General features: G+C 37.8%; 3 protein-coding genes across 10 annotated transcripts; 2 read left to right on the top strand and 1 right to left on the bottom strand.

The window, feature by feature from the left end:
* Positions 1–13,258: 13,258 nt before the first annotated feature.
* Positions 13,259–40,688, bottom strand: AASDHPPT (aminoadipate-semialdehyde dehydrogenase-phosphopantetheinyl transferase). 2 transcript variants are annotated; one of them, XM_057372481.1, is made up of 6 exons: positions 40,630–40,688; positions 39,179–39,404; positions 26,337–26,458; positions 25,474–25,635; positions 17,304–17,381; positions 13,259–14,184 (listed from the first exon to the last, which is right to left on the bottom strand). In XM_057372481.1, exons 2-6 carry the CDS (start codon positions 39,387–39,389, stop codon positions 14,026–14,028), a joined length of 732 nt encoding a protein of 243 aa, XP_057228464.1. In that variant the 5' UTR covers positions 39,390–39,404; positions 40,630–40,688; the 3' UTR covers positions 13,259–14,025. The 2 variants fall into 2 exon arrangements, with proteins under 2 accessions (XP_057228464.1, XP_057228463.1); XM_057372480.1 differs by lacking the exon at positions 40,630–40,688 and adding an exon at positions 40,198–40,387.
* A 25-nt stretch (positions 40,689–40,713) lies between these two features.
* On the top strand, positions 40,714–54,687 carry KBTBD3 (kelch repeat and BTB domain containing 3). 4 transcript variants are annotated; one of them, XM_057372479.1, is made up of 3 exons: positions 40,714–40,762; positions 48,978–49,219; positions 51,912–54,687. In XM_057372479.1, exons 2-3 carry the CDS (start codon positions 48,996–48,998, stop codon positions 53,530–53,532), a joined length of 1,845 nt encoding a protein of 614 aa, XP_057228462.1. In that variant the 5' UTR covers positions 40,714–40,762; positions 48,978–48,995; the 3' UTR covers positions 53,533–54,687. The 4 variants fall into 4 exon arrangements, with proteins under 4 accessions (XP_057228462.1, XP_057228460.1, XP_057228459.1 ...); XM_057372477.1 differs by lacking the exon at positions 40,714–40,762 and adding an exon at positions 41,280–41,544 and having other exon boundaries at positions 47,567–49,219; XM_057372476.1 differs by lacking the exon at positions 40,714–40,762 and adding an exon at positions 43,612–45,649 and having other exon boundaries at positions 47,567–49,219.
* A 5,195-nt stretch (positions 54,688–59,882) lies between these two features.
* On the top strand, positions 59,883–68,072 carry MSANTD4 (Myb/SANT DNA binding domain containing 4 with coiled-coils). 4 transcript variants are annotated; one of them, XM_057372472.1, is made up of 4 exons: positions 59,883–59,975; positions 61,390–61,486; positions 64,547–65,175; positions 66,896–68,072. In XM_057372472.1, the coding sequence occupies exons 3-4, from the start codon at positions 64,714–64,716 to the stop codon at positions 67,469–67,471; spliced, it is 1,038 nt and encodes a 345-aa protein (XP_057228455.1). In that variant the 5' UTR covers positions 59,883–59,975; positions 61,390–61,486; positions 64,547–64,713; the 3' UTR covers positions 67,472–68,072. The 4 variants fall into 4 exon arrangements, with proteins under 4 accessions (XP_057228455.1, XP_057228457.1, XP_057228456.1 ...); XM_057372473.1 differs by lacking the exon at positions 59,883–59,975 and adding an exon at positions 60,001–60,490; XM_057372474.1 differs by lacking the exon at positions 61,390–61,486.
* Positions 68,073–72,089: the final 4,017 nt, after the last annotated feature.

Below are 72,089 nucleotides of genomic sequence, written 5' to 3'. Positions count from 1 at the left end.
GAGAGAGAGGGGTTTTTTCGCTGCTGGCACCCCGTGCTTTTGCTCAGCGGTGGTTTTGCTAGGACTCCAGCTTCAGGAGGGTGAACTCTGCTCCATTCCCGTCTCGCGTCCGCGGGATTCCTGCTCGTCTTTTTTGCTGTCCYGGATTTCTTCCTGTCCAGAAGAGCACCGGCGTTTTTCCGCTGTGAGTTTTGCAGAGAAACTTTTCTTCATCCACCTCTGCCATCTTGTATGATTATCCCAGCCGCGGGAGATCTGAGCCAGCCGGGATTTGCACCACCACGTCCCCTGCATCTCTGAGGAGCCATCGTGCCCCCCCTGCTCAGCCGGGGGGCCAGCGGCGCCGCTGCCAACCAAACTGTAATCTTGCCAAGAAGGAGACTGTTTCCATAAGGCTGTCACTAGGTTTGGACTCCGCTGTTGTTGCATTGTTATTGTTACTTGTTTCACCTTGTTATATATATATATATTAGTAAAAACTGTTATTCCTTTTTACCCATATTCCTGCCTGAAAGCCCGTAATTTTTTTCAAAGCTGTAATAATTCAGAGGGAAGGGGGTCATAGCCACCACTCCAAGGGGGGTCCCTGCCTTCATTAGCAAATACCTGTCTTTCAAACGAAGACACTAATACAGAAAACATTTACTGAAAACTTCAGCAGGGTTTTTAAACAAAGAGTTTTAATTTCAAAATCCATCCACAACTTTTTCTCTCACCGATCAAAGTTTTATTTTAGAAAGTTGTAAGTATTATTTTTCAGAAAGTTTATCAAAGCTCTTTTCCTGACAAACTAAGTGAAACAAAATGATAAACATAGGTATGAACAGCAATGTTCTTATTTGCATTTAGATAAACATTATAAACATGGCTTAAGCAACAGCAATTCTCAGAATACTTAAAGACTTCTAGTTGTAAATGCTATGCTCCACTTAGCTTAAATAGTTACTTTCTCTGCATCGTTAGATTTGCATTAGACACCCTGTACTTCTACACTCAAATCAAGGCCAGCCTTGAAAGCATAAGGCAGGGTGTGGATTTTGATTGGGATAATTACCTCAAGAATATTGGGCCAAACTATAATCTGCTGGAAATAGGCTGGAGGATTTTGAAACAATTGTACTCATACTCATAAAGAATTTTGAAACAAAATATTAAATACAGCACATAAAATACCCATCCAGAGGTCCCAACAGTGAGTGGATACAGGCCCTGGTCCTCCTCTGGATAGCTCCAGATCCTTTGGAAATCTGAACCCAATATTCCTTCAGTGGGAGCTCTGAGCCTGACAGACTTTAGTGGGAGTGGTCTGCCTATATATCTACCTTTGCTCATCCAGGGAAAAGCCTCATTTACATCCATCAAAATTTGCAAACTGTCTGGCTATAGCACCACAATGCCGTCTCCTGCAAGAATTTAAATAAAAACTACATTATAAAAATAATTTAAGGGTAAATTTATACTGGCACTTAGGATAATTTTAAAGGCCATTCAGCCAAGGCTGATTTATATGAACAGCTCTTCTTATTCCTGTATCATATGCTGTAAGTTGTTTCAAATTCAAGAATAAAATATGTGACATTGAAGTAAGGAAAGTTAGGGAAAATAAAGGGTCTGTTCAAACTTAAAGGACATCACCTTTATAAACAAAAGTCATGGATAAAAAAAAAATAAAAGGTAATCAGAAGCCACATATACGCAATACAGAAGATAAACTGGAAAAGGCTTTTCTTCAGAAAGCATTCTCAAGCACTATTTGAACTTCTGTACATTTTTACGATTGTATCTGACATGAGGGAGACAATAAACCTCTGAGCCCAAACCAAAACCTAGAGCAGAAGCCTAAGTACAATTTTAAAATTGTTTCTTCTTTTTGCAGCTGCTGTGAAGCTGCTGCTATATTAGTCATACATCAGAAAARAGGGAGGGAAGCACAGGGTAACCATATTCCCTTCATCCCACCTTCTCTGCATGGCAATCATGTATTTTCTAGCAGAGCCAGTGCATTCTCATGATTTTGTTTTCATGCTCTTTGTGGCAAAATTGAATTTTGCCTCCTTTGCTGTACAGGGCTGTACCTTGCAAGGAGTCTGAGGTCTGTTTCTCATTGAGCTACTGCTGCATGGCACAGTCTGTGCAAAACACACTGCCCAGCTCTTACCAGAATCCAGTGAGGCCGAGCTTATTACATCTTCCTTCCCTAGTCAGACATAGCATTGAGAATTAGAAAAATTAATGTAATACAGAATTTCAAATTCATCATCCTGTAGACTGTAACAGTTTATGAGATTCCGTGGGTGCCCAGAAGGGCATGGGATGTTCTGTCTCRCCTCTGCTGCTCTTATTTCTCATATGCTTGTGGACATAAAAGGTCTGAGGTCTCTGCCTCTTGGGCTTTGTCACCTCCAATGACTGAGTTCCAGCTCATACACTGCCCTGCTGTACATCTTCCAGGAATRAGAAGATACTGCTTCTTCTTTCACATTTTATGTCTACCTGGACCCAAAATCTCTTTGACTGAGAATGTTATTTAAAGGCTTCTGGGTTGCAGATTCCCTTCAAAGGCTCATACATCCAGCTTTTGGACATGGCTGCTCCTGATATCTTTTCAAAGCTGCCCAACATGTTTAAAACCTATCAAAATGGCTGGTACTTTAAAACCTCAAAGGTATTTTTTCTAGATTGYTTCGTGCTGTTTCCTCAATGACAATCTTCTTCACTTCTTGTGGCTTTTATGCCGATCTTACACATCCAGTGGAAAAGGAGCAGCAAACTGGTCACGTATCAAGTTTAAATTTTGCTTTGGTTACAGCTTTATTCATTGTCCAATACAACTCAGCAGCCAGAAGGTGAATGTCCAAACACATGATTCTCTGTCATGGATGACACAGTGAGTGATTTGGACCTCATAATTCTGTTGGACAAAGATGGAAGAGAAGCAAAAGCTCAATTTATATTTATTGGATAATATATTCAAATATACTGAAATATTGATTTTTCTCTCATGGGGAAAAAAATAAAAAACTTATTATGTACTGCAGAAAATAATAAAATCATAAGCATTTTACTTATTATGCATAATTAAGCTAGTCACTGTTTCTGTTCCTGTGGCGTATAACATAAATCATTGATAAGCAATTAAAATAGAAAACAAGATTTTGAAAGCATTAAGCTTACATAAAATTATTCACTTGTCACATTAAACGAACATTTATCCAATTCCTACAGCTTAGCAATGTGGCCCACAGCTATCTACTACACTTTGATACCTCTGAGAAATAATTTTATCCTTTTAAACTTCTCAGTACCTTAAGACTAAAAATGAAACTTTATATGCAAATGACCTCATCCAAAATTCCAGTCACACTCAGACTGTTTACACAAAATTGTGGAAACCAGCGCACTTTTTGGACTTGCTGTGCTGTTGGGATACCTGTTTTTTGAAGTCTTTTGGTGGGGTTATCTGCTTTTTGCAGTCTTTTGGCTATTTTGGTGGGGTTATCTGCTTTTTGCAGTCTTTTGGCTAGTTTCAACCATCTCAGCAAGGAGGCTTAACAGTCCTATGTGTGATTTCACCATTTCCATCAAACTGATAATTTGAACATTTTTGTTTTAATTGACTCGATGCTGGACTGGAGCAGCCTGGAAGGTCCAAAGCAGCACCAGGCTGCACGTGGCCATGCAGTCGGTTTTTTGGCTCTACCTGCACTGATAGAAGTAAAGAAAGCAGTAGGCTGCCTCCTGAATCCATTCTGGCAGAGTGCATAGCTAAACTCCATTCTGCTGGTAGCCAGTGAGTGTGGATGCACTCAGGAATCTTCACAGTGGATTATGTTGATTTCTGCTTGAACGCTAAGCTACTAAAGCCTCCAAAATCCATTGATGTCTTTCCAAAGCCCATAGACCCAACAGGAATAACARTTTTTTTCAGTACATTTTCATCTCTTTAAAAGCTTGAATCCAAGGGCTCTGAGGCATTAAACAAACCAAACCACTGGATAACAGAAATGTATCAGCCCATTTTGCACGTGAGGAAGCAGATGCACTGATAACTTGATGCAGGTCCTACAAAGAGGAAAACAATGCCAGTGTGACCCGTATGGCGAGAAACCTTACAATTTTCTTGCCTCATTATAAATTCAGGTCCTCCCCAAAAAGATAAAATATAGATGTTTATTAAACCAACCTACCCCTAGTCCGMCTGCTGTAGAGGTGACTGCTGTTCACCTCTGTAGCCAGCACACAGCAGTGTGAGATTTTTGGGCAGTGAAGAAGAAAACAGGAAGAGGGAGCAACCAGGGAAGTAAAATGTGGATTTGTTTCATCAGAAAAAATAGAAGAGGCTTTAGATTAAAGAAGATGAAAGCATACCAGGAGAAAAAATAGAACTGAGAAAGCAAAAAGGGAAATTATAAAAGTGTGAGGGAGAATACCCAGACTCACACTGCAGGTATTCAATTCCACTTGTACAAAATGGGACTCCATTGCCCAGAGTGTCTTTGCAGACAAGGGAAGGACAATCTCCACTGCAAGAGGGACCCGGACTCAGTCCCCCACAGAGGGACTTTAAACTGAAAGGGGTGAAAGAATGTGAACAGGAGGAGGAGAGTGCTGGAAATGTGCTGTGGCTACAAAGTGTTTGTGAACTGGCTTGGGATGCAACCAGCATCGAAAGAGACCTTGGCCTGCAGAAGATAAAAGCATCCTGTCCAAGAAAGTTGTAGGTTACACAGGAAAGCCTGACAAGCAGAGGCCATATACCCTAAGCACAACTGAATTATCTTTTTGTGCATACATACACTCCCATTTAATTAAGTTATGATATTTCCAAGCCTTTGGCATACTGCCTGGTGTACAAACATTACTGGCACAGATATTCTGTAATTCCATTACAGACTCACTAATTCAAATGAAGGAGCAGGCAGGCATGAAACCAGCTGGAAATTTCATCTGAAACCCACCTGTGGTTCAGACAGAGAAATGTAATGTGTCAAGCTGGCAGCGACGTCTTCACTCACAGGAGCCACCCAAGGTCTCTGCTCCTCTCTTTGGCAGACAAACCTTCAACTCATTCTTGTATCAGCACAGCAGCTCAGGATGATCCCCARCACAACAACATCATGAGCTCCAAGGAGCTGCTGTTGCATTATTAGGTTTGACACTGGTGGGATTCAAGTATTCCTGCAGTATTTATGTAAGAGTAATGCAAAGGGGCTTCAGCTAGGACCAAGACTCCATTTTACAGGGAGAAAATTTCTTTCTCAAATGGGGTTTGCAGTTTCAGCTGATGATACACAGACAGAGAGAAAACAGAGGGATCAAGAAGCAATTTTATTATGGTTGCACAGAAATGCAGCCAGCAGGCAGACACTAATACTAAATGACACTTTTATACCAGCAGATATCCAGTTAAAACATAACCATGTGCCCTTCCATAGTTAAAATAGAAGAATGGCAATTTTAGACCTATAAAATAAGCAACAAGTCATCTATTATAATGACAAGAAAATGTGTGTTAGAGATACAGAAACAGAGAAGCTAGAGGAATGGAGAAAAATATTTTATCATCAGAACTGGAAGACTCCATAATTCTTACCTCCCCACAGTGCCATTGTCGCATACCATTTGTAATTGAAAGTACATGCTTTGATTTAGATTACTGAAAAACAGAGAGACTTGAGCTCTTATCTTAGATTCTATAAATCCTAGAACAGTTTTCACCACAAATAGCATGCTGGAGAATCTCTTTTTAGCAACCCTTGTACGTACCTTAGGAATTAAAGCTTCTTCCAAAGAGTTGTTTGATGTCAACTCAGGTGCCAGACTGGTTTGCAGTGCTTGGGCTGATTCACTTTTCTGACCAAATTTCCCCAAATTGTRCGAGTTTTTAGAGATGCTCCTGAAGTCCAGGAGAGAAGCCCTGTGTGCTGTAATGGACAACATCTGACTCAGTGTCCTATGGTAGAAAYTGGATACCTTAGAGCTGGTACATCATACATAAAGGATAACAGCTGTCCATTCTCAGAAGGTCAGGGTGGAAGAATTCACAAGAGATTCAGACTTCCATTAACACATGCTCTTGATCATTCTTTTACAGACACTAAGAGTAGGTCTCTCTAAGCCCTACAGGATTTGTACTGCATGAAGAAGATGTAGGCAGCATTTCTGACACTCTGCCTTAATTCCAACACCACAAAACCACCTCGTCAAAGCAGGACACAGTAGCTATTTCACTGTGATGTGCCCACCAGATTTCTAGTTAACAGGTGTTTTTCTACCTGCCAACATACCAGGTCAAGAGCTTTTCTTTCTCAGAAGCATTTGATTTCTGAAAAAGTTGCATCTGGTCTCTTCTTTTCAAACATATTTCAAGCATGTACCATAAAGGTATCACAGATTTTCCCGTCCCAGTGAATGCTGAAGTAGAAAAGCCCATAAAACCAATGGGTTAAAGCAAAATAAATTCAATGCATTCTTATTTCTTCAGTTTCTATTGACTTCCCTCAAAGTACCAACCATTAAATGACAAAGAAAATAGATATTGACCTATATTTACTCATTTTCACAGTATTTTAACTCATGCATGTTTTTTTAAAAAAGCTTCCAGCAGATAAAAAAAATTATATCTTAATCTGCTCCTTCTCCTGTTCATTGAAGGTACTGTTTTTTATTTCTCTGCTGCCAGATCTTAAATTTTCTCTTGCATCAGCCCAGGATATTTGTACCATTTGTATTACCTACTCTTGAAACACTTCCCTGGCACTTCCTGATTCCAGAGTTAATAGAGTTGGTTTCTTGCTCTTTCAAAGCTGATGGCGTACATATATCATACATACATATGGATATCATACATATATAAGGTACATATATATGCATATGTATGTGTGTATGCTACATATCTGYACTAATGTAGCAAACAGATATTTGTATCAACATATTTGTTTTAATGCAACTGAATTTTCATTTGCCTTTTAAAAGCCTGTTTAYACAAACTCAACAACTCAATCCAATCAGTGCTGTACTCAAACTGCTGTAACACACAAAAAGAAAGCCCCAACAAAACCAACCCCCTAACCATTCTATTACATTATTCAAGTCCCCAAATTGAYTTCTATAAATAAATCAGACGTGCTTTGGAATTCCTAATGCATTCAAGGGGTCTTCACTCTTTCAGCAGTCCTTTAGGAGAAATTATTGCCTTCATCTGACATCATTACCTTCTGCCTTTTTTTTTTAACTGAAGACTCACTTCAAAGAATAAATGTATTTTCTGATTTCTTAAAGGCATTTACACAACCAGTGCTACGTAGTCCTATGGCCAACACGTCTGTCTTTACCCAATCCAACAGAAACCTATGTGCATCCACTGAAATTCAYAATTTGCTAATTTCTGCTTTTATCCCAAAAGGTGACCAAGAGATAACAATGATTTCTGCAAGCAGGAGCTGCCTTTCTGCTTCATTGAAATGCAAATAAATATCCTACTGGACTCTAGGGAAAACATTCCAAATTAAAAAAAGCAAATAATCTAAATATCCTAACAAGCAATTAGGCAGAAACAATGATATCAGACAGATCAGTCTCTTTGTAATATGCTGTTTTCACTCACATGAGAATAACAATTGTGGTACGTGGAAGCACAAAAATGAAGTACAACCTCTACCCACACTGTTTCACTATACGAAATTAATCTAATACATTTTCCTAATGTTGTACAGGCCGCTAATTAACTGTAGACCATGTAACCATCACAAGATTAACAAAATGCTTTTATGCAGGTAGTAAACACTGCTTGCTGAGAATATTATTCTATTCAGTAAACAGTGTTGGAACTTAACTGCAGGAAAATTCCATTTCTCTTACAAAGAGACCAGTGACCTCATTGAATAGGCAGTTCACTGTGCCTTTCACAAAAGCTCTCAATTAGGATGACGAGCAYATTGTACAATAACAGATTGTACAAGACTGAGAATCTACTCACCTGATGGCAGCTGTGATCAGTTACTGAAAACTTTGCTGCTGAACCTGAGAGAAAATAGGATATTCATTATTCATTTTAAAAAGAATGTATTTTCAAGGCAGTATTTTCAGATTTTTGCCGGAGTGCTGTTTTAAATGCAACCCCCAAGAAATTTTAATAGGAAATCATTTAAATATATTAAACACCTCCCTATGATGAAAAAAAAACAAAATAATATTTTAACTACATATAGCCAATTGTATACTTAATTGCAGAAGAGAACACAGGCTCATGCTTAATTGAAAGATAAGATGCTGTAAAGCAGTATGTGTGTATATATAGAATTCTACATTTATAAATACARGATACATTTATTAAATTATTATATAATATTGTTAAAATTACATATACAGCTTGCTACACATGCTGTGCAATGATCCATACAAAATCTGTAATCATGTTTACGAAGATTACTTATATTTTGCTAGTCTTATTGCACWTCCCTTCTGCACCAGTTATTAAGATTGCTATCTGTGATGCCTTAAAGCCAAACCCAGCAGTATATTGGTATAAAGGCAAAAACTGCAAACATTGGTGAAAATTGCAGGAAGCAAATTCACAGGGCAGAAAGTTTAGCTCCAACACTAGGGGGGGAAAAAATCAAAACAGTCATGCAGTTGAGAGTTTAATATTCAGTGACATCAAGATGTCACTCATCTGAGTGAGACAATTCAAGAAATCAGGAGGCAGCTTTAGAGCCACTCCCCTCCTCTGGGCAAACCGGTGTCACACCGAACAGCTGAGTGACTGCTGCCCAGCACCAGGCTGGGTGATGCTGGGCAGGCCAAGCCCCTGATTTCTGTCTCTGGTCAAAGATTCCCATGGATTAAATGGAAGYGACTGGCTACTTGGGTGAATTTCAGCCTATTTCAAGATTAAAGGAAGGCAATTTTTTAGAACACTGAGCCAAGGCTGGAAACATTAAGCTACAGGGACAAGTGAAACTCTCAGTTGGAAAACCTTAACTAGGACTTTGAAATTGTAATACAGATGCTACTATTAAACCTTGAGGGAAAAAATCCCAGAAACCCAAACAAAAGGATTGAAGTAAGTTCAGCTGCTTTGAGATCTTAGAACAAAGCAAAACTGAGAACTTCTGTCCGTGAGTTAAAAGCTAGCATTAGTACACCTTTTCTTTTACATTTACTTCTCATTATTTGCAGTACAGCAATGAAGTCTTAACATGCAATTTCTTTACTCATCTTTTCCATTAATTTACTAGTTTGGTAATGGTACCAAAACGTTTTCTTCTCAGCTCAAGGACAACCTGCCATCAGGAATTGACAGCATTCAGGGATCTAGCCCTGCTGAAAGTTGTTGCAGCAGAAATACCTCAGATGTGACAGAGATCCTGTGGTACCAAGGGCACAGCACAAAGCACAACAGGATGGAAACACAGACAGAAACAGGATGGAAATGATGCACCAGCTTATTCAGGTGTTTTAACCAAAAAAAGGGGCAAGTTTGCAATTAAAATCTCAGCACTCTTGTGGAATATCTGACTAGACTTAAATGCCTAAGTAAGCTTTGCCATTCATAAGTATAGCCTTACCATTTACCAAAACTCCCTAAGTCCTTCCAAGTTCTGGCATTGCACCTTGGTTATGCTGGGAACCTTGGTGCTCCTACCCCAAGCCTGCTCCAGATGTCAATAGGGACTCCTAAATCCCTACGACATGCCTGACAAGGACCCTGGCAAACCTTTTAATTACTGTAGGTATTGGAGAACAAAAGTGCATTTCAACTGAAATATTTGTTTTCTTACTGTTTACATCACTTTTAAATCAAAAACCGTTTTTAAGTGTTTTAAAGAGAAGTCTTGTGAAAGTAAAAGTGCTTTTTCTGTGTGAAGAACCTCTTAAAACAACCTAAAGAACTTCTGTGTTTATGTCCTAATTAAAAAACAGGTCTTCAGGAATTTCCTTACATCTGTAAGCAACATTAGGCAGCACTGTAGTCTTGTATTTGAAAATGTGCATCTTCCTAAGAGCATTGAACTTCACACTATCCCAAGTCTGGCCAAATGTCGACACTCCAGCACAGAATACACAAACATTATTCCATATTTGTCAGAAATTGGGTTGCACATCATAATATTACAATTGTAGAAGAAACAAATAGAGGAGAGCTGGACCAGACCTTTGTTTCATGACTCATACAAAGGACATCTTCAAGAATGTGCAGTTTCATGGTTTCATAAATTGTTTCCAAAACCGCAAAGAAGTGCTAGAAAAGTGTTTCAGTAATCTCACCTATGTCTGGATCTAAGAAATAGCAAGATTTAAAAAAAAATAACCTCAAGTAGACAACAGAAATGCAAAATAATCTTTTTATTTCAGTGAAGAAATTATACTCAATCTTAGAAGAAACTGGATTCGTAAATAGTGTATGGCCATAACAAACTGCATGTATAACACAAGAAAATRAYRTATTACAAACAGTGACTTWTTGAAAAAAACAAAAYACTTTTCAAATGTTGYCTCTCTTAAAAATGCAGAATTTATTTCCATGCTTATGACTTTCTACAGAGAGTGAAATAGTCAAAACAATCTGTATTCTGGAGAATAATGAAGCACCATATTAGGAAGTTCAGACATCTGCAGAATCAGTCAGCAGTTGAGGCTGAGAGTCTCAATTGCAGTTTTAGACACACTTGTATCAATTCGGCCCAATAACCACTTATTGTTTTGTAGAGTGCAGCACTAGAATCTGGAAAAGCTCCAACAAAGGGTAGTCTATGCTGACTTGTACAACCATCCTTCTCATCTTCTTTGCAGATCATTGCTTTATTGCAGTATCTTGGGTAAGGGTGGTTGTTTGAAGTTGAGCCATTGCCTGGATGTTTCCAGGTGCACACACAGACCAACTGTATCTACACTACGYCTGTTGCTACAGCTTTGATTTCTTGCTGGAGCACATTTGATTAACATCAGTGGACTTGATAGTAACAACATACATCTCGTGTTAAATTTACAGACTTTGTAAAAGGCTGAGCGAATCCACATGATCCACTTTTCAAAGTTACAGATTCTTACTTCAAATGGCATCAGTCTTTCATCATACAAGTGCAAATTGTCTTGAACACAGTTTTACCTCCTGAAGTTCCTAATCCACTTCAGCATTTTGGATCCAAAAAGTTTTGACAAGTCCAAATAAAAACACATCTATTCACTTTTGACAGYTCTTTTACTGAAGACTAAAGCTTTTAGAAGTTACTTTTGGGTCAGAGACTATTATTAAGCACTTCTCAGAAACGTTGTGTTGATATGCTACCTAGGCTAGCAGATCWGATCTAAGACCTAAATCTGAGAATTTGAGAAGCTGGCCAATCCTGTTCCATTGGGAAAAGGTCTACCCAGCTTCAGCTACACCTGGGAAAGGCTCATGTGGAGCAAAACCTGTGTTTTTGCAGCTTCTTACCCTTCCAGKGTGTGGTATGGTCATGTCAAGGACAGTACCTAGAAGTCAAAACAGATGAAGGAATAGAGCTCTGGAGAAGGAAACTAAAGATTTCTAGATGTAACTGGGACAGACAGTGCAGAAGAATGATGAGACAGACACCTGCACTGGACTGGGCTGATGACTTGAACCAGTGAGGAAAGGTGGAGCTATGCTGGACAAGTATTTCTAAACTGGCAGAGCAACTCCGTGGCCATTAGGACTGCATTCTGAGAAAATGCAGGTAGGTCAATGTTATGGCCATGTGTGGATACAGGGCTCAATTATCTTTATATTAGAGAAAAGTGTGATGGTAAAACAAACACACCTAGAACTGTGAGATTACATTATTTGTACACACTATCAACACTTATTTTAATATGTGTCTCCCCACCACAGATGCTCAGAAAAACTTTCTTTCAACTTTAGGAAGGATCATTCATATTCAAAAGGAGTCAGAACGTCCTGCTGCCCTTTTAGCAGCATGCTTTTAGCTGAAAATTCTATAACCACCCAGCTGCTCTTTCCCACTGCGRTAAAAGCAAGTGTAACAATTCTGCCCATTTGCACTGACATGACACAACCTGATTCAAGTGGCTCTTCACAAGGCATTACCATCACCTAACCTTATTGCTATTAAGATTAAAAGGACATTAATCTTACTTTTCAAACAGTACAGTRTAAACTAAAAGACATGGAAAAAATCAGAACATGGGAAACTCCAGTCTTCTAGACAATTCTGTATGAACCACTCCAAACTATAACTTTAAGTCATTGAAAACTAACCAAAACAAGCTGTTCTAGGTCTTTCTAATTAGATATAGTCTTGAAAACTATATYATATTCCTAGCACGAAAACCAAGCGCAATTTTATAATTTAACAAAATTGGCTTGTCCTCTACTTACATGCAAGCACAATACTAYAAATAATTTCATTAATACTTTTAAAACTCTTTCCCAATGAAAGAAAATTTCTGGTTTGGGACACTGCTTCCATGCAGAAATAACTGATCTCTAATATAAAATTAATTCTCTTAACACCAGAAATCTAGATCTGAAACTTCTGTTTTCAGCTGACCCTTTATTGATAGTTTGAGTCAATGTCCTAGCAAAGCTGACAACTTCAAACTGCCAGACAAAGATGCAATTGATGGGTCCAGGGACTGACTGGCATGTACTGGATCTCTGTGGATTGCAAATTATTTATTGCAATTTAATTTTTATAAAATACAAATAATCTGGAATTCCTATATAAAATATACTGAGCACCTAATTTAGCCCCTGTGGAGTCTCGAGGGAAGTCATTGCTTCACTGATTTGTAATTTTGGAGCGGGAAAAGAAAAAAAACAAAACACCAAAAATTATGATTAGCACWCAGGATGAGAGTGTCATTGAAATGAAAATAAAAGTATTAAGCAGCGCTGTCAGGAGGAGAGTTTAACAGCATATCTGAATTCAGAATTATCTACAGCACAACTTCAAAAGCTTGTACAATAACTGAAAACTCATGTTCTCAAACTTCATCTTTGTAATAAGGCATGGATTCAATGGTTACCCTACAAGTAGATTCTTCTTTACATGATGTACACCAGAATACTGGGTACAAATTCAGTGGAGATGTATGTTTAACTGTAGGACAGAAATTAATACTTTTTTGAAAAATCATTCTGTTCAGTGTGTTTTCTTAAATTTAGATGGACCAGATTGTATCTATGACTTCTTGAAAGAAGAGTGAGAGGTAACGGCACAAAACACAATTTGTTTTGAAAATGAAGACAAAATATTCTAGATGTGCACTCAAGATCTCCAGAGACTTTCATTTGCTGTTAAAATAGTAAAAAAGCCTGTCATCAGGAGTTATGASATTATTTGGAAAAAATTAAATAAGTTTTTTTGTTTGGGTTTCCTCCCATGATTTAATGTCTAGTATAGCGCAGAGGTGAATGCAAGCCTAGGAAAATGGAACTGCTGCTTGGCTTGTATCTATTGCTGAGGGAAAACATACAAAACAGAATTGCTAAAAAACAAATACTAAAATTCATACAGGCAGCTTTAATTAGTAAAGATTAGAAGTGAAAAATTAAGTAAGTTAATTCCCTGTCTCAAACAGTTTTGCACAGATGTAGCTCCAAGACTACTAAGAGACAGACTTTTTCAGCCTCGCATTACACAAACACCAAATATTGAGCAAAACCCTGCACCACACAGTAAGAGCATAAAAATTTGTACCAATTGTACACATTTTTATATATTAAACACTTATTGACTAATAAACAACAGTACTGTACAATTGCTTTGTGTTCCTAGCATGGATACTTACTGAAGTCTAAGGACAACAGGCAAGGAGATACAAAAAATCATGTGGATGGCTTAGGCTTTTCATTCAAAATTACTTCAGTAAGGAAACACATCTTCCTTACAATTTTGATGAAGCATCATGCAAGGCAGCTTGTCAGCTTAAATAAGGAAAGATACGTTTCATTTACATATGTGCACTTATTCCCATACATCAAATTAAATAGAATCACAGCATAAAAAATTGACAATTTTCTTTTTCTTATACACAGTCTTATCTTGAATGTGAACTCTGTTTCACTGGGCTCTCCTGCTTTGAACAAAAATTGTCCCAATACGAAGAATCCTCAGCTGTGACTGGAATACCAGATACAACTAAATCTTCGAAAGTCAATAATGCAAATTGTGGTTGGTTAGGCTCCATGGAATGTGCCTACAGAAAACACATATTAGCATAACATTAATAAATAAATAAATAACAATTTTCTTTCTGTAAAATTCTGTCCTGTTTAAACTACACATTGCTTGCTGAAGAAGAAACAAAATATTCTACATTTGAAACTAATGTCACTGCCTCTAATTTGTGCTATGCAGGAACTATGAGAAGCATGCAATAGGTCATGCAGAAGAATCAAGTTTTTCTTTGAAACAGTTCACAAAACTGATGGAACAAGGGCTATAGAATGTTGCAATTATGACAATTGACTGTTATAGTCCAGAAAATCCAGTAAAAAATACCAGCATCAAAACAACTGCACTACATTCTGCAGCAGATATGATTATTTGAGACAATTGTGTGAGGAGTTTTTCCACTAGAGGTGTGCCTATTCACACTCTTTAATATCAGTAGTCACTGAAGTTTTGCTTGCTTCTCTCCAACTCAAATGCTACTTAAAAACCAAAGTGGTCACAATCAACCCACAATTCCCCTTGTTAAATCCACATGAGGACAAAGTGTGCTCTCCTCAAGTTCAGGGTTGTGAGCCCTCCTCGCCATCCTCAGGATCCTGAACTCCTGCATCTCGTGCTCTCGGAGCCCTGCAGCTGCACACCGATCTCTGACACATCATGTTGACACCCCAGTCTGCAATGGTGTGCAGGCACTTCAAAGGCACCCAAGCCTTCTCCTGGAGAAGGTTTTGAGAATTGATTCATAATTAGACCTTAYAGACCCTGTCTTGCTTACATCTGACTGCTTGAGGTGACTCAGTCCAAAGACMATTTTGAGGATTTTGTTATTCCTTCGCATCACATAGATGAAGGTAGATCAGYAAACAGGCAAAAAGCAAAGAACATTTATTCTCACTCAGTATCTGAGCAGTACTGTTACAAATAAATGCAGTGACAACAAAATGGTTTGTGCTTGTAACAACACAGAAAAACTCTTAGTTGCCAAGGCAGACTGAAAGCAAAAGTGACTGAGYTGTCTGCCACTTTATGTCCTTACACAAGTGACATGGTGTCGACACATTCCTGTTCATCTGACATTTTGGAGATGAGGAAAAGCTCTAGCAATGGTGCCAAGAGCCATGCAAGTGACATCACAGATGATACCAAACATGAWCTAAGCCTCCGAGCTAAGCAGCTGTCAACGTACGTACTTTGAACTTCAGCGCGTGCTTGTGTGAAGAAGTGTCCTGATTGAATTCATCACAACTCTTGTGAAATTCAGCAAGTGATAGACAGAAGATACTTTCTATCCTACACAGATTTATAAATCATTTTAAACTCAGCCATCTTTTATTGAAACTTGCCTCAGATAAATGTCTAGATCTACGTTAGGAGCACAGACAAATGCTCTGTTTCTCCAAGCATATAGCAATCACTAGCATTTTGTTAAGACCCTTGACACTAGAGGTTTTTAACTATAGTGCATTGACATAACAATTGATCTTTCCTGGAAACTGTAGGTACATGTTATCATTCAAGAAAGCTGAAAGCAAATGTTTTGCAAGCAGGCCATAATGAATTACTCCTGTGATTGCAGAGGGAACAAACACTGACATCATGAAACAAATGGCTAACATTTACATACRCTTTAAGCTAGAATGGACAACTTTTTCTTTCAACATGTCTAGTAATAAATAGAATCCTTGTAATGGTTCTTTTACAAAGAGAGAAGGCAACTTTCATTTTCTTCACATTCCTTTTAGAAGGAGGCCTAAAAACGCACAGCACAATAATACATAAATTTTCACTTAATTTCCTTATTGTGGAGTCCCAGAATGCTCTCTTATCCTGCTTAAAATGACCTTATTTCAGTGAATTGAGATAATGAAATTTAAGTCACCACAAATTTAGTCAATGGACAAGTAAGCCTTCGTGACTCCTCTTGATTCAAAGACTTTTCATCATAACCTGTGATACCATGACTGTTTTTTGTATGGTAAGTTTAATGTATGTGACATGATGGTGAAGGTCAATACTTAAAAATCCTGGATTTCTGCAGACTACTTAGGTAATTGTCTTTTGAAATAATGGCCACCTTCTTTTCACTTCAGACTTACAGTTATCAGAAGGATAACATGCAATCCCACTGGGAACTTACATGTGTCCTGTGAAACAGAATGCACATAATTTCTTAAAAAGTATTTGTGAACTGATTTATCACAGTAAATACTCAGAGGCAGTTTACACCTCTTTTTTTTTTTYTTTAAATCTAACCAATACTAGTTAAAAAGTCTGCCTCTCTTTGTTATGCATGATCATAGACTTTACTACCATGATAGACAGTGTGCATTACCACTTTCATACTTTTATCCATTGCTATACTAATTTTTTTCTAGTTCCTGGTAGAATTTTTGCATCTAAATAACAGAAAACAACTAACCCATTTTCTTGTGAGCAACTAGAACACCAGAGAAAAATCTGGCAATCTGCTGATGGTCTGGCTGTTTTGGCTACAACTTTCCAGTCTGCCTCTCCCTTAAATTTGACTTTTATTGCTATTTTCACGACTGAGGTTTTTTTTTTTAAATTACACAGAAAATCCTGAAAAGCTTTTAAGTAGCTTTGCTCTTTCTCTCAATGGAGACACCACATGGAATGAAGACTAACACTGCTGTTCTTCCCATCTGTTGGTTGTTGCTGCTTGTCTCAAGGGTTATCTTGTCATAATGGTGTTTGAACGATGGATCTGCTCTGGGATACATGCACTGACAGTCCCCCATTAAAATCAACTTGGTGAGGTGTCATACAAGTTTAGCAGTCCAGATTGGTTCACTGCTTCCATCTCCCTCTGTGAAAACCATCTTTCCCACATGAATTCCAGCAGGCTSTGACAAAAAATCACTTAATCTTCTCTTGAATGAACACGCTGAACACTGCAATACAGGCATTACAGACTTGACATTATCTGGTGTTGTCCTCTGAAACTATTTCTCCTTCCCAGACCTTTGCTGAAACAGGCACAACAGAAATAGAGGAAACAGTTCAGTGATACTGCTTGGTTCTGGTTAATACTGTGCTGAAAGTAAGCCTTCTCCTTGGCCCTGTACATGAGATAACATGCTTTTAGCTACAGCTACATCAAGAAGTGAAACTATTTCTTACATCAGAATCCTTCTGCACAAATCCCTCTTGTTTCCCAAGCGCCACTGCAACATGATGATGGTCATCCAAGCGGGTTTCCTAGTGAAGATAAAAAATGGTCATGTAAATGCATTTTCTCTACTCTGTTTCCAGCAAAGACCATATAAATGTTTAGAATATGGTTCAGAACAATAGCAGAACATAATTTAAAATATTTTAAAATAATGACATTCAAAAAAAAATAGTACTTTTTAGCACTTTTGTAGAAGAGCTTAATGATGCAGATACATTAAAATATTCACAGGGCTGAGGACTGGTTACTGTAGGTTACCATCACCTTATCCATTTGTAGATATTTATATTCAAGTTTGTGACCAGAGCATTCCTTTACCAGCTCCTCCCTAGTCCCAAACCATATAACCTATCTTAGCTATTCCTTTCCAATTAGAAAAATTATGAACCTGTGGAAGGAAGGTATTCTGAAAAACAACCTTGTCAGTGTAAGCTTAAGCCAATGACTCTCTCCCTCTTGGCTCAGACAGCATATAAGAGCATGACTTTAAACTTCTGATGTAGCCTGAGTACTGTTATGTGTAAATACAAATCAGTGTTTCTAGATATGTAACTATGTATTTAGTAATATAGTTTTTACCTATTCAACAGTTTTGTTTGAAAGTGTTTTCTTCTAGGAAGGCTAAGAATTCATCCTAAACAATTTCAGGAAAAAGAACCCTAAAGACTTTTACATACTGTTTCTGAGTAATGCCTATTCTCAAGTCAAGATGTAATTCCACTGGCTTTTAAAAAAAAWTATATACATATATATATGCAAGAGGAGGAAATAAAATTTCCCTTGCTTCTTTATCCAAATGTTTTCACATAATTTCTGCACAGACTTTCTAAAACAGAAACAAAGAATACCAAGAGTTTTACCTAGAAAAGTGATCAATTTAGATATTGCCATTAATTTGAAAATCAGTCATTGGGATATTCTCCTGGGAGGTAAGACTGAATCTCCAAACTTGACTTCCTTGAGAAATATTCTAACAGCATTCTAACTAATTATTATACAAAGAAAGTACCATGATGTCCTTCTCTTTCCTTGACAGGTTGTTGGTTGCCCCGTTTCTTTTCCCCTTTTCATCTAAGCAAAATGTCTTTTAGAACAATGGTGTCAACCTGCATTAGGTTCTTTACAGCCTGTCTACTACATAGTGTTTTCAAAGACTTCAGTTGCCAGGATRCCATTTCTGTAATTCCCAAACAGCCCTGCATATATATATAAATATTTWAAAAAGGTGCGAAGYTGCTCAGCTCAAACCTACTCAACCCAACTCAGCCAAGGCAGCAGCTGCTGCAGTCATGTGTAGCACCAGTACGACTGTGAAACTGGGGTACTTTTCTGGAAAACATGGTGTCACGGTTTGAACTGGGCCAAAAGCCAAAAGCACTCACCCACGACGTTCCCTCCCCCCCACTGGAGAGGCAGAAGGGAGAGCAAAAGCCCAATTAACACGAAAATTTATGGCTTTCAGATAACATAACATAATTGAGAGAAAGATACGTATATGCTCCAGAGAATGGTCAGACAGGCTGAATAACTTAGGTTGCAAAATAGATTTATTACTAAAAACTACTAAGAATACTACTGCACCGGGGAGAAGAACAAAGAGAGGGAAAAATTTACAAGAAGAAAATAAAAACGGACATTTTAAGACACCCGTTAACCTTTCTGGGGACCTGTCTCTGTCTCAGGTTGTCCCTCTCCACCCCCCCATGTCTTCCCGCACACAAAGGGGGCAGAGATTAAAGTTTAACATAGATCAGACTACTCATTACGGTTATCATCCAGCATCATAGGAGGAGCGTTCTTACAGCTCCAAGCTGTGGAAGTTCTTTTCCCAAGAAACAGTCAGTGTATAACTGTTGATGGCAAGGGATTCTTTTCTTTACCTCGTGGGAAAAAGGAAAAACTGTTCTCCAAGGCTGAACTGCGTTATTTCGGCAGCATAAGACCACTATCACAAATCTCCTGGCAGAAACACAGTTCCTTCTAAGCATCCACTTGCTTCAGATGTGGGGCGGGGCCACCCTCTTCCTCCCTGCAGAACATAATTTCTTCTTAGCATCAACGCACTTCAGATGTGAGGGGGAGCCAAGCCTCTTCCCCCTTTTTTTGGCTTCTAATCRGTTCAGTCCAGTCCTCAAAGGCCAGGTTTTTTTTTTCTCAGAGCACAGTCGCTTTCTTTTCTATACAGGTCTCTGAAGAAATAGTCCTTTCGAGAACAGCTTGTTTTCTCCATGCTCGAGTACCACAGCAATGGCACAGCAACCTGTCTTCTTCTTACTGTGATCTTGGATTTCCATTTTTTTTCTTACATCTCCTCACCTTCCTGCTCTGTTTTTCCCCAGTGCATGATAYTAACAACCTAAAAACTAAATGGCGGCTGCCCTCTATCTTGTTTTGAATTCTTCTTAAGTACAAAACCATATGTAATCACAGAGGTGTAACTAGCCTGTGCAATTGGCCCAGGCCTGACCAGCAGCCTGTCCATCAACCTCAGAGCCACAATGGTTTGGTTCTAAAACACAGGGGTAGGGCTCCTTTTCCTGGAGAATGAGAAAGCTTCTAGAACTTCCTCACAGGAGCCATCTYTGTGGTTTCTTGGTCCCATCCCCCCACCACCAAAAATCGAAGTGAGTAAAACCAGGACACAAGAGTACCTTGGCAGAGAGGGGCTGGTGAGGAAATGGAACTGTGCTTTTMCCTTGATCTCTTCAGCACCAAAACTGTGCCCATTTGACAGCTTTAGCAGTGAACTTTATAACTTCACCTACTTAAAAAAACTCCACCAAGCTCATGTTGTCACACCTTTCTGCAAAATGCTAGTAAGAAAATGAGTATTTTAAATTCTGTCTAGATTAGGAAAAATATTTAATAGCATAAGAAACACTAACAAATCCACAGCATAAGCAGTTCTTTCCATGACTGCAAGAACTACAAATGTACTCACAATGAAGTATTTCACTGGGTTTTCCACTCCTTTACTAGGGTACAACTGAAAATAAGTCAAGCATAAAGAATGCTACTGGGTAACCATTCATACCCAGTATGAACATTTCTATAACTTCCACAAAAATAAGAAAGACTATGAAAATTAGATGCTTGATCAGGTGTTGCTAAAGCATTTTTATAGTTCTAGGGTGGCAGTGTTTTGTGTTTGTCTAGATAGAAAAATTACCACATCCAGTTTTTAATAATTTCATTTCCCTCCTTCTTTAATTTTTTTTTGCATGTCCAAGAGGTCAAAGACAGATCAGAACAGAGGGCACAGAAYAGCACACTCAGCAGTGGCTTACACCTGTAATCAGTGGCTTACACTGGCAAACGATTTTAAGCACAGAATTTTCTTTTTTCGTGAGGTCAACTTAGATTACTTCTTGTCTATTCAACTAAAACCATATTAGAGATAATATTTTACACATTAGAAAAATAATGGGGTTTTTTTCAGTTCAAAGCTGCATTTAAGAGGCAGTGACTGTTTAAACAGGCCTTCCCTGCAGAGACCCTGGCCAATGAACAGTGAATGAAAAAGGTTCCATTCCATTTATTTCATGTATCCTCTGTGGTCACAAAAGAGTTATCAGCATCTTACAATAAAACACAACAAACTATGCCCTTCATCTGTCTTTGCTGTTTCAGAGCAATGTAAACCCAAATAAAATACAGAAACAAACATCTTTCCTGGCCCTTACTAGTGGCCAGCAAAAACCCTAAGCTATAGAATTAATGAAACATACTGAAACTATAAGAAACAGCAGATCAGCTTGCTTCCCTGGAGATACTGCTACACCAGCTTATAAAATTAATATTGTAAATGGAAACAGATGATTAAATAAAAAGAGAGCAATCATATAGAATTCCTTCAAGGCAGGCAGTTTGTTTTGTTAAGATTGCKCTCCAGAAAACATATAATGGATGAAAATCTGGTTTTGTCTGCACAGAACAAAAGTGTTACTAGACACTTACAGAGACTTACAATGATCTCATTTCAAACACTCAGCACAATGATGTGTCTGCGATTCAAATCATTGCGAATTCACTCAAAAACAGACAGCTTATGAGGAAACTCTCTCTTCCYAGCCAGCAGAATTGACTGATGAATKAATCYAGTTGGATTAGCCAGTCTTAGAAATAACAGTTTCTAATCTTGTTTATTCTTGACAATGCAACAGGATTAACTTCTCTTMTTAAAGGTGAAAGATGCCAACTACAGTTGCACACCAGCAATTAATAAATTGATCCAGGTAACCTCTCTTTGAAGTTCGTGTTCTGAAAGTAATTTATTTGCATATAAACAAATGAARCAAATATGTGAATAAATGGAAAAAAATACTTGTGCAACAGCAGTTGTGCCAAGTGATTCTTAATGCCAGAGSAAAGTTCTGGATAAATCATGTGCTTCCCTTATAAAATAGCTGTACCCAAAACTGAGGTAGGTACCAAACCAGAAAAGTCATACGTCTCATTTAAAATTCTTCTTTAATATCGATTCCAGTAAGTGCTATCCAGTTATTCTTCCTGRTCAACTGTACACAACTGGGACCAAAAAGGAAAGGATCATTAATACATTTAACATTTTGCAAATCAGTAACTAGGAATTATTTTTTTTCATTGAGTCATAGAATGGGTTACATTAGAAGAGACCTCAAATATCTCGTTCCAACTCCCCTGCCTTTGACAGGGACTTCTTCCATTAGATCAGGTTGCTCAGTGCTCTATCCAATCTTGCCTTGCACATTTCCAAGGATGGGACATCCATAAGTTCTCTGGGCAACCTGTTTCTGGTGCCAATATATGTTCCAGTGCCAATATATTTTTCCAAATATAAGATCTGCTACAAATCTAAAACATATGTTTATCTCTTTAAATAACAGAACTTGTCATAACTGTTTTCAATCAACTTCTTTAATTTTTACTAAAATTAGCTACTACTTCATTCACAGTTTAACACAGTAGGTAGCTCATACCAAGCAGTCTCCTCACTGGCAGGGCATTATGAGAAACTGRAGTCCTTGACTTTGTTTCAGTGTGTTATCCATGTTATTCTCATCCTAAATTCAAAACACAGCACTATGCCAGCTACTAAGAAGAAAATAAACTGTATCAGAGATGAAACCAGGACAAGTTTATTGCCCAAGTTTATTTTCTTCAAAGGAAGTAAATGAAGCATATAGAATTACCCATAATAATCAACATCATCAACATCATCATAATGACTGTATCCTAAATCAACACCCTGGCAAAATAYTGTTASCACTCTTCACTGARTTAGCTGTCTTCTAGAWATTRCAAAACAAAGTCACCTTTTTGAAAYGAGGAAAGTGTGCACTGTCTACTGAAAAGTAACATATTGAACACATAGACCAGAGATACCGTAAAATTAAAACGATGTTTTTAAATGACGCTTTTTTTTCTACAACTCCTTCCAAAACAGCTGAAGGGAATCTGCATAGCAATCTCTGGAATACTGTATGAAAACAAGACCATAAAGCTAAATCCTTCCATCAAAAATCAAACAAGAAGGGGCTGTTTCTGAGCAACTGCCTTCCATTAAAGCTAAAAAATACGTGGAATGAAGGGGGACAAAGATACCTTTGGTAATTAAACCCTTGGTAAAAGGACCACAAACAGTCAATTACTGAACAAAGTAGTTAATTYGGTATTTACAATGAAATAACAGAAATTTTTGCACTGTTCACAGAAAATTCTATCTCCAATTTGAATTGGCTCTGACTGTGAACATTTACAGGGTGCCTGAATAGYGTCAACTTTGATTTGTTCTGATTCATTAGTATTTCTCTTGACCTTTTGGTCAAGTATACAAGCATGACAAGTATAAGGTGGTGGATCTTTTCTTGGTCTTTATGAATTTAAAGTTGTCTTTTTCACAGTACACGGTAATTTCTGAAGGACATTTCAGAATTTTTTGTGTAATTTAAATGGRTAAAATCCCATTTATTTCTCCCTTCCATTTTTATTAAATTAGGTTCTCTTTCAAACTGTAATGAGACAACCAAAAATATGTGATAATTCAATTTTAAACAGTCTTGCTCTCTTTGATCATTTCCTTTCACTATGATATAGGCAGCTTTGAAAAGTAAAAGGGAGGTCATTGCCTTTYTTTATTTGATAAAAAAGCTCCCTCCAGTAAACATAGCACAGCAGGGAACCTAAGGAAAAAACTGCATCAATAACCTGTAGTCTTACAGGTGCCTTACAGTTTGCTCTTGGGTGACTCTTTCAGATTTCTCAAAAYTAGTGTTTTCAACTAAAAAGCTATTTCAAAAATATGATGAGACAAAAAAAGACTTTTCTAAGCAAGAAWTGGACACAAAATTAAAAGAAACTTAGGAAGAGACAAAAAAGTAAAGTGATACTTAATTTTAGGTTCCCTGGAGACTGGTAACTGAAAAACATTTTATTTATTTCATTTTAATGAATGTTGACATTTAACCGAGCTTGTATTTAAAACAAACTTGATATGAAGCTCTTTCTTTGAAATACTGGAATCTGCCTCATTATAATGCTACACTCTTGGGAAGCAGGAGGGCAAGTGTGGAAGTGGAAACATTCCTCAGGAAAAAAATTGCACAAACCTTCTAGAACCTTCTAGCAGTAATTACTAAGGGAAATTCAAACAATCAGAAAGCATTTAAGTATTATATCATTACATCATCATCTTCAGGCTATTTCTGTCAATCAAGCACATGCACGTCAAAGACCAAAATCAGGAGTTCCAGAATTCAATTAAGAGAGCTACATGTTCCCTAGTGCCATGGGACACTGCAGTAATGCAGAAAGCATTCTGGTTCAAAATGTGTCACAGTAACTTCTTTTGCCAGTGTAATTCCAACTAGTGAATTTCATGACATACTGATATTGCCATWCCATATAGGAATTGTGTAAGAGGGCTGATTTAGTATGCATAGACTTATAAAATTGCAACATAAAACCAAAAGCAGATAGGAATGCTGAATGCAATGAACTGTGAAGATATAAACTTGTACTCTAAAGTTAAACATGGAACATTCATTCTCAACACATGTACAGGGTATGTGTAGTTTGTTTACTAAAGAAAATAAGCATACAGCAGAAATTTGTCATTTAGACAGCTCTATTGGAACACCTGTCTCCAACAATGTAGGTGTTTTCAAAATGCAAATATCTATTTGAAACTGAATAATCTCACTGAAAAGAGCACTTGACAGTTTGTTCTATTTTTTTGCTTTGTTTAAAGTTGTTGAACAAACATATCTCTGGGGTGTAGAGAAATGAGATTGTGATTTGTTTTTTAAACTTGTTTTTTAGGTAATTAAACAATTTGAGATCATTGTGAATCCGAATCATTTAGGCTGGAAAACACCTTTAACACCAGCATGTCCAACTGTTAGGCTAGCACTGCCAGGTCCACCAGTAAACCATGTCCCTATCAGTTCTTCCCCTGCATATCCTTTGAACTACACAAGATAATACTGATAATTTCTTACCAAATCAGAAAGGATAGATGTTTCGTTGATAACCCAAATAACTTTGAAGAAGGAAAACAAAAGCCCAAAACTCAAGACTCACATAGACTATTCAGGATAAACTAAACTTTGATTAAGCAAGAGCAAATTTTTTCATCTATCCGCTCCCACAGCAGCCACTTCGAGCTCACAAAAGCACAAGTTTCTTGTGTGGACAAGAAGTACCAAAGGGGCTGAAGACATATCCTCCATTTCAAAATCTAACATAAACACTAATGGAGTTAGTTAATCACTAGATTCCATTCTAGACCAACTGATGAAGAACTTTATATCTTAGACACTGTTCAAGAAAACAGGTCTGAATATACTTCTGTGAACTTCATGCACACCTTAGAATGACTTTCATAGAGTGCAGGAAATATATTCCASGAAGAGGAAAAATAAAAAGACATTATATAGAATGTATATATGGGRTGTTCTTGCAATTGTCAAAAGTACTTCAAAATGCTGCAGATTTATATCTTAACCCCTTTTGATTACTATATGCTCAATTGGGTTATACAGAATAAAGATGTGAAGTTGCAATTWAAAAAAAATCATATACACAATGCAACCATAAGGATTTGAGACTGTTTATCACTAGTGAAAATATATTCTTTACCTCAAATGTCCACTCCTCTTCTTTTTCTCCATCCAGAAGCATTTTTGTCTCCTTATACACCTTCCCTATTTCCAGTTGCAATGGAGACACATTAAATTCAATTCTTTGCAARTTAAAGCCAATTCCAACTCCAATAGCCTTTAAGAAGCTTTCCTTTAAGGCCTAAAAGACACAATGAATGTATTTTATTCATACGGCTGTTTTCAAAGTGTTCTATAAACATTACCTCTGAATACACATTGTAGACAAATTTAAGACTTGTACATGTATRCTTATGCATACATAAATGTGAAGGTAGACTGATGCAATTACCAAGAGAAAAAGTTATCAGCATTGTTTATACCCAGCCTAACTTGCTGCATTAAAATAAACATGAAACTGAAATTACTCAGTGGCACACACAGCTATGAACCCTTTACCTTGTTCTGCTATGTTTTTAAAACTACTAATGAATCTGGAAATGTTAGCTGCACTATGGTTCTCACAGTTATTTTGTTACTAAAATAATCACTGAAATATAAAGTCCAAGAATGTCTTCATGTGAAAGAGTATCAGGTAGCACCAGGGGAGTTTAGATTGGATAATGGGAAAAATTTCTTCATCAAATGCCTTTTCAAGCACTGGAACAGGCTGCCCATGGAAGTGGTTGAGCCACCAACCCTGAAATTCTTTAAAATATTGGTAGAGGTGGTGCTTAGGGACATAGGGGGTTTGATGATCTTAGATGTCTTTTCCAACCTAAACCATTCTATTATTCTWTGCAACTATAAAAAAATTACATTTTTAGTACAATGAAAATATCAAATCATATAAAAAAAAGAATGTGCACATTTGCAGACTGTAAATAGGAAGAGAAACATTACCCAGTGCCGATAAAACATATCCAGCTGCATCCATTCATTACTCATTGACTTGATTACATCCCACTCTGTCTCAGTAAACTGTCGCTTCATTAGGTGAAAGAAATTTGGAATTGAGCTACTACCTATAAATCAGACAGATATTTACAGACATTTCAACAGAGTAGCAATAATAAACTAATTAATTACTTTACATTATTGCTCTAGAAAAAGCTCATAGGAAAAAAAAAATTATGAACCAACTCTGCTCCACACTTTGAATTCATACAGCTTCAGTGCAGTGAACTAATGATTGTCCAGGACATAGCATTTCCAGCATTCTCTAAAAGGCAAAGTATTTAACCAATGCTTATTTTATATAAATATATATACACATAAAAGATTTCATTTAATTACAAAATAGCATATACAGTCTCTCGTATCTGACAGCTTAATCTAGTAACATTTTATAAAACAGCATGCTGTTTGCCAAAATTTATCAAGCTMTTCTGCCTCCTGCTCTTGGATGCTGGGATACAAAAGAAACACTTTTTAAGAACTTGTAGAAGCAGAGTCTTTCAAATTTATCCCACACATATTAAGCTATTGGAATTGGASTTACTATGGAAGAAAAATGGGGGTAGAGAGGTACCTGTAACAACAGTAAGAAATATACCAAGGGAAATAAAATCCCCCAAAAAACACACCCTCAAAGTACAAAACCTTCAAATCCCTCGATTAAATTTAACCTTCCTCTAAAAATAAGCACAGCTGTGTGGCACTGCAGCAGCTCTTCAGGGGCTACATCACTTTTCCCCATTGGTCTAAATTTACTTTGTAGAAGACAATAGAGTGTGTGGTTATATTGATCAACAGCATTTCTATAATACATTGAAAGCTATGGACCTCATTACATGCTTGGCTACTCAACTGCATTTTTAAAGTGACGAGAACACCTTAAGACAGAAATTCGGCTGACAGTCGCAGCAGTAAACTAATGGAATGATCCAGAACAATAGAAGGACAGGACTAACTTCCCTCTGGAGAAAGAAACAGTAAAAGAAAAAACAACCACAATGTYAAGTATGTTTTCATGAATTATCAAGGCAAATGCTATATCCATCTAAATACACAATCCAACTACCCTGAAATAATGAAAAMTAGCAAAAAAAATGCTGAACTCTGAGAAAAGTATTTTCTTTCATTTCTGTGTTTATATGACTCATTTTACAATTAAATAAGTACATTAATACCTGCTCTAAACAATCCACTTCTTTTCCCCCCCTCCTCTTCTTTTCTCAAATATTTAAGACAACAGTGGTGAGGATCCAGCCTGTTCTTGTGATTCAAATGACAATGTTCCAGAATGACCTAGTGTACCCTTCCTCCTCCATTACATTCAGAGAGTTTTCCTCCATTCAATAAGCCAGGACTACTCTTACTAACAGAGAAAATCCCCCAAGATTATTCACACTATGATACCTTTACCACATAGAGGCATATAAAGACTTCTGTATCATCAATCCTGCCAAATTTTATCACATGTGGCAAATACACTCGATACTTAAACTAYTTACTACACCAAATGCATATGAAATCCATATGCTACTGCTTCTTCCCTCATTGTTCACCCCTTTTTTTGTCCTAGGTTTCTTCAACTGCTCAGCCACAGTTCTCAACATCCATGTTCAAATTTACGCACTATTTTCCCCTCCACTCCAGCCGACTGTGACATTCCTCCTCTGAAAAGCTCAGCATCACTCTCCTAAAGTACACTCCCTCCCTGATTCCCTAATTGCAKTAAGTGGCTTCACTCTGAGGAATGGGACTCAGGGCTATTGTTCTCCACACGTTACTTGCAGTAGTACCACAGCCTGCCTAGTCCATCTCCCCATAGTTGCTTCAGTGAGGAGAGAAAGGCAGATTCACAGAACCATGGGGAAAATGTAGGTTGAAAAGGAYCTTTGAAGACCACCTGGTCCAACCTTCTGTTGAAAAACAGARCCTTATGTTGGGTTACCAAGGGCCTTGTCAAGAAGAATATTTCACCTCTTCTCTGGGGAACCTAGTCCAGTGTTCTACTGCTCTCATGGAGAAGATTTGCTCTACAGAGACAGAATTACCCCTGAAGCAACCTAAGCCTGCTGCCTTTTGCCCTGTTCCTGTGCACGCTCATGAAGACAACTRTGTACATCCTCTCTGCAGCTACATTTCAGGTAGGCTGTGATTAGATTTCCCTCCTCAGGTTCCCATCTCCATTAGCATTTCTATATAGGTCAAGTGCCCCAACCCTCTAATCACCTTGGTGGCTCCTCACTAAACCCCCTTCAATTTTCCCATGTCTTTCATGACATAGGAGATATGAAGGGGCCAAAACCAGAAGCAGAAGAAGGTTTCTGTTTAAACGCTACATTTTTTGCTTTTAGTTTAACGGGGGCAGGAAAAAGGCCTCAATCGTACTTGCCACAATTTATAAAAAACTTTCTTTGAAAGAACATGAACAAGTACCATGTAGCAATTAATTATTTGACTTTAAATTTGCATCCTAAAGTGGCTCCCACTTGTCAACTTGTTTCAGAAATAAATTTACTTCTTAAGTAAGTACTTCTAACTTGCCCACGCCAGGAAATAGAATTTTTCAAAATAACAAACTAATTATTTTTAACGCTCAGCATTAATTATATTGCCCTCTCTGATTTTAAAATACATTCCCTGTTAATAAACTTTTAAGCACATTAGATCCTTATGAATATAAGATGAGTAATCGTTCAAAAATTGCCTTCTATTCATTAAAAATACAATCTAAACCAAAGTTAAGTTTCTTCACTAAATTAAAAGCACACAATAACCCGGAAATTTCAGGAAGGGTGAGGAGAGGAAMTAGTGAGTGGTACTGGAAAAAAAAAGTCCAATGCTAAGCCTGGAAAGTAAGCATCCTCTATAGAGGCAAGCAGGTGTATGCATATGTGTGTGAATTTCAGATTTTCGCATGAGCTRTTTACACTAATACATAATGCCATTTTTTCCACTGCAATGACAACTTGGTTTTTATTAAATTTTTTTAAAGACTAGGSAAAAAATCTGCTTTGTGTTTTCCCTGTAGAACAACAATCCTTCAGAGCAGATGTAAAAGACTRATTTTAAAAAGAGGCAGGCATGAAGAGTAAGACAACAGACTATATTCTCTAGCCCTAAGTGCAAATGCAYTTTAGAAATAGTACATAAATACAGGATAATTTCCTCCCATTCTTCTACCTGCTAAAGAATCCAAACAAGTTGCATTTGTAGGAAGACAAAAGACAACCAGAATTAAGATGCATGTAAATTACGATACTATTAATAGTGAAGAATACTATCCATAGTAACACAGAAATCTTCATACAGTTCGTTTATGTATTTACAAACATCAAGTAAATCATAAGTCATACTTTGGTAATAATGTACACTTAACAGAGACAGRGTACAAACTTGTACCCAAAATTATTAAAGCCATCACATGCTTTCTCAAAAACAGTGAGAAGAGTAGATGACTGACCATCTGCACTACAGATTTCACTAGCTAACACTCTTCAACTTGTTTTGGTCAGATACAAACTAACTAGCTTCCAAAGCTACTACTGCCAGCTCATTGATCAACTAAGCTCCTGAAAAACACAACAAACAAACAAACAAACCCAAACAAAACCTAACCCAAACACTTAAAACAAAAATACAAAACAAATCCCAGAATGTGAACAACCTCCTCATTGCCTTGAACTGCACAGAAGACACAGGTCAGGGATCAAGAACTAATACCTAATCAATACCATCAGTTTGCTTTCAGATGGGAAACAGGTAAAGTGGCAGTGTGACATGTTGTACATAGTAAAACAAAYGACTGAAGCATGAACAGATCAATCTACCTAACAATGTGAAACACAAGATAGCTATAAAGCCCATAAACTAACCAACTGTATTGGATGAATGTTTCAAGTCCTAGACTCTCGRGCTGACAATCCCAAGGTGTAGGACACATGCCATATTTGATCAAATTCTATTGTCCCTAAAGGAAACCAAAGTAAACTGATAAAGAGAAAACATTTCTTCTGCAACAGATGCCCACATTCTAATTGTTTATTAATACCAAGTAACCCTTGTAAAGATGTTTAAAAACAACACAAGGCAAATAATTAGTGAGATAAATGACTAACTTACAAGACCCAGATAGAACATTAACAATGCATGGTTTTTCAATCTACTAGCTCACACAGCTTTACTGTGAATTGGAAATTGGATTTACATTCTCTGACCTCTACACTTCCTGTCAGTATCCAGCAATTCTCAATTATTTGTATGTTAAACATCCATTCCCATCAYGTTACTATTGATGTGTTTTATCCTGGCAACCATCAGAGAATCAACACTAACCTAAAAAAAGCCTTAAAATTTGACATTACCTCCTATGAATTGCTCAACATTTTCCAGTTTGTAAAAATGGCAAAGTCATAAAGAGACCGGAATAATTTGATAATGTTTTATATTTTCTCTGCAGTTAGCATCATTAAGTCTTTACAATATTAGAGAAACTTCTGAAGTTTCAATTGCATTAGTATGGTTGGGTCTAACAACAGCGACAAACATTCAATCAAGTTGCCTTGATAGTAAATATAAAACAAAAGAAAGTAGAGAATCAAAATGGCTTATACAGCTCTACCTCTAAAACTTTATTGACTGGAAAAGCAGCGGTTTTGACACAGCTATGGCTTGGTTAAAAAACCTGAAGAAAAGACACAAGCTGTTAACTGGATACCTCATATCTGATGAATTTAAAGACAATTAGCACACAGTCTGCAGTAGATCTATGCTTTTCATCATTTGTTCTGAAAATTTTAGAAAATGCCAGATCCTCTCAAATTTTSTTCAGACTCCAGAATATTTTTACATGTACTTTCTATGCCGAACATTCAGCTGGAACATATACTTGTTATTGAAGAGATTGGAATCAAACATGCACAAGTGCAAGCTCATGGTTTTAGCTTGCTTCCAAGTGGAGAAAATAAAAGCATTTAAAATACAAGGGTCTTAATCACTAAGATGRCTCAGGAACCTCAAATTCTTTGAGCAAAATGTACTTACAACTAAACAGTGACAGCAAAAAAGAAAGTGAGCAGCAATTAAACAAGAAACTCTTGTGTTTGTCAACTTATACCTTTCAATTGCTTAAGCTCTTTCCAAGAAGTTGTATGACCACAGCCAGCAGAGCTCTACATAGTCACAATAGTTCAGCAAAAACATATATTACCCTACAAAAAAAAAGGCATTTTAACCAGCTTTTCATTACAGAACATGTATCAGTTAAAACAATCATTCCATTGCCAGAACTGCAGGAACTCCACTTCCTTTCAACACTTATGAAGTTGTGCTGCATCACACTAAAAATAAAAACAAACCCCMAAATCAAAACAAATATAAAAACATACTTTCCTTTATAAAGCAAGTCGTGAGGACACAACTACAGATGTAAAAAAAAAAGTCAAAAAAAGTCCAAATAATGACAGCTCTTTAAAGGCCACAGATATTTAGGTACATAATGTGTTTTAATGGAGCGAGATCTGCTGCTCTTTGAAAGGTAACAAAAACTTTAAGAGGCTGTCAGTGCAGCAGCTCCCACGAATAATATATGTGTCTGACTATCGCTAAGCTTACACTACATAGTAAGCCACCAGATCTCTTAAATGTTTTATTATATTTTATGATGTAATATACTAGAAAGTCTTTCTACACATTCAGAGAGATTGTGTTGACTGAAATAGTTGGCAATTAATCCTCTGCTGTAAAATTTACATTTTAAAGAAAACCTGTAACTTAATAGAATCTACTATTCCAAGAAAACAGACAAGCAAAAAAAGGAGATTTAATCACAATATCAGGTTTTTCTTTCTGAGTATCAAGCAGGAAAAACTAGGTATTTAGAGACAGTGTAAYTATAGGGAAAGTAGGCCCATCTTTAAGAAGCTAGTTTCACTGCAGAACTCAGGGATGTGTTGGAATCCAGCTAGTACTCAGTATMTAAAAAGCTATACTCAATAAAACRGGKGGAAAATTCTCRGTAYCTAAGTCATCCTCATTTTCCACATGAATTTCAGTATATGACTCACACTTTGTAACACCTCCCTGATCTGACCAATGCAGTTTCTTCCCTGCAGTTTTTTCCTGGGAAACTCTGCGACCCAAGCATAGGCTGCTTCAAACTGAGCTGGTTTCCCTGGAAGAGTCTGAGGAGAGATCTCTCCTCTAAATTTGGTTCTCTATATYAAGACATACATTCAGGGGCTACGTCCTTCAACATCACCATATCCTACTGCAGTAACGAATCCAATGAACAGAGTTCCTTTGTAATAGAAGAAGAAAGGACATTGCACAGAAGTGTGTCCCAGAACACGAATTGCACAGCCGAATGCAGTAAAAATGTCCCTTTTTTYCACACTTAAAACTTTCTTCCCTCTGTCTGTACACCATCTTTCTTTCTTTTCCCCCTTCATAATGAAGTCCAAAATACCCCACATGACAACAGAAGCAGTATTAGTATTTCAAATTTGGGAATCAACCTCYCCTTCATAAGGACATTATTTATAAACAAATGAACAAAAATCCAAAATCCCAAAACCTTATAAAGCCATTTGTTTGGCTTGCCAGCAGATGAAAGACTATTTGGCCCMCTTGACAGCTAAAATCCAGCATGTTTTGCTTGTTTGGTCTTCCCACAGAGAAGAGATAGCAGTTAGCTACTCATTGGCATGCTGTACCCCCATTTCCTTCCCTGTAACAACACACAAATCAACTTCTGCCACGGCAGGAGCTGTCTTTTATCTGGCCAAAAAAGCTATACAAGAAAAGATKCAAGAGGAAGATAAATGTAATGCAACATGGCAAAAGCAGATGAAAAAGCAGGGGMACAGAGATGAAAAACTGATGAACTTCAATGGTCTATTCACCTGTATCAGCTGTATCTACTCTTGTAGATACCATCTCCAAGCATTTGCTTTGCTTTTATTAAATTGGTTTCTACTAGGAAAGAAAAAAGGAAGATATACATGTTTAATACAGAACCCAACAAGTCTGATGAAAAAACAGGAAAACTATACGGGCCAAGTAATAATTTTTTAATGCACTACAAAATTGGATTTTCCACCAAAATGCAACACAGCACATAAYAGCCATGAACACTTAGAATTCCTAGCACCAACCCGTAAATGGCAASAAAACAGCTACCTAGCAAATGTCTCCTGATCCTAAATTATCCTGAAAACCTGAGATAACAACAGCAACTTGTCATCTTTATTGAGGAAATACAAAAATATTTGTCTTGTTGAAAATCAGAATTTGTCTTGGAAAGGAGATACATCAGGGAAATGCAGTTGAGGCTATTTTTTTTACATTTACTGAGGAGACTTGTGAAATATTTAAGGTCAATTCCTATCATATCATACGTCAGTCTGAAAAAATTTGCAAATCTGTCTCTAAGAGACTGTCTCATAACCTTGAAACCAGCAAGACCTCTGAACTGTAATATCTGCACAGCCAATATCCAAATAACCTTTTGACAAYCCAAAGTCAGCTTCTGTTTTCCAGCCCTTGTAACAAATACATGTATCTGTAGAGCTGAAGCTATTGGAAACYATGTTAGCAAGAAATTCCTCAAATGGCAATTTTTTATTACTTACATAGTAATTACTTAACCTTAGTACTTGGATCTTCTTTTTCTGCTACACTTTCTTAATTTGGAAAGCCAAAGCTAACTGTCATTAGTGCAGGCTAAGAAGTATTTTAATTCTGTTAAAAAAAATCAGTTCTGTTTTGCTGCTCATTGTGAATGTATAATTTAATTTCCCAAAACACAAATTTGGTAATAAATTGTGATTATTAAAAATCCAGTGTACAGAATGGAAAAAAAAACCACAACACCAAAACAATCTGACAAGCATTCTAATAGTTACTCTTTGTTCCATGCCTTATTTTGACTAAACACTCCCATTTTAAGATGTTTCTTTTTTATTGCTAGTTTACCCCTCATTTTAAACATATCTATTCTCCACAGCTTGATTTGACAGTTCTAAATTTTACCATCAGTTTATATTTTAATCCAAATGGTTTTACATTTTTCTATTAAAGAGATAGTCATAGAGGATTAAGAGTGTTTCTTTGGAAAATAGAGAAATTTTCCCTTAATAGGAGATTTAATCACAATATAAACTTTTTCTTTCACAGTTCATCAAATATTGGTGCTTCATCAATTACAGAATTGTGTAATTCCAGGTTAAAACTGTGTTAGAAATGTGAATAAAGCACAACAATGAAAGTGCTATAAAATATGTATTCTTTAAGAGTACCTTTAAAATGGCTGTTTCTTCCCAGTTGCAAACAGAACAAGAACAAAGAAATGCTTCCCTGTTTATTCACTGTAAGTGCATAGAATCACTGATTCTTTAGCTCAACAAGGATATTAGCTTTTTGACACTCCTTCACATCTAAAAATSATGTGCTTATGTACRTATTTATAAATTATGACTTCTTTGATCTGCTACAAATAACATTTAAACCAAACCCTTGTTAATTTATTCATTCCAAACATTGCATCTACACACCTAAAGCTGTAACATTAGCTAACAATTTGGTGATTATCTCTAGCAGTAAAGGACTAGATAYTGATTCCTGTTATGAGATTCACTGAAACACAATTAAAAAGAGTTAAAACTTCGTTTAAGGTAAAGTTAAGTCACCTTAAGGACAAAAAGTAGGCAAAGAACAATATGCTTTGGAATTTCTTCCTAGGTTAGCAAATTTTTACTGAAAAGATGAAAAGTAGAAATTAAAAAAACATTTCAGAGTTCAAAAAAGTGAACATGGCTGCTAGATAAAAGATGTGCCAAATATGTTAACTATGATGTAGTGTGCCTAACTCAATTAGGCTTAGAATGCACCAAAACAAACAGTACCAAGGTTAAAACGGTCGGGAGAGGGAGAGGGAGAGGGAGCTGTCCTCCACTAGCTAGACTGACGTATTGTATTTATTTTCTTTTGGGACTTAAATACTCTGATTCATGCATGAGCTGTCTGATTTGAAAACTCTATCATGTCTTGCATTACCTCACCACAATAATGTAATGACAATAAAAAGAGAAAAATTAGTCAAGTTCTCTTTATCTATCTTTACCTCAGAGAAAACCAGTTTTAAATAATCAGGTGTATGGACATAATAGCCTACTTTCTTAAAAAAGCATTTAATGGAGTATTTTTAGATCAAATTAATTTTTCTGTAAAATTCACATGCAGAAAATTTACTCTTTGTGTCTTTTAACAAGCAAGCCTAGCATAAAATGAAAATATTAATGAGAAAACCTAATTTTACTGCATGTCAAATATTTAATTCTGGAATAAAATTGAGATTGGAGATGTGCAGATCAAAGTAAATATAATGTGATAGGTAAGAAAGATTGCAGGCTGATTTTAAAAGATATGGGATGAACTGCTAATTTATTTACCTTTGCAAATCCATCTAAGCTAAGAAATTGCATTAGTGAAAAGAAATTCACTTGCACAGTGGGAAAGCTCTTGAGCCTAAAATCGAACTTTTTTCAAATGCTAAAGGCAATCTTTACTAAGCTATAATTATTTCCTCAGTCTCTGAAAATGTTCTCCTTTACAGAGTTTAAGTGACTGGTAAATCAACATCCCACACACCACCTAAACCAAGGTGACACTTGTTGCAAAATTTGTTGTCCTTAACTTAAAAATCAAACATAAGTTCAATTTTTTCACAGGAGTTAATAGTACTATGAGAATCCTTATAGTTTCTTTTGTGAAAGGCTTAAAATAATTTCATATGCCAAATAATGTAAACAGAGACTGGTACTAACAAATTTACAGGACAGTGCATCTTTTTCCAAATGACTCAAGAGTTCATCTTAAACTGATCTAAAGAGAAGAAAATAATCACTGATTTCAGTACTTCTTCAAAAACAATTAAACTGAAAGACTGATTTAAATCTACAATAACCTGCCAGATAACCAAAAGGCAGCAACACACAATACCCAAAGAAGATATTTTCCTTTTCTACCATCTGTAAATACTACAGTATTTACTTCAATATCTGAATACAGCAAAAAAGGTGACAAACTGTTGCATACCTGTAGAATTTTTGTAGAMCTGTTGCTTTTTGCAGTCATAAGAATAGCCTCTAGCATGGCCTGACTGCACCTTTGAAGAAGGCTATGACTTGTAGTAGTTTAATTTCTCAGATTTTAAGAATGAAGCACAAGTAATATGGAAAGAGGCAGCTTGTTATGAACAACAAATAAAACAAAAMCACATAGCATGGATTAAAAAGTGACACAAAAATGTTTATGTACACCAGGATTCCTTCTTGTTACATACTAGCACACAAACAGCAGATTTTTCAAAACTTCCAGCTGCATGATACTCTTGTACATCTACACTGCAGATTTTGCATGCTCGCTGGTTGAAAAATAAAGGAATGCAGGAGCTACCCTACTAGAGACCTCAATCAGGATGCTGCTGGTCAACATTACAAGATGAAGTACTTTGTATTTAAACAAGTGTCTGATGTAAACAAACAAAACTACTGAAATGTACTTTGTTCACGGGGAACTCTTTGTCCTTGTAGCTGTTCTAGCAAAAGACATTTATAGTGGTTTCACCTTCAGAAATATAATGTACTTAGCAACTGCAGAACAAGAGCACCACTCAGTGGAACTATCAGAGAAAATAATACTGGGAAAGTCAGTGTTACCTGTCCAAAACCCAGCAATAAAAYGACGTTTCAGGTGATTCTACTAAGACTAAAATCTTCCTCGGAAAAATTTCAGGTGAAACAATGGCCAACTTCATATTACAGAGAGTATAATTTCAAGTTCTATCCTTAACATTACTTATTTGCTGCCTACTTTCCCACATACAACTATGACACTTTCAATAGTATCTTATTTCTTTTTCAAAAGTACAAATTATATTTACAAAAAGGAAGACAGATGTACCATCTTTTACCACTCAGTTTTTGGAATCAATGCATTTTTTATGTATTTCCAGCATAATCACCATTTTTCTCTCTCTGGGTAAAAACACTGAAGCCTGTCTGCATCAGATCTCAAACTACTACTTAGTCTTCAGATCTCAGAAATAAAGTTTAACATGTTTCCTAAAACTTGTCAGCTGGACACTGACAACATATAATTTGCAGCAGCATAAAATACCAGCAGAGGATGTAGGATATCTCTACTTACACATACAAATGTTTCAATTTTTCTGTAAAACTTTGAATTTTGCACTTCCCAAGAAAAGCTTCAAATACAAATGCTCAAACATTTTGACTTTCACTACTTACCTACTGAAACTAGAAAGCTTTTTGAAATAAGCAATTGTAACTAGTGAGTCTTGCAGTAAGGCCAGTGGCAGCCCAACCCATGTGTTTCCAAGGGTACTGTGTCTAGGTGCTACGGTTTTCATGGAAGCCTGTAGAGTGCTGTGTTTTAGGTCTCTGCCTAACACAGAGTTGAGAGCACATAAGCATCAGCACTGTTTGCACAGCACTCAATTGTGCTCCCCCAGCAAACGGGGTGAGGGTACGCAGACATTGTAAAGAGTCATAGCTGTGACCTCACGTTGCTTGCTTTGCCTGACAGGGCCATGATGAAAGCACCATTGAAGCTTAACATGGTTATTTGGGCCCTGTGTTACTGCAGTCCTGCCAGGGGTGCCCTTGTACCAAAGCAGCCTAACCCACTATACACAATTGCTGCCACAAAACATACAASAGCTCTGGTGGGGGATCCTCCAAAGGCTGCCCTGTGGCCTCACATGCTGGCCACCATCTTCAGAGCGAGGGTCTGCAGCAGATGGGAGTCACAGGCAAGAACTTCMGATTGCAGCAAAGTTCCTGTGCATCCTAGCTAAACATGCCAGTCCAAAAGTGTACACATGTAGCTGAACTCAAAAAGGTGTAAAGGGAACAGACAGAAGGCTATCCAGTCAGGGTTTATATGAATCTCTACCTTTCAACACCCTGTATTTTGCAGCACAAAAGACTGGGCAACTCAAAAATTATGAAGAAACATTCTTTAAGAACACAGCTACTACTGTCATATCTAAAAAACTAGAATTCCAATGAATCATAAACTCCAGTATGTTTCTCCTTTAACCCAGTCAAGCACCAATGARCACTTGCAAACTAAAAGATCTCCATAAAACTGTATTTAAAAATACRGTTTGCTACAATCCTAATTTATAGTTTTGGTCCTAACATTCCGTAATCTATACAGTCATTTCATACAAACAGGACAATAACTATACTTTGTAAAGTTTAGTCTTTTACTAAGGGCACCTCACRTTTCCTCCTCAAGATCCCCTCTCACTGAGGATTACTGCATATTCACAGAGAATCCATRTTGCCAGTTGGCTGACACATAAAATGACCATACTTTTGACAAGTGAGTAAYACAGAAAGTCTCATGGGGATGGATATCATTGTACCTATTTGGAACAACGTCCCTACTTCTACCTAACAGACAGCAAATCCATAAAGTTTCTGCAGATGCTGGTACTGTAGCATATCAYAGCAGGATACATGACCTTATTTCCCCAGGTTTCTGCTTCTCTAAATGGGAAATTTATCTCTATCCATCCTAAGARGCACCCCAAAATAAACCATAAGGCGTGCATTTAACAGTTAGAAACCCCAAATACACAATACATTCATAGACTCTCCTCTAGTTAACTAAATTTCTAGGACACAGATTGGTTCTTCAGGAAATGTGAAAATATTCAGTACTCAAACACTACAGGATCTGCTTTGGTCACCATAATGCRTTACCTGGTAAACTGGTCTTCATAATATCAATGCCAACTTGTAGCTCAGGCTCAGCAGCAAGGACTGCATAATCTCCTTGATGAGAGATATTGAAGTTGTAATTTGAATTGATACCAAGTAAGTTATTGGCCAGGAAAGGTTTTCCTTTTGATGTCCTTTGCAAATGGACTTCATTCCAAGGTATGCGCAGCTCTTCTGCAATTAATTTCCGCATCAGCAGGCGGCCAGCCTATGAAATAAAATGGAAGTGATTCATACACAACTATCCTGCTATTTGGCTGCTAGAAAACCACTTATCTAAAAAAATGTGGTTTTATTACTGTTGATATTGTCATGTGTTTTAGCCGTACAATTTAAATTTCTCCCTTCTATAAAAGCCTGTGTCAAGTAAGCTAAAGCAAGAGTTCACCAGACCGGAGTATCAAGTACATTATCACTATTAGCATAGTCAACAGAAGACCAAAAGCAGTCCCAGTCTAGACAAACCACAGTASTTCCTTTTTCTACCTTATTTACAATACTTTATGCCACAAATACTCTTTACACCATCCTAATATTGTATCAACAGCCTTCCTTTCAGTGCACCTATTCCACTACTTAGGTGCTAAATGAAATACTCAACAGCTAAAAATGATGAGTGACTCCTTACAAATTACCAGGTGTGTAATTACGGTATTAGTATCAGAGATTTAAAAGCTGAATCATATAAAAGAGCTTTATTTTCCTGCATATTACACTGWTGTCTTGTGTATAGCCTCCCAGGGTACGCTGATTTTGTCTTCTGATTTGGCATCAGGACTTAGAAGTTGTGAAGTCTTTCAGAATAATTAATGACAGTGGGCTTATAACACCCTTCTTTGCTCCTTAGTGACGCAGAGCTTTATACTTTTATACATCAAACCTTATACTCTAGTTTTACATCCTTGAAATGTCCTTGAAAGCCATGCTTTCCTACGAGAAACGAGGAATTTGGACAACACTGSCTCCGCAGCGAGACAACCGCGTCCCCGCTCCCCATGTACCAAGGCGGCTTTGGCGTCGCGGGCAAAGACAAACTGGCCGATGCGGTCCTTCTCCTCAGGCTGCACCAACTGCGCGGCCAGGAGCCACTCCCGGCGGCGGGGTCGCCAWGCGCCGCAGGGGAAGGCCCAGCGCACGCTGCCCATGGCCCGGGCCCGCAGCGCCGACACCGCCGCACCACCCGCACCCTCCCACAGGCCCGCCCGGCGCCGCCATGACCCGCCTCCTTGGCCCGGAGAGAGCCTATCAGCGTGCAGGAAGCACGGAAGGCCCCGCCTCTAAAAAGGAAAGTCCAATCCGATGTCAGAGAGCCCGTGAGTGACAGCCAAATGCGCCAGGTACCGACCTATCAGAGGACAGGCGGCGCCTGCGGTTGAGATGCACCGYGGTGTCGTCAGAGAGGAGCCCGCTCAGGGAGATGGGCGGGCTCTCACCTGGAGTGACGGCTGGCAGAACCATTCCCAGTGCAAGGAGCAGGAGAATGACGCCGGAAGAAGCCAATCTGCTGGCGCTGCTGCTGCAGAGGGTGGGCCAGAGCGGTCGGTGAGCTGCGGGTGTTGGCTGCAGGTGGGTGCGCGCTGCTCGGAGGGAGCGCTCAGGGGGTACTGGCGCTGCGCCGCCTGCAGAGAGGCGGCGGTGCCGGAGACCGCGGCATGGCGCGGCCGGGTCGCGCTGTGWGAGAAGGGGATCCTTTCAGCCCATCCCGCCCGTAGTGTCAGAATTAATCCTCCCTTAGAATGAACGGAGCCGCCGCGGGGCGCAGGCGCGGGCGGCTTGAGCATGCGCAGTAGGGGTGCCGAYACCGCTGCCCTCCCCCGGCGGGCGGGGCGGGGGCGATGGCGGTTCCTGCTGCGGGCTGAGGCTGTGGAAGTTGGCGGTGGGCGATAACCCCGGCACAATGAATGTAGTTGCCCTCTAAATTCTGCCTCCCCCGGCCCTGTTACACGAGGAAGGCGGCTATGCCCTTGGGGCGGGGGCGGGGCYGGCGGGGGGGGTGATAACGGGACGGAYGGGGGAGGTGTTTCTTGGTGGCAACGCGGCCTATTAAAGACAGGTGATGCCCGGCCCATCTTTGCCATCCCTCCTGCTGGAGAGCCGTCCCGACCCCTGGCAGAGCTGTCGCAGCGGGGTGGGCTCTGCCTGCCGATTATTGACTATAAAAGAGGAGCYGATTGTCCCCAGAGCAGATGCGACGCCCTGCATCACTAGCTGTATTCTGACTCCTAAGGATTTGTCCGAACAAAGGCCTCTTGTATTCCATGCTCATTGTTCTGTTAGGAACTCTTATGGTTGTCAGAACTGGATTCCCATGTGCCCTCAATTATAGGCCACGTGTAAATCCACAAAAGGTAATAAATTTCTTTGTCCCTTAGTTCTGGAGTTGGGCCATGGCTAAAAAGTTGCTTGCCTTTAGGAATACACTACATCCGTTCTCTATTGACCGCATACAAATGATGAAAAAATACTGAAAATTGTACTATTGCGYGTATTTCTTACAATCCTTCTTGTATRGCATTCCCAGCTCACTGTTAATGTGAAAAACTGCTGTATCTATACAGGCCAGAAGGTCTTTCTGTCTAAAATAAGTCTCAGTTATAACTGAGTATAAATGGGTCTTTGCAAAATACTTTAAACACTAAAGTAACATTTGGATWAAAAAAAGTTTCATGAAGGAATCAGTAGGCTGTTTAACTAATTTCACAATATTATTCCTATTTTTCTTAATGATTTGGTGAAGCAAGGAATGGCATAATTTATCTATTATCCAAACACATAGACAGAGTTAGTGACTTATTTCACAATATTATTCCTGTTTTTCTTAATGATTTGGTGAAGCAAGGAATGGCATAATTTATCTATTATCCAAACACATAGACAGAGTTAACTGACAGCAGAGGACGRTTTAATGATCAAAGATCACAGTCAAGAAAAATGCCCAGGAAAATGCGCTTTGGCAATCTCAAACTGTAGCTGAGGATTATGTTTCAAACTTCGTATTCTGCACACTTCGATGAGGGCATTGTGGCTGTATCTGTATTTAATTACAGATAGATCATAACACTAATGGACTGTGAGTCTTACCTAGTTCCAAAAAAACCCATCAGGTTTGATTAATAAGTTTGGCTTGTCCCTGCTTGCTATGTAGAGAGATTTAAACATGTCCCCTTTTTTCACTAGTGTATTTAATGACTTTTTTAAAAAAAATGTGTAATGTGTAAAAAAAAGCTTCAATGTGTAATGCAAACTGAAGCTCAAGATTCATTGTATAATAAGCACTATAATTATGGATGTATTCAATATAAACCCACATCTTTATTTTAAGTAAAACATGCTATGATAATAAGCTGTGCTAAATTATTCTCTAAATATGATCAATAAAGCTTGCATGTTCTGGAAGRGACATACTTTAATCACATACAAAAGTGACGGACTTCAGAAGCCATTAAAAGCTGTGATTTTCTTTTACAGAATTTGCAGTTATTTTTGTCAGAAGTACACTGTCATTTTAATTCATTTTTTTTCTGAAAATTAAAATTACAGTTCTTGATCTTTTTTTTGYCTAAGAAAATAATTTGAAAAGGACCTAGATGAATTTGATAAATTTAATTTTGGGATAAATTCCAGCCAGTTTTGCTTCTTTTGATTACTGCTTTATCTTAGCAGGTTCACGTGTTTGTCAGGGAACGTGCATTTAATGATCACTGCTTGCAGAGTGGGAATCTTCCACTTTTGGAATGCTTCCAAGAATTAATGCAATGTCCTTACTTCCTGCTGGTATACCATGCTGGGTTTTTTTTCCATGTTGATTTATTTTTTATCACTTCTAAAGAACACCAAGTCTCTGCGTGACCTTTCAATCTGAGAATACTATCTCAACATTTATTATTGATAAATGTCACTTTTGTGGATTAAATGTCTTATAATGTCCTGTGCCTTTTTTTTGCTTGTCCGAAAATGATTGACCGAATATTATTTTTCTTCATTATTTTTTAAAAACCTGTGAGACCCAGTTCCATTGAAATTTCCAGACAGGAACTTGGAATTCTCTTTGTGTTTCCAATCTTAGACAGTCAGGGACAATCAACACATTAATGGAATATAAAAGTTCAGAACTTGTGCTCTGTATTTATAGTTTAATTACATTTTAAACCACTCTTGTCTTTTTAGTTGGCAGAAGTGTCACCAAATCCTACAGATATCTGTTCCACTCATATTCATCTTAGTGAATGTTGAATTAGATGTGTAGGCAGAGTAATGTCTTTAAAACTTGTTAACAAATCATTAATTTCTCTCCTTTTGAATGGATAAGAAATGAAAATAGTAAATCATCTTGATGGGTATATAGTAGACTCAATAATGTAATACTTTTAATATTAGATCTTATAATGCTGATCTTGACCTTTTCAAAACATATATTGATGTACAGTTGAATTTTTWATGAAAAAAATGACTGAAACTTCTCTAGAGAAATCTATGCATTTTCTTCATTTTCACTGTGCTTAATTCTTTTATTCTAGGTACATAAAGTATGCTGTAAAATACCAGCTCTTAGATTTGCCTTTTTAAAAATCCTGTTCCCTAGTAAGACATGCAATCCAAGCTGTGAGAAGGCCACATGATAAATGTAATGTTMAATTGAAGAACAATTTATTTCTCATAAGATAACCTCTAAGAAGTACTAGGATTTAATTTTTTTRTAGTTGGTGAGTGCTGTTGCACAGCAGTATTGTGCTATCAGATAAAAGCTGATAGATTGTTTTACAATTGTTTGTAAATAATAAAGTAACAAATAAGGGTGTAGACTGGTTTGCTGTGTAGGAAGAGGAGAGAATGTCTACACTCGCAAAGTTGTTTGTAATTTCTGAATGGCCACACCCTCGTGCTGGGAACAGTGTCAAGCTTCASTCCCATTCCAAGGGTTTGGTCCTGTTTATTGTCAGTCAGGCAGAACCCTAACAGGCTTTCTCTGGCAAAGTATGAACTGAGCTATGTGTGATACTTACGTATGCTCAGTACTTTCACAAAATAGCATTCCCTAGGCTATTTCAAAGTCAAACGTATTTATATGTATATTTTTATCTTACTGTTACAAAGTGATCAAACAGTTTGGTGTCTTTGCCACTGTCTTTCTGAACTCTTATCTGGGTGTTCATGCTTCATTCTCATTACATGTGCTCTCCCTAGCTTGATAGCTTTTCCTTGGTTATTCACTAAGAAATAATTGCACATCTTCCACTGTTCTCAACGTCACTAACACATTTAAACTTYTGTAACCATTTTATTTATCAGTTGTTGCAGCTGAGGCTATTTGGGCTGTTAGTTTAGTAAAATCTTTTCAGGAGAGTTTATTAATGTACGTACATTTTCAGTATGTTCTGATCAGTGCTGTGGTGGGAACTACAATACGCTGCACGAACAGAAGTTCATCTCTTCTCAAAGGTCACTTCACAGTTCTGTTTGCTTTGCTCTTTCAGATCTGGTGGAATGAATRTGAAAACCATTTCTAGGAGGTATACTGCAGTGGTTATGATTTTAGTGTAAGCCTATATGTTCTGAAAATGTCTGACCTGTATGTTGTCTCCTTTATGAGTTTTAATAGTATTTAAATTGTTTTTACAGCTGCRTTTACAGTCTCTTACTATAATATGTAGGGTTCAACATATATACGTRTATTATTAAACTAATAGTCTAAAGGTCATTTGGACTTTCCAAAATAAAAGTATAAGCAAATAAATTACACATTTCAGTGTCTTATAGGTACAGAATTATAAGAACATTTAGGAAGGATTTTGATGTGCTAACTAAAAGACAATCATAAACATGTTGCATCCTCTATGCATCTTTGGAAAGGGAGCATTAGCACTGGTGAAGTAGAACAACTGCACTGGAAATTCAATGAGKTTTTGGCAGCTGTTAGCATGGAATTAGGGTTAGTTGAACACTTTCTTATAGCTTTTTACCAACAGACAAGATACTTAGAGGAATGTTTGTATATTTCACATTTTGACCATGGTCTTTTCAGAGTTCAGTGTGGTTACCTGGCATKTGGGTCAATGAGCTCGTTGTGTTCTAGACTGCTCTGTCCCTTATTTGGGAAAAGGACACTGTTAAAACTGGCAAAGGGTTATAACTAGAAGATCCCTAATGGTGCTTCCAACCSAAACCACTCTGGTTCTACAACAGARGGACCTTACAAACAGCAGAACTAATGAGGTCTGGGCTCTTATTACTGGATTTTGTGACAGACCATAAGAGTGCTCTTAYATCCTCAGAGCTCCCGGGTGGTCCCTTATTTCATCCACTGTAATGATCAAAATTAGTTTACTATCCCCAGCTTTCTGTTCAGCAGCTGCTGCTCTGCTCCGACAGACTGGCCATTGCTTGCCACTTCACTGTGAGGCRTGCAGAGTACCTGGCCCCTCAACTGGAGACCTGTACAGATAATTTTGAGAGGTACATATGTCCCCTACACATGTATTATGTGGGGTTGACCTTAATAACTGTGAAATTTGTATCATTTTTTTACTGTAGCAGCCAACTGGCCTCTTATTTGAGGTGGCTTACAAAAAAAATGAGCCAGGGCAAATGTTAAACATTTAACTTTGGGGGAGTTTAGTTTTGGATTGTTTTCAGTTGTCTTTGTCAACCAATTGTTGGTTTGTTGGTTGTTTTTTTTTAGAAAAAAACTAATAGCTAACGGAACATTTATCAGTGTAAGATTGTAAAGGTCCAGTATGCAAACRAGGTTTCGTTAAGTGATGAGAGACTGGATCAGTACTTGTCTCATGTTCCACGAGATACTGCAAGGCTAGTTGCTGAACAGCACACAGACATGTCTTAGAAAGCAAAAGTAAGAGATCCCAACCCTAATGAACCATTTACTGGAGCTTGGTTCTTGGTAATTCACATAAAGACAGGCTTTAATGAATCCTCTGGGATTTTATGGAGCAAATAAAAGGAGGGGTGTTCCCCRGCATTCCTGAGCTGCAGACCTCCTCAACATATGTCTGCACCCCCTACGTTTCTTACCCTTTTGTTGGAGCTRATCAAATATTTATTAAAAAACCCTATTGATTAATTCATATGGCTTTGTAGAAGGATGCATGAAATAATTATAAATGCTACTTGGTCTTGTTTAACGTACCGCATTTTAGCTGAATTGCTAAGATAGTTTGGAGTGCTCTAAAATAATCAACAGATTCAGTAAAGTGGTACATTAATACCAAAATTATGAAGTAAGTCAGAAATTGGCTACAAGAGAGCTACAAATTGAATTTYTTTAAGTTTTTTTTTTCTTTTTTAGTGGAGAGGAGGGTGAATTAGGCTAAGTCATTACACTGTATTCATTACTACATTCCTTAATCGTGAACAAAAACATTAGATACACTGCTGAATTTGGCTTTTAAGAAAATAATGAGATACTGCTATTAGAGATTAGGATTAGGATGCACTAGATGACTTGCAAATTAGACTAGTGAGACAGTGATGAGATCTGAACCATAATGTTATATAACAAATTTTGTATCAATGAAAGAAATTTAGGATCAAACCGGAGTAAAGAGAAAACTGCAAGAAATAATAAGGAAAACCAGAAGTTMAGTCTTTTAAGTCGACCTTGGAAAGTTTGACAATTATCCATTCTAATTAAATTGAGAGAGGGTATCAGCACTCTTGATAATTGTAAAAGTGAATAAATATCCAAGGGATAATTAAGTCATRCAACAATTTTAACAGAAGAACAAATATATGTAAATGTTAATAAATTGTGTAATTAAGAGGTTTACAGTCTCAACACCAATATACTGGAATAGAGTTTTTGTGGTAATAGTATGGTAAGAGAAAACTTTCTGAAACATTGATTGTTGGTATGGAAGTATTATATGATGTCTTGCCTAAAATAGCAGAGTTGGACTTGATTACAGTGTTGTTTCCATGTTCATTATGCAAATACAAATGTTACTGAAATTGATAATTTTACTTACAGGAAGCAAGTTGTATTTTGGAGCTTGCTATAGAAATTACATGTAAAAGGAGAMAGATACCTAGTATTTATTCTCGGTTCCAGAATTTTGCAGAAGGATTTATGTTTCTTTTAGAAGTGTTATTTTATATGATGCCAAATAAACTTTGAAATTCACTTACTTTTTAAAAAAAAGTTTCATTCAAATGTGGGAAATTTAATGTCACTGAAGCAACTCTGCTTTTGTTGAAAGTTCAGTCTTTTGAGGAGCAGGCTTTTAAATTCATAATGAAAGGGTATTGTAGAGAATTCTGACATATAAAAAAGTTTTATGATTTATGGAAGTTGGGGTTTATGAGGCCATACATTATCAGAATAAATGGTGGTCTTGTTCTTCTGTATTTTCCTAGTTCCTCAGGCTTAGAATGGAAAGAGTGAATACATTGAGATTGTCTGGCCATGGGAAGGAGAAGATGCCTGCTCCAAGGGTGCCAGTGCTGGCAGCAAGATCACTGGATCTCTTCTGTTCCAAGAGACATGGAGGTCTATTTGTGGTTGGAGCTACCTGAATAAAGTATAGGATAGTCTGCTGTGAAAGCATCTGACATGAAGAAGACTGTCTTGTGGTTTAGTTTGCTCTGAATGTGTCATGTTATCAGATAAGCCTTTTCACGAAATTAAAAACCAGAAACAGTATTTTCTTGTTTCTGGGTTTTGTTTGGATTTTTTTTTGTCACCTGTCAATTCAGGTGGGCCTGAATTATCTGTTGCTGATTTTAATTGGAATTGTGGAAGCAAAATCCTGGAATAAAAAATCCTGGAATAAAAAAAAGAAATGGAATGTTTCTTTAAGCTTTAAAATAGGCTGTCTTGACTCAGATTTGCAGYAAGGGCAGTTTATGCATCTGCAGTATATAAATAGGTCTTTAAATAGGTGTAAGTAAAATACACTTATGCTTTAAGTTTCTTTATRTTGACAAAGTGTAGTAAAATATTTTTATTGTAAAAACCAGTTAAAGTCAATTTTCCATAGAGAAAAAATGCACTTCTGTGTAAGGATTTTCACCAGAAAAAAAAACTCAGCTGCTCAGAGGGAGATGGTCTTAAATTTAAATATGTTCTAAAGACACTGTAAAGCTTCCTAACAAGAGTAGAGGTACATGACAAAATCAGTTTCAACTGAMTGAACACTCATAGGTGTACTGTCACTGAACTATCTCTAAATGAGCCTGTTTGGTAAGCCCCAGCAATCCTRTGGTTCAGCCAGGCTGTTGGTGTTTTTTGTATTCCATTATTGCAGTCCAGAGTGCCTCATGGGAATCCATTTAGGAAACAGTCTAGTAGCCTCTGTCTTCCTTTCACTACWAGCTGTACAGTGATGAGCCTTTTGGAATGTAAAATATGTAACAAAGTTTCCTTTTTCCATCTTAATTTTACAGAAAATTGAGAATTTGGGGTTTTTGAGGGTAAGCCTAAGACTAGTCTTTCTCTTAAATTATAATTAAACACACTCCTTTATGTGTGTCCTGTGGACTATACTGAAAAATTTCCTACAGGTGAGTATTACCTGTAGAATTGTTCTCTGATATATAGCTTATACTTTACTTTTCAAAATACGCAGTGTGCGTATATTTTACAAAGTAGTAATATTACCAAATTCAGTGCAAAAGTCACTTAAAACACAAATTTCTAACTGTGCATAAGATTTGCAAACTAAATTCAATGCTGATAAGTTCTTTGTTTTATGGTGTATTGATTTTGTTTGTTGGGGTTTTTTTTTAAATAAGACTGTAGAATCAATTACTTATTTTTCCATTTCAGGAATAGATTGAAGAAAACATGGCCAATCAACGGGATTACATTAGCAGACCTATTTGCAATGGAATTTCTGTTCCTGAAAATAAAATCAATTCCTTAGTGGCTGAAGGTCATGGACAACAAATTCTAAAAGTGCTGCAAAAGTTCAGAGAACAAAATATATTTTTTGATTTTAAAATTCTTGTGAAAGATGAAATAATTCCCTGTCATCGTTGTGTACTGGCAGCATGCAGTGATTTTTTCAGGTAAACCTAATTTTGGCATGAGTTTGCAGGAAATAGATTTTAAGTTCTCTGGGAGGGAGGGAAGGAATAGAATTTAAAAAAAAGAAAAAAAGTGAAAATTATCACAACTTACATATATCTGCAGAGTTTTGAGTAAAGCATTCAAGCATCGTTTTAAGGGTATGCCAGATACTGCTGTTTGTATTTTCAAAAAGTTGTGAGAACTCTATGAATCAGATTCCGATAGCAGTCCAAACTCTGAAATACAAGTTTCAAGTCATAAGTGTGTGGTTCTGCTGTTAAATAGAACTGACACACATTATATATATTTAAGAGTTACTTGTTGCCCATACCAGTATTTGAAGGTCTGCAAGGATTTGTTTGACTTTTTATATGACAGCCTATATACTTTGACACATTAATATTGTGAAACATAACAGATTGATTACAAACACATCTTGGCCTGAGCGATTAAGGATAAGTTGTAYGTGTTTTTGGAATGCAATTGGATTTTGTATAAGATGGCAGTATAGTAGAGATTGTCTTCGGAGGTATTTAAACAGATATGCATACTTTTCCTCAACAACAGATTTCAGCCTTTCAGCATGGATTCTCCTCCTGGTATTCTTAAGGGACAGCCAGCATTCACATACAGGAGTCTAAAAAGAAACCTTGTTAACCTTTTTAGTAGAAAGGTTCAGACTTACAGTTCCACACTGAAAGTGTTTCCGAATACAGTTTACTAAAAGCTAAGACTCTCTGATCATGAAAAATGGACTCCTGGGAATAAGTTAATGGCCTCAGTTTGGTTGCCCATACATAGGTGAGTGTTAATTTCAAGTCTACTGGAACATCCCATGGTCTAAGAGAGTCTGCCACACATGACAGAAGATAGCTAGATGTATTCTGAGAATTACTGAAAAAAAAGAAATGCAGATGAAATGAGCACTTTCTCCACTGTAGCAGTAGATTTTTTTTATTCTCTAACACACAGATCTATTTTCATTTGTGTTTTAACTGCCTAACACCACTGAGATGATCAGGTAGAAAGAAATACCAGGATGAAGCAGCTTCCAGTGGTAATTTGTAGAATTGAAGTTAAGCACGTGGAAACTCATGTGTTCTTTTCACTACCTACAGACTCTTCAGATTAAAATCTGCCCGAAAAGATCTTACCTTGCTTCTAGTGATAGATACAGTTGATARTAGCAGCCATCAGATTCATAAGTTGTCCTGGAATGCAATTTTTTACCTTCAAGGATCTAAGTCCACTAGATACATTTTTAAATGGAATACTTTTTGTCTTCCTTGGCCTTTGGACTTCTCTTAGTTTTGGCTTCGTTGTATAAACCCAAGATTCAGCAACATTTTGATCCTTATTTGTTAGATTTCAGGCTGAAAGCCTTTGCCTACATTGCTGTCCTTCTCTGGTATTGTTCACTATTTTACTCCCTAGTTGGAGATTTCATAACTCTTGGATAAATGAGGAAAGGATTTTAAGGCTCATCACTTAGTATGCAAATAGGTCTTTGGGATACAGGTGTCCTACTGTAATTTTATGGTCTTTTTTGGGAAGTCAGGCAACTTCTTGCTTTACCACACGTTTATGTCCCAAAGTGTATGTGCTGTACACTGTGATGTTTTTTTCCTATTTGGCTCCAGAAAAGGATGGGATTAAAAAAATCTCATACAGTAGACATACTAATTATATAACTGAACTATGATATAACACTTTTTAAAATATGAATTAACTATATTAATAACTCAGATTCTCTACTTCACATTTGATGACTTATTTGAATCTTCCACTATTGTCTTTTGTCATATTTAGAAGCCACTGCTATCCCAGCCTGATGCTTAGGCTTTGAGTGGGTAGGGCAAGGGATATTAAAGCAGTATTCTGTTGGCAGCACTTACATGATTGAAAAAATTAAATTATTTTCTCTTGTCATGTTAGACTGTATGAAATAGTTAAATTTTATTACATATTTAGAATAAAGCAGATAAAGTTGTGATAAATTTTCCACAAATCTACTTTTTGAAAGTTCATTCCACAATTTCAACCATCATCTTTGTATTCTGTCACAATCTACTTTCTGCAGTTTCACTGAGTCATGCAATCATATGTCAAAACGTCCTTTTTTTCTCTGACACTGGCTTCTAATCATACATCTCTCTGTCAACTCTAAAGCAAGAATTAAATTTCCTTTTTTTTTTCTTTTTATTCACCCCTAACCTACTTTTATTTCTGAGGACTACACCCATCATCCRTCTGGCCATTTGCTCAGCCTGCAATTTGGAAGGAATTTTTTTCACTTAATTTTATRTATTCATGCACAGTTCATGATGTAACTCATTAGGCTTTTTTACTATGTATTTTTRAAATCAGCATCTTTCCCAAGCTGTTGAAACTGATGCTGGTGTGAAAAATTTTCTCTCACAATGAGAACTGCAGACTTCATCGCTGTTTGTAAAAATCCATACAAAACARGTGCTGCTATCATTTTGTTAAACCATCACTTCGAATACGTTCTTATCACCAATCATTTTTCCTTCAAACATACCAAGTAAATTCATTGTTCATATAAGAACTTGCATATTTTAGACCTATTTTAGACCAGCCCTCATTATTATTTCCTCCTGATTCTCTCCTGTTCTCTTCTGTTTGCTAAAACTTTAATTTGTGTGTATATCTTCTGTATTCTATTCACAGAGCCATGTTTGAAGTTAATATGAAAGAGCGAGATGATGGTAATGTTATTATTAGTAACCTATCACCCAAGGCAGTGAAAGCTTTTCTTGATTATGCTTACACAGGAAAAACAGAGATAACCAATGATAATGTGGAAATGCTCTTCCAATTGTCGTCATTTCTTCAAGTTTCACTCCTTTCCAAAGCTTGCAGTGACTTCCTAATAAAAAGTATTGATCTTGTGAATTGCTTACAGTTGCTTTCTCTGTCAGAAAGTTATGGGTCCGTCCGCTTGTTTGATCATGCACTAGATTTTGTACAACACCACTTCTCATTGCTACTCAGATCAAGTGATTTTTTGGAGATGAATTTTGAGATACTACAGAAATGTCTTGAGGCTGATGAACTAAATGTCCCTGAAGAAGAATCAGTGTTGAAAGCTGTCCTCCAATGGACCAAACACAACKTAGAAACACGACAGAAATACCTGCCTAATTTGATTAAAAAAGTGAGATTACACCAGTTACCTGAAAAGACTTTGCAGGACTATCTGCATTCTGAAGAACACTTACTTAAGAGTGCTAACTGTTCAGTAATAATCAGTGATGCAGTTAAAAGTGTGCAGAACTTTAGTGGACTGTTTCCAGATGCACGTCCTTCAACAACAGAAAAATATATATTTGTTCATAAAACGGATGAAGATGGAGAAAACAGGCACACATTCTGCTACAACATCAAAACAGATAAATGGAAAGAACTACCACATACGCACATGATCGATCTGCCAGGGTCAAGTTTATCTAGCTATGGAGAAAAAATATTTATTACTGGAGGATGCAAGGGAAATTGTTATAGGACTGTTAGGCTTCATATTGCTGAACCATTTCATGATGCTACTGACCAAACCTGGTGCTACTGTCCAGTCAGCAATGAATTCTCCATAGTGTCAGCTATGAAAAAACCAAGGACAATGCACACATCTGTTGTAACTTTAAATCAGCTCTTTGTAATAGGTGGAAAGACCAGAGGAGCTCAAGAAACTCGGAGTCTTTTGGAYGTAGAATCCTATAATCCTCTTTCCAAAGACTGGAAATCTGTAAGCCAATTACCAAGAGGTATCTACTATCCAGAAGCAAGTGCATGCCAGAATATAATTTACGTCCTTGGCTCAGAAGTAGAGATTACTGATGCCTTTAATCCATCTCTTGACTGTTTCTTTAAGTATAACGCTATGACTGATCAGTGGTCTGAGCTTGTCGCAGAATTTGGGCAGTTTTTTCATGCAACTCTAATCAAAGCTGTTCCAGTGAACTGTACTTTGTACATATGTGATCTCTCCACCTACAAGGTCTACAGTTTTTGTCCAGAAACCTGTGTTTGGAAAGGGGAAGGATCTTTTGAATGTGCTGGCTTTAACGCAGGGGCAGTTGGGACAGAAGACAAAATTTACATACTAGGTGGTGATTATGCTCCAGAAGAAATCACAGATGAAGTTCAAGTCTACCACAGTAGTAGGTCTGAGTGGGAAGAAGTTTCACCCATGCCAAAAGCCTTAACTGAGTTTTACTGTCAGGTCATTCAGTTTAATAAATACAGGGAYCCCTGGTCACCAGTACTGACAATTTGCTCTGGAGAATTTTGAAACTCCTGAGTCAAAAGAGTCTATTTAAATGCACAAGTTCTAGAACAGTTTTTAAGTATTAGTTTACAGATGGAGAAATATGTACTTGTTTGTTGAAATTTTCAGTTTAAATTATATGCTGTAGGTTTGCTTTTGGAAGAGTCCATTAAAATGTCATTCATGCTAGTCATTATACAGACAGTRTTACTTAATTTTATACACAACTCTTCCCTGTAATTATCAGAATAACTTTCAAAATGATACTACTTTTCAAAAAAGAATACTCATGAAGAATTAATTGTGTAATATGTGCCATTATTTCTGTAATATTCACAGTTGTCCCAGTAGACAAATTGCTAAATGAGAAAATTGACTGTGATACTGTTTTCCCTATGTAACTGAAGTTTAAAATCATTAGTAYTGCTTAGATTTTCTATGTCCATAAACCTGTAAGAGGAATTCACTGTCAGCTTTATCTTATGGTAATGACCCTAGCAAGGTCAAGAGCCAAAGTGACCTTCATAGCATTAAAGCCAGGTATCTAACTTGAAGAGACTGATAATTCCTGTCATCTTACTTCAGCTCTTCAGTTTTACCAGTTTTTCTCCATCCTTGTGCCTTAGTAGTAGGTTTATTTTCTGTTTCCATCCCATTAACTGTGGCACGGTAAACTGCAGGGTAGGTAAGATTTCTACAGGATGGATRATTCATATTAAATCTTTGCTTTAGTCATCTTGTTAACTAAAAAAAAAAAACATGTCAGGATGTTTTCTAATAGAAGTATTCCATCTCTGAAGTCTCCAGTGCTACCCACTAAGCAGTCACTAGGCTGCTTAGAGCAGCAAGCTTTAAAAGAAATTGTAGTTGTTGCTTCCGTTAACGGTGGGACAAGTTCGTATCTTGTCACACATCAGTTACAAAGTTCCAAAACTACACCCCCACATTAGAAGTCAATAGTATATAGTATTTCTGAGGTGAGAAATCATCTTTTGTGGTTTAAATTAATTAAAATGCTTTATCTTGAACTTCATGGTAATTTTAAATGTTAAAATATTACACAGTAAACACTACACAATATATTGCTTGATAAACTTTAAGTAGTCAGCTATTATAATATTAGAATTGTAATGGCCTTCTAGTGCTAATATTAGTCTAGCCATACGTTGTGAAGTAGATTTGATCATCTCATGTTTACGAAGTTGGCCCTCTTTCTGACAAGAGGACACTGACATTAGCTAGGTTTCATAAATTAATTTGTAATATTGCGCAGCCTGAGAATTTCCTTTCTTACCAGGTATCCAAATAAGACACGGAAAGCCCTTATATTCCATATAAGTATTGTGAAAGCAGTAAGGTTGTCTTCTGCCAGATAGAATAATGATTCTAAACATCTAAGCACATCTTCTCAAGCAGTTTAAAACATGAATAAAATTCATTGAGRCATCAGAGACATCTTTCATATGTCTTGAGACAACTGTGGTAAGTTCATTATCACATCACTACTGCATGTACTTTTTGAAAAACTCAAACTCAATGCTTACAGCTTAATATTGCCTAAAATATGCTTCTGTTTTAAACAGTAAACAGTGGAAAGTTCCAATTCCGTGATTGGCTCTGTAATTTGTTATCAGATAYCTTTATAAATTTAGATAACATTCATCATAACAATTTTCATAAGTATGTAAATCAARATCATGTGCATTTGGAGAACATGTTAATAGAGCAGAACACTTCCACTCAGTAATTTCTGTATATTAATATGTGTTTCAGTTCTGTAGAACTATGTAACTTGTTACAGGATTTCAGGCAACTTCCACATTTATTTTGGTTTTTTATCATAAGTCTCCATATTTTAACTGAACATAGCGAGGTAACCCTTACAATCACCTTACAGAAATGCAAGTATTTTTGTTAGTGCAAAGCAAATGTATTGAGTTGAGATAGGAAGGCTACTATTCCTGCTTACTGAAACAATAGGAAAAAATACGTAGGAAAACAGTAGTTCACTCAGGTAGCATAGAGACTTCATTAACCATCAATTACTGCAACATGTCACATCATTGGAATACAAGGCCCAATTCACCTTTGCTTGTGTATGTGTTGTTTTTATACCTGAGTAATATAAGTATGCAATTTGTGCATTGAGAAGAGTAACATATTATGCCCATAGTACATGGGTATAAATAGCTATGCAAATTGGAAGAGACTAGAGAATTGCAAGGGTTTTTTAATTGCCACTGTCATGACGAAATTGCTGGGATCACATAAACAGCAACTGAATGAGTCATTCAGGTGATGCTCTATCCCCTAAGTTTTCCCTTCGGCAGATTTCTTTGGCAGTCTTCCACCCAGCTGCTTGCTATATGTATAAGACTCTGGAATTTTGACATCAGACAGAGCAGTGACCTATGTGAGAAATTCCTCAGTATGGATAGTGAAAACTGACTGAAGCTGAATTGGTAAAAGAGACATGCTTCTTTAACATTCTACACTGCACTTGTACAGTAACTGATGTCAGTTCCCAGCTGGACAAATCATTCATGGATTTCACAGAGAGTTGAGCTSTCTTAACTCAATGGTCAGGAAATAATGTAGTAATATCAGTTACTTTCTAGCATTGCTTACAGAAAAGTTATTGTGAAATGGTACTGATTTTCTTCAGTTAGATACGTAAGCCTGTACTGCAGCTCTCACAGAAGGAAAAAGGGTCATTTGCCGCATTTCCACATACAAAGTATTAAATCTGGTAGCAGAATTRAATGCAGAAGAAGCAGAAGTGTTAGAAAGTCATGGTTAAAAACAAGGCTTTTTCATGAGGACCTTTGTTCCAAATCCTGATTAATTGCTAMAGATGTAGGAAATCTCAGTGAAGTCAACTACAAAGAAGAATRTGAATTACTTGCATGAGTAACTGTTGTAGGTCTGGATCAAACAGATGTTTCAGTCTGCACAGCAGTTATGCAATTTTAAAAAAAGGTCACAAAATTAATGCAAAGTGAGGTTTTTTCCTCTTTTCTGACTTTTCAAAGCTCTTTGAATCAAAGCTTTATGAAAAAGTACYTTCCTCTAAAAATAGTCAGTAACTAGTTTAATGATTACTTATGTTCTTACTGAGTGATGTTTAAAACATACAAAATGCATGTAAAATTATAATCTACTATTTGCACTTAAATGATGTAACCAAAACATTTCTAATAGTATTCTATTTTATGTCACAKAACACATTAAAAGCATGACCAGTATAATATACACGAAGATAATATATATTGTATGTGGGATTTTAATATCCACTGATGATTATATTGGATAATCTTAATTTTTAAAGAATGCTAKGAAAACATTATGGCATTTTGGTAATATTATCATACTGGTTTAGTTGTTATATCAATTATTCAGKTGTTTATGTTGATTATGTTTGCACAGACCCGATCATTATTATTTAAGAGCTAATTAATTTGTTTTCTATATTCTAAATACATTTGTATTAARTCAGTTTACTGCTGTTAAAMATTCATTAYGTTCACAAAATGGAGTAGGTTTTCTGTGTCAGATTTATTTATGGTTTTACTCTGTGAAGAAAACTATTTACCTCCTCTAGTTAGTATTGGGTAGTAGGTRAGGTATAGGCTGTAGAATGTGCCGTCTGCAGTTCCTAGTGTGAAGATTAATTTTAGATGTTTCTGTTTGTRGGTGACCAACAGGAGGCAGCATAAGCTCTATTTTAATTAAAACAGACTGAAAACAGGGATGTATTTGATCATATTGTATTTGATCCTGAAAACAGGATTGTATTTGATCATATGCTCAATTTACTTTTTTTCCTTCTAACACCCAATAAAGTATAAAGAACAGTAACATTTTGCTGCTGCCTGGGCTCTGCTGATATGTGGAAAGTATGATACTACACGTTTGCCGAGATGTTAATTCTTTTGTGAAATAAAGCACTGAGCAACTGAATACCTCTCAGGTCTCTTTTTTTTTTTTTTTCCAGTGGGTTTCAGACTACAGAGAATCTGCAGTGTTTATAATCAGGAAATCTTTTTTGGTTTTTTGGTTTGATGGTTTTTTTTGGTTTTTGTTTTTTTTTTCCAATTGGAGAGCATTTTAACACTGTAACCAAGAATGCAGTTAGAATACAATCAAGAATAGATGAAAACTGCAGTGAGGATGTTTTATTATTATCCTTGGACCTTGTATGTGTATATCCTTTGCATATTGAGTTACTGTTCCCATGCTGATTTTGTCTGCTGAAGTTTTTAAGTTTACCTTTGTAAAGTACTCTTTTAAATTGGTATATTAAAAAAAATCAGATTGATACACAAGTTTTTCTAACAGCTTAAGTATTGCAAATGATTGGGTGTTTATTTTTAGTGAAATGGACCTTCTGTACTAGTMGAAGGAGCTGTAAATAAAAGGTAAMTACATAGTCTAAAATCTGCATGCCAAGGCATGCAGAAATGGCATCAATACAAAGTGACAGAGCCCAGTGTTGTCTTGTATTCTTCCAAAACTTAAAATTCTGTAACCCTGAGATTTCTCTATAGATGAATTAGYGTTACTGCAATACAAATTAACCTTCCAACACTCCAAAGTCTTTTCCCCAAAMGCCTTTCGGCTAACAAAAGCCTTTTGGAGACATGTACAAAGCATTCCTACAGCATTTACAATATTAAAAGCTTATAKTGAACAATGAAGGTATTCACAGACCAAATTTGAGAGCTCAATTGTATAACCCTGTGCACAATCAGAAGGAAACTATGTACGYTCTACAGATCCAGGGAATTTACCATTGCACTTGAACAGTTTGCATCTGAAGTAGACCATATGGTAGGGATTTTCTTCCTGTCATCAAAAGCAAGGAAGAAAGAATCTGGATTTAATKATTAAAATGCACATCAATTACACAAATTCAAGACAGTTCACATAAATGAAGGAGGTCCAAGCATTTTTGTTGGAGGAAGCTGGTATACACCAGGATTTTTCACCAGACAACAGCAGCCTTCATGAAAGTGGAGTAACAATTTGGGAGAAAGTAAAGCTATTTAGATTTATGTGCACGGCTCCTCTAGGAAATCATAAGCTTCCTAGTTAAAAATTATTTTAATGGATACTAATCATATTTAGTGGGTATGTCCTTCACAATAAAAGGATATTCAATGAGGTATAATTAGAWCTAATTATATTTGCAGACCGGCAGAGGTTCAGACTGTTAATGTCTTCTACTTTCCATCATTTGTCTATGTACTTGCACCTGAATGTAGTTTGAACTAGCTCGCAAGACTTTTTTGGATGTACTTCAATTTTTTTTTTCTGAGCACTGTTAAAATACTGGTAATAATATAAATATAATAATAAATATAATATAAATAAAATACTGGTAAAAGGAAGCCAAGTTCATACATGGGTGTCAGTAAGAAATATCCCTGTGTTATATGTGCCATCAATGTGGCATGGACTTGCTACCCTATTCCTTACCATTTTCCTTTTTAACACGATTTTCAGTATACAATGGGCAAGTATGGTACCAAAACTACTACTACCTACCTGTAAGCAAGCTGATAAATTAATAGTTGGCTGAAACTGGAAAACATCGTTTTAGGGAGATTTGTTATTTCATGACASTAATGATCACTTAAAGCTGTATTTATCAAATAACTACCTGTCCAGTGAAAACGTTCAAACACTCATTACAGCCCAGAACTTGGAATGAGAGAACTGAGYTAGTAATGCTTAAGGAATATGCAAAGTAATAMATTTAGACACCAGGTTAAGCAGAATAAGAGTACCAAACTTCGGAAAAGTAGGGTTACATGATCAARGCAACGGGAGGTAACACGGAGGGGAAGGGCCAGACACCGCTTGCGTGGCGGAGGGAACGAGGAGCCCCAATCTAGAAAAGCTCCATAAAAGCATCTTGTAACTGTTTTCGCCCACATCAGTGGCGTGGTGGCTCGCACATGGCAGCACCTCCAAAAAAAACCAAACTTTCTTTAATTTCACTGATAAACGTAATTTCTCCATTTTAATGACGAATCGCGGACTTTAGAAGCAACAGCCGGTTGCCCCGCTGCTCCACACTATAATCACACCAAGCTCGGCTCCACCGTACTTCCTCGGGCGGAGCGGCGACACCGAACCCGCCCCGASCCTGCCAAGGGTCCCTCACCGAGCGGCGGGCGGGCCGCCCCTGTCCGCAGCCAATCAGCGACAGGCCYGTGGAAGACAAGCGGCGCTTGCAGCCAATGGCTGCCCGGCGGCTGCGCGCGGCGCGGCCCCGCCGGCGGAGGAACGCGGGGGTTTGGGGCCGCCTGGCGCGGCAGGACGGGGCGGGGGCGGGGCGAGGGCAGCGGCGGACACAATCCACAAATAAGCGTGCGGAGAAGAGTGACAGGCAGGCGGCTCGCCCAATGGGAGCGTGGTGGCCGTTAAAGGGCCGGCGGCCCTGAGGGGAGCGTCGGGCGCAGGTGAGTCGCTGGCGCGGTCCCCGGGGACCGGGCGGGGCAGGCGGCGGACCGGCCCGGGCGTGGGGCGGTAGCTCCCCCCGCGGCGTGTGGGCAGCCTTCGGCCCCCTCGCGGGGGTAGAGCGGTGGGGCTCTGCCGCCCTCGGCCCCTCGGGGTGATGAGGCGATTGCCCGTCGYCTTTTTTTCCCCACGAGGAAGTCTCGTTCCTCTTCCTCCTTCTGCCGGGAGAATCGCAGAGCCCCGCCGGCCGGAGAGGCCCTGGCTTGCTGCAGGGCCCACGGCCCCATCTGCTCTCCGGGGCCCGGGGGCCGTGCTGGCCGGGGCAGCCGACCGTGCCCCCGCCTCCCTTTGTTGCCGCCTTGCTTTCCCTGCGGCGCTCCGGGTGGGACCGAGCTGGCCCCGCGGCTCTGCCCGCCCTCATCCCTCCGAAGCGCTCTCCCCACGCGGGGACCCTGTGCTCTCTACCCCTTCGTAGCCGTGGCTGGTTTAGGGAAAGGGCAGCTTTGGCCTCMTAAGTGTATGTCTTCAATATCCTGAATCCCCAGCTGCTTGCCATCTTCCGTGCTTTCTCCCTGCTTCGTTAAATTATTCTTTTAGGTGTTGTTGGTTCCCTTCTGTGCCTGCTTTTCCGTTTGTGTRAACCGCGGGCTTCTTGCAGGGCTGTGTTGGGTGATGTGTTGTGCGGCACCCAGATCCTCCGATACTAAAACCTTCGTACAAAAGCTGCTCCAAGCCAATGTAGCCATCTGTTASGAATCACACAAAAAGTTTTCTAGAAAGCCTTAGGCAGAAGATACTTAGACTCTCTAATTTTGTTTAAATGAAYTTAAGAGCTAGCAGGTCCTCATAATTTGAGGGGGRTTTTATTCAAACATAAGCCCTCAAAGTTTTTTAAAGAAACCATCAAGACATATTTTTTTAAGTCATGATTTTTGTAAAGAATTATTCAAGTTCGATGCTAGCAACAAGTCCTCCAGTCCTGGTGAATGCATGGATGTTTTTGTTTGCTTCCTTGCATGTTTGGGGATTTGTTAACGGTTTGGTTTTTTTTTTGTTGGTCCAACACATGGTCAGAAAATAAGGTGTGAACAATGGAGACAGAACAAGGATACTTCTGTGTTTAGCTATGCCAAAGGTATTCAGTGTATGTATATTCTGTTTATGGAGTTTCCAGCTCAGTTTTACAGTACTTGTTTCTTTTCGAGCGTAACAGTTTGTGTTTCTTTTGTGCAGCGATGAGAACCTTCTTGATCACAGGTTGCTTTTGGCCTGACAGGCCCAAAGTCATAGCTCCATGTTGCCATCTTTTCTGAAAGACCTTGAAGTCTTTATGATGTCATCAGAGTTGTTTGGTTTTTTTTAGTCAATACTTCATATTTCTACCCAAAGTGTAATAGTATGTATTTTGCATTGCAGTTCACCCCAGCTTCTTGTGCACATCACCGGCAGAGCGTGGGAAACTGAAAAGTCCTTGACTTAAAATAAGCACTGCTTAGCCACAACCAACACATTGGTGCGTTACCAACATTATTGTCATACTAATCCAAAACACAGCATGATCCTAGCTACTAGGACAGGCATTAAAGCCATCCCAACTGATGAATTTTGGGKKTTTTTTTTCCCTGTAGCTGTCTAGAATGTGTACAAATCCTAGCTTATTAATATTCTCTTACATACTTTGAATATGTAGCAGTTCATTTTTCCTCAAAGGGTAATATCCTGGAAACTATCTAGCAATGGCAAAAMCCATGAATATCCCAAATCTTTATTTTTGTTAGATAATAAGATCTTTTAGTYGATATATCAGAAAGGCACACAGAGCTATCTCTAGGAGTAAACATACTCTTAAGACAATTTACTGACCCCATTTATATTAATGAGAAAAGACTTGTCCTTAGCAAGGCAATGTGCTTTCAGGAAGGAAAGAGTTAGAAGAGGCAAGATATCCTTACCAATTGGAAGCTAGTAGTTGTGAGTTTTAAAATAYAGTGGTTTTACTGATGTTTCACTGGGAAATTCAGGGGCTTGTGTCAGATGCGTTCTAGCAAAAGTTTAGAAAAGTCTAAAAGAAAACTTTACCTAATAAAGGGATTGGATGCCAGTAGTTTCCAAATTAGTACTGTAGTTCTTAAGGATTATGTCCTTGGCTTATAGCATAAAATCCWAAACTGGGATTAAAAACTTCACAAAGTGTGGCTGGGACATCATTCAGGTGATGCAGAGCACTGATGTAAGGAGCAGTGGACCGACCCACAGAGTGACCTGGTATTTGCATGTTTTAATGCTCAGCCTTCTCCAGAGCTAAGGAGAAAACTTGCTTGTCAGCATTTTCCATGTTGATATAGAACTGTATTTGGAAGCTGATGAAAATTTGATCTGGAAACCCAGCTGATTTTTTTTTCTGTGTTTGTGCCCACATTAAGCTGCTGTGCTAGCACTGAGAAATTTAGAAAGAGCCAGGGTAACTAGAGAKATGTATGATAAATGCGATAAAATGTGACACAAGTGATAAATATACATAAAATCCTGTGKTTCCTTTTTGTTGGGAATGACCAGAACCTTGTTCACCTAGCTGGGGATAAGTAAAGGACTTAGCCAGTATATACCTTGACATAAAAATTCTGCTGTCATTCAGCAGAAATCTGCTAAGGAGTATGCTTAAAGATCAGATAAAAGGTCTCAGAAAAATCTGGTGTAATTCTAATAGATACAGTTTGTCTTCTGATGTAAATTTGGCTTTCTACAGCTGTTTTTTTTTACTATGAGTCAAGTTAAGGGTCTGCATTAAAGCAGTAGGTTATATTACGTTTTTAATAGTTCCATTTTCTTAAGGCCAATTGGGACTTCATTTTCAGAAGGGCAGAAAGTCTCACACATCCTAAGCAGCAGCATGCAGCTTCCTACTTGAATCTGAGGAGTCCTAGGTGCTGGGTAGCTACATGAGAGCACTGTAGCRTGGTATGTGCTGATGCAGGCTCATGCTTTATGCAATTGATTTCTTCTTGGGACTTGGTTTTGCGTATTTGCTACCTAGAAATCATTGGAACTAAGTGGCTTTGCAAGAAGACTAGTGTTTTAATGACGAAAAGTAGTAGAGATTTTTTAAATGCACTGTTTTAAAAAATACTTGATGGTAGCATACTTACCTGTTGGGAATGACAGAATATTGCTTGACATGGAAAACTGCAAGTGAACCACTTATTATAGTCAGTAGTGCATAGGAGATGAAGAAAAATGTCTAAATCAGTATGTACATTATTCCCTAGGTACAGAGTTGTAGTATAATGTGCTGATGTGTATGCTTTAACCAAGTTTAGGGAGAACAATAGTAGGAAAAATACTTAGTAATTTAAAAATCCTGTATASCTGGGAGGGAGTTATTTAAGAATTAAGTCCATTAGTTAGTCACAATTGAATATATAATCTGGAAGCCATTTGCCTTCAGGTGTCTTTACTGCATGAACAGTGAACAAAYAGCAGCTTGAAACTGCATGCAGTCTATAGTGAATCCCTGGCCTGCTTGACTTAAAGCCTTTTGAACTTACCTGCAGTAGTAGGTAACATGGTACAAAACAAAGTTCAAAATAATCCTGAATTGGACCTGTTGCCAAGCAATCTGTGACCAAGATAATTTTTGATTCTTAGTCTTTGCTTCTAGGTTTTGATGGTTGCTGTGGATTGTTTTTATTTTGTAATATGGTCTAAGTTACTCATTACTGCATTAATAGTCCCCTGTTTCTCCCACTCACTCTCCACTTCTATACAGAGTTGCACACAATCCGTCAGGTGTATTTTGGGGGTCCATCTTCTCTTCAGGATCAGACACAGGATTGGCTGGTGCTGAGGGTAGAGGACTGGATGAATTTTAAAGCTGYCATTGTATCTGACATGGGATGTTTAGCAGTATGAGAATGATGCAGGAGGGTTTTATCATGGTCATGTAGTGATTTTAATCTATTTCCTGTTGAAATGTCTCTAATGAATGACATTTGTTGGAACTAGTAGTTATTTTATGACATTCAACAGCTTGCTCCAGTTCTTTTATTTATGATTAAGATAAGTCAGAAGGGCCTCTAAAATGTGAACTTTTCATCTCAAGTTACTTTTTCTTTAAAATGGAAATGGTATCACATTTAAAATAAGTCTCAGAAATTTCAGTCCCCTAAACATTTCATGTTTTTGAAGTAATGATACAACAATTCCAGCTTCTTTTGGAAATAACTTAGCATTCAAACTGAAATGTGTGTGACAAGTTTCAGTCTTAAGCAAATYCTGACTGGCAAAACTCTTTAAGAGCTGAAGGAAAATAGCTGTATTTTTGTAATGGTTATACCAAATCAACCTTAACAGTGCATGACATTCATGTGTTAATGGTTTTATAATTCACAGGAGGTTAGAGAAAGTATCTATGACTACTTTATATTCAAAATTTAAGGAAATAGTTTTCTCTTATCAAATAAGCAATTAGTTCAAAATATGCATTCCTTAAATGATGACTTAGGAGTCAAGTTGTTAAATGAAAATATATAGTGTATGCCTTGGAGATTCATCTTGTTTGCTCTTTTTCTCTTAGGAAGCCTGACAAATAGAAAAATACTACCAAGTGAAGAGAAAATTTACTTCAYGAGAACTGAGCTCTACTTTCATTTGCTTTAAAATTTATTTATATTAGTAGTTGATTAGTATCAGATCATCCCTGTAGTCTACTGTGGTGAAATCATTAGGTTAAGCCTGGAAAAAATGAAACAGTTAAAAAGGAAAAGAAAAAGCAATTTTAGTGTTCAGGAAACTCAAACTCTCCTTAAGGAGATCAGAAAAAGAAGAGAAGTACTCTTTTCAAAACAACTTAATACAACAATTAATGAGATGAAACGGAAAGCTTGGGAGGAAATAGCAGAGTGTGTCAATGCTGTAGGTGAAGGAGAGCAAAGAACAGGGACAGAAGTGAAAAGGCGGTACCTTGACTGGAGAGCACTCATGAAGAGAAAACGTCTGAATGCAAACATCAAAGTAGTAGGTCCTGGGTTTCACCTTCCTTCATCCAATTTAGATGACTCTCTCAATGAAGACATGGATGACAAAATGGGATTTGCAATTGACTCTAGTTTTGAATGGCAAAATATCACTGACTTCAGAGAAGCTGGTGGATCTTTAACAGAAATCAAAGTAGAAGAGGAAGAGGAGGACCCACAGAATTTCGAAGTGAGTGACTGGTGTACACGAGCTATGTGCAATATGGCCTTGGTTTCATTTCGGCATAAGGCTTTTTACTGTGTTTCTTCATAGCATCTGTTTCTGTTTTTTCTGAATGTGTGATTTAAACTGTTGAAACAACTATATTTCATAGAGATGGTATTCAAATCTAGCAACTTGCAATTGTGTGTAACGTCTTGGATGTTGATTATTGATTTGATATCCCTAAACTTTGAATATGTCTTTGCACATGTATTTTCCATTTGTATGTGCCACAGATAAGAATTAGCTGAGTCAATGCAATGAAAATATGCTGTTGAAGGTAATTGGTGATTTTAATATTCAGGCTGCCTGGATGGATGAACAGAGAAGTGCTCTTCTTTAAGAAATGAAAGTATATGTTACCTKCAAGTACAGAAAGAGATAGAATATAGAAAGAAATATACTGTTTGCATTTCTTAAAATGAACCTACAGGAGATGAAAACATTACTAGAATTAATCAGTCAGCCATTCCTCTCCGTCAGAATTTTAGTGTGAATTTGACAAGCAGTAGTGGATTCTATAGACAGGTTGTTAYTCCAAGTAGTAGTGAGACTGTCCTGGGATAGGCAACCAGCTGGAGTGCAGTCAAATGTTGGGATAGTTTTGCTGTTCCTCTTTAAATACATAGTTCACATTTCAGAAAGGGGTTGTCAAACAATTTTGCTTACGGTTTTTTATTGCTTTGGGGATTTTTGGGATGGAGATTTTTTTGTTGGGTTTTTTTTGAGTGGGAGAAATGGGGAAGCAGCTCCTATCTTAACTTTGTTAATGTGTGTGCTGGTGAAAAGTCAGCTTAAGCTGTTAAATGGTAGTGAGAACTACTGTCAGACAGTGCTGAAGAACAGTGTGTGTCTTCTCTAATGCTAGAGGACTGGCGGTGCCATCACTGGTCCGAAGATTTTTCTGAATGCATACCTTCCTCAGTTTGCCTTTCTCTTTCAGTGTATGTATTGGGAGACAATTTATGTCCTACGTGCTATGAATTTGTAGCACATAAGGACTATGATTCTGCATGAAATGTTACAGTCATCTGCTGAGAGCAGTGGTCCTAAGCACCTCATCATCTGCATCAMAAATAGCTTTACAGCAAATGTGATAATACAAAGTGGTTAAAACGCTTTGCTTATTGACCCACTTACTAGAATTGGTAGGGTTAGGAGCATGTGAAAAATGTCAGTGTTAAATGTCTTTCAGAAATGGAATCCTAAASTTAGTGAAGGTTAGGTTAGCTTACATAACACATAGCCTATGGATCCATCTGCTCTGATAAATAATTAGTCACAACAAATGCCTAGTGGCTTACATAAATGTCACTCAGCTCCATGAAAGGTAAGAACAACATATGGTCTTCTAGAGACAGTTTTCTATCAGTTGTTCTGAATGATCTGTAATAACAACTGTGCCATATTTTCTGTATGTACTTGCATGTTCACTGACAAGCCTATTTTCCATTTTTCATTACTAGATATTAATTGCAGATAAAACCTGTTTCTCTTTCTGTATAATGATAGAAAAATCTTCTGACTTAGCATTTTTATTTCACAGCATACAAGTTAAACGCTTCAGAGTAACTTTAAAAGTAAAAAAAAAAATCAGGTTTTTTTTTTAAGTCAAGTTGTGTGTAAAAAATTTATTCTGGCATAAAGGCTGGAATGTAATTCTTGTCTGTYGCATTCATCCCTGCAGTTTCCTATTGAGGAAGAAGAAGAAATATTGTCATCGGTTCTGCCAGATTCAAAAAAGGAAAACGACCTACCAGACTTCCCCCACATTGAAGAGTTTGGAAATCTGAGCTCTGCTCAAGCTAGGCTAGCTTTTGAAGATTCTCACTTGCTTATAAATCTGGAGAAGCAAAARGTGGAGCTGGAGAAACAGCGACTGGACATCGAAGCCGAGAGGTTGCAAGTGGAGAAGGAGCGCCTGCAGATTGAAAAGGAGCGGTTACGGCACGTCGACTTGGAGCGTGAGAGGCTTCAGATAGAGAAGGAGCGACTTCAGATTGAGTGGGAGAAACTCAGGCTAGAGACTCTGCATACTGAGAAACCTGCCCTGGAAAATGACCTCACCCAGACAGAAAAACCCATCATGCAGCCTTTGGATCTAGAAACTGAAAAGTTAAAACTTGAAAAGGAACGTTTGCAGTTAGAGAAAGAGAGGTTGCAGTTCCTTAAGTTTGAGTCAGAGAAGCTGCAAATTGAGAAGGAACGCTTGCAAGTGGAGAAGGAACGCCTTCGAATTCAGAGAGAGGGTCACTTGCAGTGAATGTCTTGACTAAGGTGTCAACATTAGTGTTTTGATGTTTCTAAATTAGAAGTAGTTCCTTTCCTAATATTGAAACAGTCCTAGAGGCTTAACATTCTTCTGTTCAGAGTTGAATGTTGATGTTTAAAAAAATGGTGCTCAATGTCAGTGTGCCTACATAAATGAGCTTATGTGTTAAATTGCTTTTTAGTGTATCAGAACTTTAGTGTTCTRTTCTCTTGTCTTCAATATTGTGCTGTATTAGTTCAGTGTCCTCCTCTCGTAGATGCCTTGAGTCAAATCAAGGCTGAACCTCGTACTTTTTGTCACTGTACTAACAGGAAGGAAGGGTCAGAATWAATCAGCATATGTTGTGAGGACATGGTGCTGACAATAGCCTGTATGGTAAAGAAGTATGATTTAGGCAGAACACAGGAATACAGAGTCATTGATTCATTAAATTTTTATTTCCCCCCCCCCCTTTTTTCCCATCCCCACAATTGGAAAAAGAGTTAAAGAGTTATCTACAAGTTAGCGTGCAAGTAGAATTCATTGCAGTTGTGTTTACTGTTGTTCCATGGCTTGAACTGAATGGGAACAAAGAAAGTAGGTTTGTTTGTTTGTTTGTTTGTTTGGGGTTTTTTTCATGAAGTATTCATGTTAGGTAGTTACACATCCGCCATACTTACTATAATCTGGATTGTTGGCTTCGCCAGGTCATTAATAATGCTGTGTGGAGAAGAACACCTGTGTTAGTACAGCACAGGAATTTACTGACGGATTAGGCATGCTGTCTGATGAGTCTGATGATCCCCTGAAGGAAATCGTTAGACCATGTTTTTCCTTGAAAGGCAGTAGTTGGTGATGGGAGTGTCAGGAATGGAGTTTTGGAGGTTGACCACAACCTAAGGAGCACTGAGCTTCAACACTTATTACACTCCTTGCTGGTTCTGTCTGGCCAGCACCAATGTCAGGTCTGCAAGGCAGCCAGAAGAAGCTTCTAGGGTTCTCCATGTGATATATTTTAATTAGACAGAYGGTTATGGTCAGTGCTMTAGGCTCTCAGTATATTTCATAAGYGGTGTATTCATATAACAAAGAAAAACCCCAAAAAACARYCAAGGAAGGAAGCTTTCTATTATTTCATATATGCTAAGTCCCAACTGAGCCAGACTTGACCTTTCTCATCTTTCTGCAAGTAACTGTTTTGTTAACTCTGTTGGAAATTTAGGACTATGAGAATACTAAGTCTAAACTTATGTTGGGTGATTTAGGTGAATTCTTGTGYAAGTAAATATATTTATACCACTACAGGTTTACTTTTATTCTGCAAAGAAAATGTTATTTTTTTATTACTTAAACAAGTGTGCTYCTACAGTGGAAATAAATTTGACTACTACACTCCAGAATGGCTCTTGAGACTTTTCTTCACAGAGGAATGAGGCTACATCTGCAGAAACCTGGATACTGAGCAGTGCAGCATCCCAAAGCTGCTGATGCCTGTATTCATGTGTGGTCAGTCAGAGAGATGAGGCACCTCAGAGTTGGACTTAATCAACTGGGACTTATTTGAGWAGGGAAAAAGGAAAGCAACACCAACCAGTTAGATAGAAATGCCCTGGGCAAAGTTAAGTCTCTTGAGTTTTTCTTCCTGAATGTGGTGGACTGGCCTTGGTTAGATGCCAGGTGTACATCAGAGTTGTTTTTTCACTTCAGCTGGACAGGGGAGAGAAAATACAACAAAAAGCTCATGGGTGGAGGTAAGAGCAGAGMCCACAYAGCAATWATMATCAYRGCAAAACTGACTCAACTTGGGGAAATTAGTTTATTACCAATCAAGAATAATGAGAAATAAAAGTAAATATTTAACYACCTTTGCCGCAGCATTTCCTTCTTCCCAGGCTTGACTTCACGCCTGATTTTTGCTGCTTCCCTGCAAGTGGCGCAGAAGGATGGGGAATCTGGGCTGCCGTCAGTTCATCACACACTGCTTCTCCTTCCTCACAGGGAGGACTCCTCACACCCTTCCCCTACTCCAGTGTAGGATCCTTCCCACAGGAGACAGTTCTCCATGAATTTTTATAAAAGGAGTCCTTCCCCCAGGCAGCAGTTCTTGAAGTGCTGCAGTGTGGCTCCCTTCCACAGGGTGCAGTCCTTCAGGATCAGGATGTTCTCCCATGGGTCCCCTGTGAGGTCTCAAGTTCTGCCAGCAAACCTGATCCAGTGTGGGCTCCTCTCTCCAAAGGCCCACAGGTCCTGCTAGGAGCCTGCTCCAGTGCAGGCTTCCACTGGGGTCACAGCCTCCTTCAGGTGTTTCCCCCTTCTCCAATGTGGGCTCCTCCATGGGCTGCAGGGGAGCYTCAGCTCCAGAACCTGGAGTGTCTCCTGCCTGTCCTGCTCTGATCCTTGGTGTCTGGAGCTATTTTGCTCRGATATTGTCATTCCCTCTCTCTGGCTGCAGTTGCTCCTGTGCATTTTGCCCTTGTTAAATTCATTATCCCAGTGCCACTACCACTGTCACTGATGGACTTGGCCTTGGCCACGCTTGGGTCCATTCTGGAGCCACCAGGGATCGGCTCTGTCTGACATGGGAGCAGCTCCTGGCAGCTTCTCTCACAAACCATGCCTGTAGCCCTTCCTGCTACCAAGACATCAACTCACAAATCCAATACATCAAAATAAAGGATGGTGTGTATTGAGCAAATTGATAAAAAAAATAGCTTTTTGTGATTTGGAGAAAATACTTATCTTTTTCTTTTAAAATGTGAAAGAGGCAGAATTCAGGGAGTTTGTCTGGATTGTCCAGTGCTCACAGACTGACTGAGATATGGGATAACATGGATTTTACGATTTGCTGTATCCTGAGGTGACCAACTTTYTAGATAACTGTTCTGACTGCCAAACAGGGTTAGAGTAGGAACAAGGGCARCTTGTTCAAGAACGATAGGCAGCTCTGCAAGAAGTGACCAGAAGGACCAAGCCAGGACAGAGAGAACTTTCCTAYGGTCTTATCTGGGAGAAGTGTCTGGCCAGGAAGGAGCAGATGTGGACTCTGGCTCCTGTTTCGATAGGCRGTTGAACTGCTGCTTGATACCAGCACATCTCTTCCTGTGTTACTCCATTTGTACATTGGGGTAATGATTTGTATTTTCCATTGAGCATCTTCAGAATTTTACTRTAAGATCGCTTAAGGTTTTAGGGAAAAATAAGTAGATAAATCTGAACCATTTCTGAATTATCAATTATTTCAGAAATTTGAACATTTCTCCAAATGTTAATAKGCTGCATATAAGCAATTACTTTTTTTTTAACAACTGTTCAGCCTTCTAGGGAAATGATGCGTCTTTTGGTTATAGAAAACRTCTTGGAAAATACTGAATGATGAAATTAAGTATTGTGATGAATCATTGAAAATACGGTTTCAACATAAAATTTAGAGAAAATTACAGAGTTTAATACATCAATTTTATAGCTTGCTTCTTTCATAATGAAAATGCAGTCATTTTGTGGTAATTTGAATTTAAATGTCCTATATTTAAATGCTAGCCTGCAATCTCTTAAACTTTAATTCCTTGATTTACCAACCTGGGATCCYGGCAGTAAAGCCTAAGGGCAAGATTTTTACCTTGTAAATGTCACCCAAGTTAGGACGTACACACAGGCTTAGTTCTCTGCTAGAGAGGGAGAGGTTTGGAGCCTGGTTAAAAGAAGGGCCTATGATTTTTGATATTGAGTGACATTTCCAGACTGGGAAGAGGTTTAAGGCAAGGGGAGACCACGCACATATGGAGGAAGAGGCAAGTATTTGGAGGAAAAAAAAAAAAAAGAAAGTGGGGTGAAGATCAAACCTTTAGTAAGAGGGAAAGCAGGTGAAACTGGTGATAGAGAAAACAGAATACTAGAAATACCCCAGTTTTCATTTTAAATGTTTTATCAAGGTTTTGTCTGATGCACTGATGTCAGAGTTCATGACTGTGTGACACCCATGGGAATTTATAAATGGGAAAATTGCAAAGTGCACCTGAGGGAACCAAGTGCAGCCTGAGGTCCGAAAGGCAGCTCATGGAATGTGCGTGTGCCATCTGGTTTCTTGCGGCAGGAACACATGCTGGGACCTTTATACATGCTRTTGTGTCCACTAGTCCATGAGGGGGTTTCTAGCCTGCAATTTTAGAGCCAAAAGGCTGCTTCAGAGAGTTTCTCACTGTCTGTCATCAGTGGTGGGTCCCACCAATTTGTGCCTGGCTAAGACATTAACAAGAGAAGTAGCATGTGTCCAGGTGTTTTCTCCAGGGCAGTTTGGAGACAGATTGTCTGATGCTTAGCATTGTTCTATCAACAGGGATCATGAGGTAAGGTTGTAAATGTGGTCCCCAAAGCAGCCACAGTCCCAACAGGACATAGCTAACAAAGCAGGATTCAAAGAAAACTTCCTTTCCTTGAGTAAGTGGTCTTGTWTTATTTTGAGGACATTTTGAGCAACTTTCATTGTGCATAAAGAGAKGTTGAAAGCAATGTGTACCCAAGATATAAAATATTAATTAATAAAGACAAATGAGAGATGGTTAGGATTTCATAAGCATTTGTATCTTCCATCACCTTAAAATGTCTTTTCTAGCCAAGGAGTTATCAGCCAGGA

This window comes from Malurus melanocephalus, unplaced genomic scaffold (assembly GCF_030028575.1).
Source record: "Malurus melanocephalus ecotype Western Australia unplaced genomic scaffold, MMel_1.1 scaffold_172, whole genome shotgun sequence".
In the NCBI taxonomy this organism is placed as follows: domain Eukaryota; kingdom Metazoa; phylum Chordata; class Aves; order Passeriformes; family Maluridae; genus Malurus; species Malurus melanocephalus.
Note: the sequence above shows the minus strand (reverse complement) of the source record. Positions and strands in the feature narration are given on the sequence as shown.